The 62748-nt window shown below is 35.1% G+C and overlaps 4 protein-coding genes across 5 annotated transcripts; 2 read left to right on the top strand and 2 right to left on the bottom strand.

Annotated features, from left to right (window-relative positions):
- The first annotated feature begins 9652 nt into the window (after window positions 1-9652).
- Window positions 9653-28001, top strand: LOC126817928 (uncharacterized). The gene is made up of 23 exons (XM_050545100.2): window positions 9653-10304; window positions 12261-12507; window positions 13320-13470; window positions 13698-13840; window positions 14913-15063; window positions 15727-15863; window positions 16448-16592; window positions 17595-17728; window positions 18295-18412; window positions 18591-18727; window positions 19109-19241; window positions 19958-20085; window positions 20333-20486; window positions 21017-21224; window positions 21639-21784; window positions 22282-22500; window positions 22892-23115; window positions 23607-23838; window positions 24120-24393; window positions 24900-25159; window positions 25469-25709; window positions 26026-26138; window positions 26582-28001. The coding sequence occupies exons 1-23, from the start codon at window positions 10295-10297 to the stop codon at window positions 27440-27442; spliced, it is 4566 nt and encodes a 1521-aa protein (XP_050401057.2). The 5' UTR covers window positions 9653-10294; the 3' UTR covers window positions 27443-28001.
- A 2172-nt stretch (window positions 28002-30173) lies between these two features.
- On the top strand, window positions 30174-37767 carry LOC126817519 (NAD-dependent protein deacylase sirtuin-6). Its single transcript, XM_050544536.2, has 7 exons — window positions 30174-30907; window positions 31271-31497; window positions 32171-32278; window positions 33001-33128; window positions 33948-34033; window positions 36048-36128; window positions 36897-37767. Exons 2-7 carry the CDS (start codon window positions 31293-31295, stop codon window positions 37618-37620), a joined length of 1332 nt encoding a protein of 443 aa, XP_050400493.2. The 5' UTR covers window positions 30174-30907; window positions 31271-31292; the 3' UTR covers window positions 37621-37767.
- A 359-nt stretch (window positions 37768-38126) lies between these two features.
- On the bottom strand, window positions 38127-52218 carry LOC126817517 (long-chain fatty acid transport protein 2). 2 transcript variants are annotated; one of them, XM_050544533.2, is made up of 11 exons: window positions 51792-52218; window positions 51129-51521; window positions 50216-50326; window positions 48638-48853; window positions 47465-47620; window positions 46306-46430; window positions 41365-41556; window positions 40893-40992; window positions 40102-40303; window positions 39503-39600; window positions 38127-38600 (listed from the first exon to the last, which is right to left on the bottom strand). In XM_050544533.2, the coding sequence occupies exons 2-11, from the start codon at window positions 51487-51489 to the stop codon at window positions 38287-38289; spliced, it is 1875 nt and encodes a 624-aa protein (XP_050400490.2). In that variant the 5' UTR covers window positions 51490-51521; window positions 51792-52218; the 3' UTR covers window positions 38127-38286. The 2 variants fall into 2 exon arrangements, with proteins under 2 accessions (XP_050400490.2, XP_050400489.2); XM_050544532.2 differs by having other exon boundaries at window positions 51919-52218.
- Window positions 52219-55008: 2790 nt separating this feature from the next.
- On the bottom strand, window positions 55009-62467 carry LOC126817518 (long-chain fatty acid transport protein 6). Its single transcript, XM_050544535.2, has 7 exons — window positions 62321-62467; window positions 61173-61297; window positions 60377-60568; window positions 59659-59761; window positions 57666-57867; window positions 56816-56913; window positions 55009-56601 (listed from the first exon to the last, which is right to left on the bottom strand). The coding sequence occupies exons 1-7, from the start codon at window positions 62412-62414 to the stop codon at window positions 56291-56293; spliced, it is 1125 nt and encodes a 374-aa protein (XP_050400492.2). The 5' UTR covers window positions 62415-62467; the 3' UTR covers window positions 55009-56290.
- Window positions 62468-62748: the final 281 nt, after the last annotated feature.

The following is a 62748-nucleotide window of genomic DNA, read 5'->3' as shown; positions in this document are numbered from 1 at the left end:
GAACACATGTTGGAATGAATGTTTCAAATGCAAAATGTTACAAATACCCACTGAGCAATAAACCTTCGCTTCAAATACTTGCTTAAAATTTAGAAAAAGACATAAAAGCAAACAATTGTTGTAAATTATTAATGCACAAAGTCCTTTGAAGGTTTATCATAAGTAAAAGTATGGTATTCAATATTATCGCTGAATGGTTTCTGAATAAACTAAAAAAATTATCAATAAGCGGAATCCATTAGTTGCCATCGCCAATAAACGAATAACAATAAGAGAAAAAAAGGTGTTATTTAAACTGGGTTTCTATGGTGTTATAATTGGGTTTTAGCCCGTTAACTGATTACATGAATGACCAATGTTTCACACTATTGTATAACCAGCAATGGTGCGGGCTTTAAAACATGTACATAGACTTAGTCAATATTGCTCGTCAAAATGCCAGCCTTTGTATCCAGCCAGAATTACACAGATTTAGTAATTAAATAAAATAAAATGCATAATGGGTTTCCCTTCAAATTATTTATCACAATGAATTTATAGAGAATTGTGATTGCAAGATTAATAATTAAAAGCTTAGCCGTAATAAAAAGTAATTAAATCAAAAATGGTCCTTTTCAGAAATTGTCGCGGTATGGCATCCCCAACAAACTGTTTAAATTTCGCAAATCTGTTATTTGTTTTGTCGCTAATTAATTAACTCGTGTACATAACAACTGAGTCGTGTTGACTACAATTACGATAATAATTTCCGATCAATTTACATAATGACAGTTATGGTAGATGGAAATTAACGGTAGCCATATCGACTTCATGTTACAAGTCTGTGACGATCGTTCTAGCAAATTTATTGGCACTTGCTATGCTCCGCCACAGCACCTCCCTAAAAGAGCAAAATTTTATAACCGACTTCAATACATTGATACACCAAACGGGGGCCGGAAATACTCAACATCAAAGGCATGGTCATCCATTATATTAGCGTAAAGAATGGTATCTTTTGGATACGGTCACTGCGTCGTATTGATCCAAGCTTTAAAGCTTTAGCCAAAAAGGTACATTTTTGAAAAGATAAAACGAAGTTATTGATAAAAGTAAAGTTTACTGTATATTAGGGACTGAATCGGTTGACAGTTAAGGGGAAGAGTATGAAAAAAAAGCCTGTAGATTTCGAACAATATGAAAGGTTAATAAATACTGTCAAAAATTTACTAATCGTTAGCAAGGGTTACACAAGTTGTTTTACTTTCAGGCTTATTTAACTCAGCTAACAATGGACATATTGACATCCGGAACGAGACGTTTCATACGGAGCTAAATGCATGGATCAAGATCTATCCTTCGCCGATGACCATTACCGCATGTCTTTGCTATAAAAGCCACACAGTTGTTTTGTCTGCCTTTATCGGAGTAATATCCCTGTCATACCCAGTTTAATTTGTTTAGAAAAGGACAAACTTGATGTTAGCGATAGACCCTAAACCTTAATCTCGATACACGTATCTTCCATTTTGAGTGTACAACAAAATCATGCGCTGTACGGAGTTTTATTTAAAACCTGTGACACTATCAAGTGAGTTTGTTATAAGCGCATCATGAAATCGATGTCGCTTAACCAAAAAATCCAACTCGTTATTCATCAGTAATTTACTGTCAATTGATTTATGTCAATTACTTCTCACTTCCGATGGCAAACACCTTTTGAAGTGGGCACCAGTATCAATCACTGTTGATTTCATATAGAAAATAAGCATAGAGATTAATTACGTAGATGATCACAAAGACCCGGTATGAAATGACGCGAAAATCCACCGCATTATAATTTACCATATGTCAGCAGCGCTAAAGCTCGACTTGATAACAATGCTGAAGATGCGGATGCTTAGAGACAATCGTGACAGCTTTGACAAAGTTGATTAAAATAAAGATACGTGATTATCGACAAACGGAAGAAGAAGTTACATTTTTCACGCACATTTAATATGGTTCAGGACCTTAAACCCCCCAAATGGTATTGCTTCTCTTATTTTTCTATTAATAATAAAAATATGATTCATGTCTGCCCCGGCTACGGGTTAATCTCTTTTCGGTAATAAAACGTCATCGAGTAATTCTTATTAGACAGGGGATAAAACAAGGAAGAATTGATTAGCTTTGTGGTTTATTTAAAGTTAATTAGACAACGAAATTGATTTCAAGAGATTCGAAATTGAAATATCGCACTAACAAAACCCCGACGTTTTCATATTCTTGTAAAATGCGTCATAAACCGAATCTGTTTAATACGGTAAGATACCGAATTTATTTATTTTCTTTTTTCAATTGTTCCATTTATTAATTCTCAATGCCTCTAAAATTAGTTTCAATTTTATACACTTTGATATAAATAAAATTAAATAGGGTTTAACGTCCCACTGTTCTGTCCGATTACACCATTCGGCCACCCAACACCCCTTGTGTTTCTTGAAGCTTACAACTTGAACTTGCGATTGCCTGTATCTGTTGTTAAGGTGTTTTTCTTAAAAGCCTGGTATGCCGTGTTTTGTTAGTGGCAATCATTGACAATATTTGTTTATTTCGTTCTACTTTTTATTTACGTAATTTTGCTTTCCTAGTAATGAAATTGATCGGAGAATTACTTCACCTGGCACAACACTCTTCTAAACTCTGCAATTCGTCAGAGGTTGGGTTTCTTTTCTACCAAAATAATAAAACAGGAAAGCCTGGTGTCCAGAAGTGAAGCTGCGGAACGTATAAAAATATGAAATTGGTATATAATTGAAGAAGGAAAGATAACCAGTGTCGAAAAAATTGTACAGTTGTATCTCATCAATGTTCACAGTTTCCTTTTTAAATAACAAAACAAAAATTTACATTGACTATTAATAATAATTCTTTATTTTAAGGTCGAACTGTAGGAACCATGTGTGTAAAAATTATGCCAATAATTCAACAATCGTATTTAATTTCTTAAATACGATTTTATTCCAAGTGTAGTGCTTAAATATTGATTTAAAGATTTTACTAGAATGCACGAGTGTTTTTAAACGTATAATTATAACGGTAATTAGACCAGTTTGACTTGTCTTCAAGATGAAAAGGAAGGATATGAAAGATACGCTTGTTTGAGTTGGAAACAATGGTTTAATCGTTACATTAGACTAAAAATGACGACAAGAGTTAATTCTGGCACCGTATGGTCTCATCAATTCAACAAACACAGCTACATTGTAATTATCCATGCTTGTTCCGCTCATCATGTATAGTTGAAGTATTCAGTAAAATTGCTAGACTCTGTTAATAAATACGGAGAAACGTTCAGGACACCTGAGCCGACCATTAGCCGATTCTCCGTCATAATTTGAAGTCGATAGTTCCGGTGGCGTTGATTGCTTGATTTACACGGGATGTGTGATCCCCTGTTTCAATAAAGACAATCACCAGCCAAGATAGCTACCAATCGATCGTTTAAATACATGTACTTAAGAATTTTTACAGCTTTCGCCGTGGATTAAAAGCAGACAATTGGTGCTATAACTAGGAGGTAATTTTCAAGTCGACGTTTATTTGTGTCGGGCTTTTAACATCGAACGGAACCAAGTGTACAGTAATCGTAAAGTATAAGGCAGTAATTCAGGGAATAAGAAACGGGTAATTGTACTCCTAATCACCGGTTACACGCCATTTCTGATGAGTTGTGAGAAAAATGAAGATGGATTCGCGTCCCAACTTCAATTAAAGAAATCTTTTAGTTATTTCAATCAATGAAAGCCGGTATTTATTGGTCGGCTTCCCGAGGTTTTAATCAAAAAGCAGTCTCAGTGACCTTTTATCAATGTTCGACTTCTATATTTTATTACTAATAGAAAAACTCTGAACTCCGACTTCTGGTGAAGAACATGGTAGCCCGAACCACAATGCTACCTGAAACAAGGCTAAAATTGGTCCAATCTCTTGTTAGAACCTCTTCTTTTAGCTATTCCAGCTTTGCTGAGAGGCATAAACCTTTATATTTCTTAAAGGCTATACACTAAACGATATCAGTCTGGTTTGTAGTGGTCAACACTCAGTTGATCTCTATTATATGTACGACCAGCGGCAACACAGGGTCATGATTTATCGTACCAAACCATTAAGCATATTTGATATGCATACCGGGATCAAGATTTGTCTTCTCTAGTAAGCCACTTTTACGATCGCAACTAATGTATCCTAACAGCAGGAATGCCGCGATCCCCAGTGTCGATGAAAGATTCATGCCTTCGGTTATGTCGTCTAATTAATTAATTATTAACCTAACACCCCCTCATGAACATACATTTAAGAAATTTTTAGTTTAGAAATAATTGCATAAATTGCTTGTTTCTATTTAGCTTTTCTTTAGAACATTGATCTAGTAGCTCAAGAAGGTTTTGATGTGTACACGTTGAACACAGGGGTGTGACGGAAGGACTGGTGGGGTTGGAAGTCTTCTGCTTTGATTGTTATCCTTTGGGTAGATGGGGTAAATTTGGTAATTGTAATCCAAACATGAATAATGTTTCGATTGCGAATACTGAGCCGAGTAGTGTTTATACTATACAGTACGTAGTACTAAATTATGCATTGCAATGAGAACGATCTCTGCATTGGCCGAGAAAGTTCATCTGGATTTTCCGACGTGGTTTGCCCTTGTCAGTGGTGCAGAACGGAGGGCCTGACAAGGACAGCTGTCTAGTCCTTCGGATGAGACGAAAAACCGAGGTCCCAGTGTATACATTGGAGTGCACGTAAAAGATCCATTGGCAGTTGGAATTCGATATAAGAGTAGGCGATAGTGCCGCTGCCCGGGCAAAATTTCCCTCATAGCATACTGTATGGCGTATGCCCGTCTTCATTAGCCCAGTATAGGAGCAGAACAGAAGGACGTTAAACCCCATTTCATTTCATTTCATTTTGCAATGAGAACGACGAACGAACGTTACACATTTAACGTATATAGTCTGGTGGCTGAATGGGGGAGTGGTGGGGGGGGGGTCGCCGTCCAAGCTGTGAATCTATGAGACCAAGTTGAGGGGGCGTTTTCGAGATATGGGGAGCTCAATATTTACAATTGGGGCCAAATGTGATTATGTTGACATACAAGATGACTGTCCATCTCTACATCATCATTTCCCGCCAATTTTACCCCCTTCCCCACGCACACACTCTTCCACACATGCACACCTGCAACCCCGCCCACCTCCGCACAAATCAAAACAGTTGTCCAGGGTATCATATACATTTACTTAGAGATGGAGAGTCCTAGAAAATTATGTTTTATTAAATATACATTATGCAAGAGCGAAGTCTGCCTATTGCAGGTCTTTCTTTGGACCTGAAATGTTATATAAACTATTAATTAGACATTTTATTAACATGAAAAGACCTTAATTAACTCTCGATGTCATCTTATGTGTCGGATTTTTACTGGATTTGAATACGATTTGCTGTTCAACGCGCATTGATGATTTAATCCAAAAATGGATAATCGAGACTATGTTTTTTATCGTACCGACTTTAGTAATGATGTTGGGCCTAGGCCTAAAATTCAGACGCTAATATCTCGGTTAAGAGTGGAGCAATTTGACTGAAATTTTCAGCACATTTCTTTAACATTATCTAGTTTTTAACTATTATAGTGAGAACTGCCAGCTCTTTATCTAATCTTCCATAATTCCCCTTTAATATATAACATGATCATCATTTATGTCAACATAATCACATTTCCTCCCAATTGCAGACATTCGACAACCTCCCCCCCCCCTCCCAATATCTCGAAAACGCCTCCTCAAACACCACACAGAATCGGAATCTACGTAAAAAGCTGGTCTAGAAAAACTTGGTCTCATAAATTCACCGGACTAATCGTATATGTGACCACACTTCAAATGTCTTAACATTAGCTATTATCGAATGCTAGTTCGCAATCCTCGATAAATTCTGCAATGTTTGGAGTTATTCTCTGGCATTATATGTATATGGAATGAATAAACCATAATGTAGGAGCGATATACTGGTGGGCCAATCATTATACAATCTACGGAGGTGAATGTCATTTACTGTCTTTACTACGATTGATGAAATGGGTTAGATACCGGTACCGATTTAATATAGTGAAGGAAAAAGAAGGCTATATAAATTTATCTATAGATCAATTCCTTTTTATAGTACGTTCAACAAGTCGATGTACGTATGCAGATAGACGTTAGTTAAAGGATATGCTGAATAGTCGAATACACACTCATACTGCTGTATGTGACCGAATTCGTGGCTTGACTATTCAGGGGAGTTAACTCCAATAAGCGTCCACTTTGAAAATATCAAAATTGTGATTTGTAATATGGTCTGCAGACTTTGACTTATCATTAATATATATATTATTTGAGATAATGTTCACCTTTTAGTAAATATGTAAAAATAGAGTACTCTGATGATCTAGTAGTCGTTTTAGTTTCTTGTTGTTCTTAAGATTTGGCCGTGTTAGTCGAACAGTAAGGGAACTATTAACCTCTCGGCAAAAATGTCTTGGATTCGGATCTTGGGCCAATCTTGGTAGTTGAATAACTAAGAAGACTAGTGGGAAAGACCGATGTCCTTGTAAACAGCACCCTTTGCATTGTGGACGTTACCATATAAATGACAATTACTAAGCCCCAAGTTCACAAAGCATTCTCAGACTTAAGTTAAGAATTTACTCAACTTTCAATCTCTGTTTATGAGAAATATCTTTGATCCAGAAACACAAAACTTTGCACATAGTTTCTTATTGATGTATTTGATACATTAAAACAACAATAGGTTTATAAAGGACTATATTTTAGTTCAAATAAAGCGAACAGTTTTGAGTAAATTCTTAAATTAAGTCTGAGAATGTTTTGTGAACACGGGTGTTAGTCTCAAAAATACTAGACATTATCCCCCTTTCATTCATTCCTACGATATTGACTTTATTCATATGACTAACTGCACACGCATCCAGATTAGATACACGAAATACGTCAAGTGGTTGATTCATAGCTGATACATGACAATGAATAGGGTCGTGTCCTGCCATTTCACGCAGTGCTGAAGACTCCTCCGTGTCGAGTGGGCGCTACCCCACCCCACCCCCTTCTCTCAATCTCTCGTTGTATCCTAGATCCTATTTACATATTATTTGAAACCCACGCATGAAATTAGTTACTTGTGTATATAACACTATCAATAAGTACACGATAAGTCAATACAATATATCAAAATAAAGGCTTGTTAACCATTGTACAAATATACTTTAAAATATATCAATGATATCCTGCATATATTACTGAGTTTTTAAAGACCCTTGTGACAATATGACTACATATAGCTTTCTGCTCTAATAAACACATATCTAAGTTCACGAATCAAGGCATTTATTATAGTAAATGAAATGTATTATGTAAATTATAGGGTGTCTTGAATCTTTTTGAAGATTTGACTGGCCGCCTAATCCATAACCAGCTATTCAATGATATATAGGGACGTGTAACTACCATAAATCTGGCATAGGGTGACCCCCCCCCCCCCCCACACACACACACACACACACACACACCCACACACAAAATTAAAAAAATATAACAGAACCCATAAACTTTTTATTAAATCTTAAAAAGGTCCAGAGAATTCGCGCAAAATTGTTAATTACTCAAAGATATTCCTCTTTGGGGATTTCCCTAATTATCTCAAAGATAATGTGCACCAGAACAACCCTCAATCGGTTGGTGAATTGAAGGCAGCATTCACAGCAAAAATCAGGGAAATCCTCAAATGGGAATGTGTTTCAGTAATTGACAATTTGCGGAAATTATAACAACTCTTCCAGATCCTGGTGTAGTGAAGGAGAGTAAAACGAAACTGAAATAGGATCTGTGTTTTAATCAGATTGTCATTGACACTGGGAGGGAGTGGAACTTTTATCTAAATAGATATTTACAGAGATTACCGCATAAAAGGTTTGCACGTAAAGTTATAATACTAACCAGGAGGTAACGTGTTCGTTCTTTTCCAGCCCGACTTCCTCTTGTCAGTGAAGCAGAATGGGGGGGGGGGGGGGAGAGGGAAGAAATTGGTGGCTCGGATGGTAGGTCCAGAAAATGCTTTTGACAGTATATGTACTTAAGGATCCCCTTGCCATTGGAAATAACAGTCAATCATACCAAAACTGTCAGGGCAAAACAGCCTTTCATGGCACACCCATTTTCACAAATTGAAGCCTGTAAAGGACTAATGAACCTTCGGACTAAACCATTAGTTTTGTACTACCGATGTGTTATCAACTGAGTTTGAAAAAATACCCGTTGGTAAATTTGAAATAGAAGCTAATATTAGTTTTATTTATTGGCTGTCTATTCAAATTTCAGATTCTTTATTATTCTCTCAATATGGAGGAGCAAAAACAGCGAATACATTTTATCTTTCTGTCACAACCATAATAACGCTACTTTCAACAAATGAAATTGTTTTCAAACTAAAAACGAAATGTCCATAATCACGTTTGATTTAAAGATACACTTAGACGAAAATATATATAAGGTAGTTATTTTCAAAAAGTGAATGGCAAATTTGGTATATGGAAAATAGAAAAAAATTCCGGATTCACTGAAAAAAAAACATAAGGCGCGCACATGACAAAAAGCGGATCATTAATGGGCAGTCTGTTTCTTGCTATATGCGGCGGTTGGGTGGCCGAATAGTTAGCACGTGCACGCTGTATCATAAGGTCTGTCATCGAGTCAACTGGCGTGGTTTCGATTCCCCGGCTGGGATTTTCTCCGGGTCCTCCGGTCTCCTCCCACTGCGCAAGCGAATATATGAAATAAAATTGAACCTAGTTTGTATCGAGTGGACGTTAAACCTCATCTCTCTCTCTCTCTCTCTCTCTCTCTTGATGTCTGCTTGACTGACGTAGGAAGCATTGGTTCTGTTGATCGAATAGTAAGAGGCTGTGAGAGCAGCGAGAGACTTAAACGCACGGCCGACTTTCCGATTATATGGCGGAAAAAGTTGGCATTGGATAATCCAAGAGTTTACTTGGGTTTTGATATTTATGGTAACTGGAAAGCCAGTAACAACAAATTATACTAGCTGAAATGGGCCCTTCTCTCAATCAAACAAGAATGCTTAAAATAGCATTACAGCTTAGGGTAGTTTTCTTTCAATTTAAATGTTTTGAGGAGGATCTGAAGCAAACTTTTGATAGATAAATTAGTTTTAACATGTTATTAGTCCAAATAAATCATTAAATCATGCAGTTTGTACGAGGGGAGGCATCTTTAATTGCTTTTAAGCTATGTCAATATTTGTTTTTTATATACATGAATGACGTAGTTCCCTTCAGGCCAGTTAGAATACAAGCTATCTCTAAATAATATTGACCAAAACATTTTAACCTATATCGACCATCATATTATCGTAAACCAATCAATATCGTTAACGACAACCATTGATAAAATAACGACACACGGCCACTTGACATATATTTATGACTGTCACATGAACACACCCTGTACTTTGTAGAGGTCATGTGAATCCTGTTGACATCCGTACCTTCATTAGCGTATTCGTGTATTAACAAACATTAGGATGAATATATGTAATTTGCTTTTCGCTGATTCTGCGTAATGCATCTGCTGGGAAGCTAGTGTGTACACCCAGCGTATGAATTCTGCTGATTACGACAGCATATGGATTCTGCTGATTATGACGACATTAAAACGATAATTAAGAGAATAACAAGGCAATATACTTCTGGAAATAGAGGAATCTGACACGAATACAGAAGCCTGTTTTTCTTACCCGTGCACTACTAGATGTATATTTTGGATGTGCTGAGCGCGTGTTCTATATCTAGAGCGATGTATATAAATAGAACAGAATTCTTGTTTTGTTATTTACAAGTCAGTGATTGTGTTCGTAACCAGGCAGCATAGAAATATCACTGATTGTACTTTTATAATACTTTTAACATTCTAACGTTCTTGCTATTCATTTCACGCTATTTATTATTACATAGTATAGCATGGTTGAATAAACTGTAAAGCAAAATGTGTCCTTAAAGTATTTTGAATGCGCAGTTGAGTCAATTGATCGGATACGTGTTGTTGAAAGAATTCGAGTCATTATTTTATTGAATTGGATGAAATGAACCAGGATATTATGCACGAATATCGCTCTCATTTTCCCCATTGTGAATAATGTTATGAGTGTACAAATTGAAAACATAATTGGATGAGATTTACATATTATTGTATCCAAGATGGCCGCTGGTGAGTATCGTTACGTTTAAAACATAATATTTGTTCTAATATAATTTCTAAGTTCTTTATTTGGCTCCCCTCCTCTCCTTTAACTGCTGTAAGTGCCATACAGCTAAACTGACTAGTTGCTCGGATGGGACAAATATACTATATGGTAAATCGTGCGAAGTGGAGGCCTGGGGGTGCAGGTTTGGCTAGATTATGAACTCATTCATTTAGTTATTTACCTATACATTTATGTAGGTCGCGTTGGTAGCGCACTTCGGGATTTATCAACAGCGTGCTTAGTTGGTCGGATAGGCCGAAAAATCGAGACCCACCTGTACACATTGCCGTCCGTTGGAACAGGGGAAACCCCTCTGTCCACCGCTCACAGGTTTCCTTCTAGTATTGCTCACGTAACCATGGCAATTCTGCTGTTTTTAGCCTGAAAGTTTCAAATCCTAATATTCAACCACCCCCATGACCCGACCCTCCCTCTCGCCGCCATCCTCCCTATCGATCGTCATGATACGCCACTGGCTATGAGAAGTAAAATCATGTATGTGTGTAAAATTAGGTCAGACTCGTAATAACTTAACGTATACTGAGCACAGGCCTAAATAAAACTGCCTTGGGGTATATAGTTAATGAATTTTCCTGAATAGATTTAGGCAAGATTAAGGCAATAAGTTATACTACGATGTAAATATGTACACGATGTACATCAAAAAGTTGGGAGACACGGTGGGTAAGACGCTGGCTCGCTAGCCTGGATGTCGCTTGTTCGATCCTTGCATTGGCCGAGAAAGTTCATCTGGATTTTCCGGCGTGGTTTTCCCAGGACGGAGGGTCTGGCAAGGACAGCTGTCTAGTCGTTCGCATGGTACGAAAAAACGAGTTCCCGTGTATACCTTGGCGTTCACGTAAAAGACCCCTTGGCAGTTGGAATTCGATATAAGAGTAGGCTATAGTGCCACTGCCCGGGCAAAATTTCCCTCATAGCACACTGTATGGCACAGGCCCGTCTTTATTAGCCCAGTCTGAGCAGAACAGTAGGGCGTTAAACCCCATTCATTCCGTTTCATTACATCAACAAGTTACATTATGTAAATACTCTTCCTCTGTTGTTGTTTTTTACATACATGTTACTGTTTGTGTTGCCGGATTATAAGCATTGCTATTTAATGTATTTTAATTTCATTCTAATTTCCTTCCTTGTCCTATACTCGAGTTACTTTAACGATAGGACTAACACTTTAGTGGAATTTGGCGAACGTGACAATACTAGTTCAATTATCATAACAAGCACTTCTTTATTATACATAAATACGACGTTTCACTAAGTATCCTCTTGTCGTTAAAAGGCCAAATTTAAATAATTAATACGGAATAAAACTTTGTTAAAGAGCCTTTCGAACTTTAAACTAGACTAAAACGGACCTAAAATCAAAAGTTAATATATTATGAGTATATAATGTGATTTACATTTAATTTTTACATTCAATTAATTAATTTAATCAGCCATTTTTAACTACCTATGCATTGTCTTCTGGGATTTGTTTTTCTATGTTCATTACAAATGGCGCCCGAAACCATTATTTTCATTTTGATTGAAATGGGCCAATATTGAATTCTAATTCGTGATTTTAATTTCGAATATTATGGATAACATTGAGTTAGAAGTTTAGCTCATTTAATTCAAATCGTAGTGATCGAACTAGTACTAGATTCACATCTCTTGGTTTCAAATCCCGAGAGCTAAACCGCCCAGTACTTGATAATATCTTTTTTGTAAAAACCAACTACATAATATGTTTATTATTATTTTGGTATGATTTTTCTTTTTAAGGGTTAGGGTTAGATTTTTTAAATCTTATCTATTATAACCCTTGTACTCCTTATGGGGTAGAGTTCGTTCTCTTTAGCACAATAACTGATATGGGAGAGGCATATTTAAATTCATCTTCTTATTTCTATTTCCAGCTGATATCCTAAAGATATTAGGTAAATATGATTTATCCAATATTACCGAAGACGCCAGAAGTCAATATTATGATGAAGAAAGACAATGGAGCAGAAACTGCACAGATTTACCCGGACCCGTAACTCTGTGGTATGATGCCACAAAAATACTGATGTCCAAAATATGCATACCAAACATGCCACGAGACGACCACGATGCTGTCTTTTTAGCTAAACATATGATAGAATTGGTATTTGATCAGAGTAGGTAAGTCGATGTGTTACGCTCACTGCTCCGAATCACAGTAGTCGAACTCGTATCACTGTCACGCCGATCGATTCTCCATCATTTCATGGTCGGCGCAGTCATAATTCAAATGATGTTTTATTTTTCAATTTTACTGTTATTGATAACGACACATTCATGATGATGACAAAACTGAGATTTATAATTGATTTCCAAGATGATGATAATTAGACTACTGACAATATCAGTATGGTGAATACAGGTAACATACTCATGATGATAAGGAAATGGTGATATTCACAAGAACAGTTCAAAGAGAATCAATTAATGATACGTTATGGGAGATTAGATAAGGAATTAGCAATTCTGACTATAATAGTTAAAAACTGGATAATGTAAAGGGAATTTGCTAAAAATTTCAGTTAAAATGATCCACTCTGAACCGGGAATTTGGCGATTGAATTTTCGGCCTAGCCTCGATCATCATTACTATAGTCGGTACAATAAAGAACATAGTCTCGATTATTCATTTAATGATTAATGATTTAATCATGAAAGAAAGATGAGAAGCAAATCGAATCCTAATCCAGTAAATATCGCAGGCTAGCGATGACATCGAGGGTTGATTATGGTCTGGATAAGTTAATTAATGTCTAATTAATAATTTAGATAACATTTCAGACATAAAGAAAGACCTGCAATAGGCAGATTTAGCTCTTGCATAATGTATGTTTAAATTCGTTTCTTACTGCTTGACTTTTTATGTTTAATACTTGTAGATACACAAGTCTTTGTTGTTTTATACATGTACATAAAATGTTATAATATTACAGAGACGGTAATTATCAAGCTATAGAATATGAAAATCTGTATGGTTTATTCTATGATATGTTGATAAGAATGGTAGAACTAGGACCAGGTATTGGCCATGCTGCTATTTGGAGCGCCATATTTCATAATGGAGATTTCAAAGAATATTATATGGTACGTATTCTGAAAAGACAGATCATGCCCATGACATATGTATACTTATCGTAGTGCCTTGATTCACTGGCTAGTAGTAATTACAATATAAATTTTAATACTGGCTCATGAATGCGCGGAAGTTCAAATTACCCTTGTAGTTGGTGTTTATTGAAAATATTAACTGGTTTTAATACAAACACCAGTTTCGAAACTGTAAATTAATGTATATGTGCTTTTCTCTTCAGAAATTACCCAAGGAGAAAATATGTAAGATGTTAAATAGTTTAAAGAAGGAGTATTATTATAACGGAGATAGTGATGATCCTGAGAGTAACTATACAACTAGAGTACAGTCTGCTTTAGAATATGTAGTTGATCGTGCTGTAAGGTACGTCCATTTTGTATTAAGATAATACATAAATTATTTCAAAACTTGTTAGCATAAATACGAAGCGGTATCAGCTGTTATCGAAATTGTAATCATAGAAATTATAGCACTTTGAGCTGTGGCACATAGGGGGGTTGGATGGCCGAATGGTTAGCACTTGCGTGCTGTATCATAAGGCCTGTCATTGAGTCAACTGGCGTGGTTTCGAATCCCCAGTTGTACGCGACAAGGAGTAGTGTCGCCTGTCCAACCTCGTGTGGTTTCTCCGGTTCCTCTGGTTTCCTCCCACTGCTAAAGACCCCTACGCGCATGCGAATTATTGAAATAAAATTGAACCATGTCTTAGTCCCGAAATGACCTAGTTTGTGTTGTGTAGACGTTAAACCCTCTCTCTCTCTCCCTCTCTCTCTCCCTCTCTCTCTCTCTCTCTCTCTGGCACATAGGCTGGTGTAAACCACATCACTGAATAACCACATTGTGACCATATGGTCGAAAATGCCTTGCGTTAAGAAACACCTTCTACTGTTAATGTTAAACAACAGGCATTGTCAAAAGAAAAAAACAACAACCATTTTATCAGAAATGAAATGTATTGGGGTTTAACGTCCTACTGTTCTGCTCCGACTGGGCTAATGAAGACGGGCATACGCTATACAGTGTGTACACGGGACCTCGGTTGTTTGTCCCATCCGAACGACTAGGCCCCCGCCCTGCACCACTGACAAGGGAAAACCACGCCGGAAAATCACGATGAACTTTCTCGGTCAACACCGGGAGCGAACCCGCGACCTCAGGGCTGGCAAGCCAGTGTCTTACTCACTTAGCCATCATAGCTCGCCAATTTTATCAGGTCAAAGTGGTCTCCCGTTCCCGAACACATATCGGGAGAGGAAAGCGGAGCAGGAGGTCTGAATATAGCTTTGTAATTGAATTAAATACTTTCTTGAATAAAAATCGATCGATAGATTCGGTAAGAAAGACGGCAAGTATACTTATCCATGAAAAAAGTACACAACAGAAAGTGGTACCAGATGTTCAGTGGTGTTTGTATTTTTTAATAATATATTTGTAGTGAGGAAATGATGAAATCAAACCATGAGGATTTCCTTGACTTATTTATGTTTTATTTAACGAATTTCCTGAAGTCGGATGAACCAATATACAATATGACTCATTCACTAGCCATGAAAATCTGGTATAAATTTGGAAGAACGCCTTTTAAGGTACTGAATTATTTATTTATTTATTTTTTTTTCCAGTATTAAGCTGGATCCTACTGTTAAAAATGCCAATAATATAGATAAAAGGTATATCATACAGTTAGAAATGCCAATATTATAAGATAACCGCTAGATCAATCTGTTGAAAATGACAATATTATAGATAAACGCTAGACCTTAGTGTTGAAAATGTCAATAGTGTAGCTAAACGCTAGTTCATACTGTTGAAAATGCCAATAGTATATAGATAAACGCTAGAACATACCACGGAAAAGCCTCGTACAGACCCGTGTCCGTTGTTGCTCTCAAAGTCAAAAGAGATTCGATAATCATAAGTACAGCATGCAGACCAAAGTTCATGATAATGACGAGTGAAGTCTCTGAACCACTGAAGTTTCATGGACTGACCTTGGTAAGGTGGGCTGGGGGGGGGGGGGGTATAAGGGGAAAAGTGTTGAACAGACCGATAATTTAAGAAACACAAATCCAGACCTTTGGATTGATTGTTATCCATATCAAATACTGTACATTATTACTTGTATAAGGGGAAAAGTGTTGCACAGACCGACAATTTAAGAAAAACAAATCCAGACCATTGGATTTATTGTTATCGATATTAAATACTGTACATTATAATTTAATTGTCTTTTTAAATTGATTTTTCAGAGGATCACAAATCCTGAAATATATCGTAAATATTTGAAACTTATATCTGACTGTTTACACGATAAAGATGTGCCTAATGATGAGAAGAGGGTCAAAGAATTGGTTTCTAATCTCAAATATATACTCAATGGTATAGAGTAAGTTATTACATATTTATAAATATAAATTAATGCAATTTTAAGTATTTCGTCTATTCTGGGTGCTTAAATTTGAAACTCTGATTTTCTTATCCTTTTCCCCATGGGTAAATTACCGTATAGTTTGTCCACCCTGTACTAGCGGTTATCCAATTACAGCTGATACATGGAAATAAAAATTCGACAGTCCGCCTATTACCCTAACATCTGCTTTTAAATCATCTTTTCAGCCCTTTCGATTTCCCGGTTGTACGTGACAAGGTGTTGGGTGGCCTATCCAACCTCGTGGGTTTTCTCCGGGTCTTCCGATTTCCTCCCACTGCTAAAGACCCCTACGCGCAAGCGAATTATTGAAATAAAATTGAACCATGTGTTAGTCCCGAAATGACCTAGTCTGTGTCGAGTGGACCCGGAGAAAACCCACAAGGTTGGACAGACGACCCTAGTCCTTGTCACGTACAACCGTGGATTCGAAACCACGCCAGTTGACTCAATGACAGACCTTATGGTAACCGTTTGCCCCCACCCCCACCCCTGTTTCGATATAACTTGCTATATATTTATAATGCTATGATCTGTTTCAGAGAAGAAAAACTATTTCCTGATTTATATATAGATTTAGTTGACTTTGTTTTAACTATGTGTAATAAAACCACTGGTTTACCACCACATGAGTTTATAGAGAGTATTGGTTATCTATGGTTCCATACCAAGGAAGATATCGTCAAGGTTTGTGTGATATTAATACTGATGGTGATATTGGTCCGAGTCCAAGTCCAAACTATCGATCCTAGATAGGTTTTCATTTAGCACATTTGTCGAAACTTGTAGCCGATTCTTTAGTATTCTGATGCAATACAATTTATTTTAAAAAACAAAACATTTTAACTACATGTACAAGGCCGTAACTAGCTCAGAGCAACGAGAGGGACGCGAATTATCTCAGGGGTGCTGTAAAATTGACGGACAATGTATATCTATTTTGTTAATGGTCAACAGTTTGTTTCACAGTGGGGGGAGGGGGGCAAACGTTTTGCAGGGGGGGGGGGGAGGGGTCTTCGTTCTCCTTTCGCCCCCCCCCCCCCTTAGTTATGGGCCTGTACATGTAAGTAATGGCGTGTGTTATTCAGTGTACATATACTGATTCTGTCTTGAATAACTGACGATTTGCAATGTTCATGCTGCAACTTGTTTCTACACTGGGTCTGTCACTTTAGGTAAGGCTATGTGCCGTGTTCGTTTGCTATTCACATCTCATGGGCAACCATCGCAGTTTTGTATCTGCATGTAAAAATGGAACGATTACCACCCCGTCATCATACCCACTTCCATACCACACTTTCTATTACAAATGTTCTCCCCAGTAATCCCTGTTCATTAGGGGTTAGGTTTAAACATCTATATGAGATTCAATGCACAAAATATACTAATGTCCAAAAGAAAGTATACACTGTGCATTTTGTCCTGCTTCAAACAAAGTCGTCTTTCCATTGTATGCGGTATTTGGGTACAATATCCATTTGTTTTGCCTTTTATTTGCTTAGAAATATTGAGTTTGGACGCACGAGACATGTTCAGTGTAGTTTTATCACATTTTTTTTTAATTTAAACAAAACTTAGTCATATTTTTAGTGTGTATACTTTCTTTTGGACATTAGTATAATTATCTGGCCCTGGTACCGTTTAGTCCATCAATTGTTAGAATGTCTTATTCTGTAAAATATATTTCAGAACAAAACTGTAATCTTTGATGGAATGGCACCTAAAATTGCAAAGTTATTAGAGAATCTGAGCGACTACAGTATCTGTGAACTCCGTCTTATAAAACCTGCCCTTTACAATATTCTTGGTCCTGCAATGAATAAGTAAGTTCTTAATGTACATCCTGGAATTACTGAATATATACGCTATCCAACCTATCCTTAATTACTATAAAGGGTAAAGGTGTCACGGTGGCTAAGTGAGTTAGACGCTAGCTCGCTAGCAGGTGTTGGCCGAGAAGTTTCATCCGGTTTTTCCAGCGTGGTTTCCCCTTGTCAGTGGTGCAGGACGAAGTGCCTGACAAGGACAGCTGTCTAGTCGTTCGGATGTGCACGTAAAAACTCCCTTGGCAGTTAGAATTCGATATAAGAGTAGACCATAGCGCGGCTGTCCTGACAAAATTTTCCTTATAGCACACTGTATGGTAGATGCCCATCCTCATTAGCCTAGTCGGAGCAGAACAGTAGGATGTTAAACTCCATTTCATTTCATAAAGAAGAAACACCGTTAAATGGTTGTAATTATATTGGATAAGGCGAAAAAGATTTGATGCTAGGAACACTTCTTGCTGGAAGGAATAAGAGTTGAATCTCGTTGGTCGTTAACATTATATTCGTTTTTTATTGCACTAATGTACACTACCATGTTTTGCGCTTAATTATAATTGTAGCTCTAAAGAACATGCTGCGTTATGGATAAGAATAGTTACTAGTGGTATACACATACAGGGATGTGCTGAAGCTATGTATTATGCTGTTAGAGAACAAGAAAAATTCTTAAAATGGAAGGTAAAATCAGAAATTTTAAGATAACGATTATCAGTTTCAAAATAGCTGTACCATTCTCGATCACACCTACTTTTTTGTGATTGGCGGAGTTTGCCGAATGAATAAAATTGGCTGTCCGTGATTTCTTTTTTCATCTATTAAAAGAACATTTAAATATATACTCTCTTGTGTTTTGCAGAATTACCCTTCAGAAGCTAAAAACCTGTTTCAGTGTTTTTCTAAAGTAAATAAGATAACTTATGAAGCGGAAAAAAAGAGAGAATCAACAATTGGATATTATGAAAACTTCCTCAAATATTTCTTAGAACAAGTCAAGTGAGTAAATATACTACGGTATTATTAAATTCTTATAAAGGATCAACTTCTGCTTCCGTCGGTTTTTTAAAAAAGTGTTTTAGACAGATTCTTTGCCGTCGAGTTATCTCCACTTTGTCCCGCTCGGCGACTCTACACTGTGGAACTAAGCCATCGATATTGTGTGACGAGTGTCTTCAAACAACGAAAGTCAATAACTCCTCCATTTCAGTTTTCAAGATTTTGCTTAATCCCGACTAGATCTCTTGGTTGTGGAAACATTTTGCCAAGTGTAAAATTTATATTATAGCAAACTGGAAGAACTTGTAAAGAATACAAGATTTGATGTATTTTCTGTTTTCAAAAATATATATATATATACAGTTTCAACAATAATTTTAGAAAAGCTAAACTGATACCGGATCTGCTTGAAGAATTACTTCACTATTCCCTGAAAATACTGGAAGATAAAAATGAAGAATTTTACAGACTAGCAGAAGTGGCAGCAGATTACTTCGATGGCTTAGTGTTTAAAGTTAGTATGGTTTATTAATTAAAAACACTTATATGGATATACTACTTCTGAATTTATTAACATGCTACGTTTCGATACACACACAGATATCGTTATCAAGCAAATTATAACGATACACATACAGATATCGTTATCAAGCAAATTTGCTTGATAACGATAACTGTATGTGTATCGAAACGTAGCATGTTAATAAATTCAGAAGTAGTATACCCATATAAGTGTCTTTAATTAATATGTTAAAGTCAGATTTATAATTAAGTTTAATTAAACAACAAATTATACTTAATCTACTCCAGTGTATTGATTTAATTTATATATCATTATTTGCTTGATAACGATATCTGTATGTGTATCGAAACGTAGCATGTTAATAAATTCAGAAGTAGTATATCCATATAAGTGTTTTTAATTTGTGAAATCTACCTCTATATGTCTTATAAGGATTAGTATGGTTTGTTCATTTGAAAACATTATAGAGACCTTAAACTTACATCCTTTAAAAAAAATTGAAGCAAATACAATGCTAACGGTCATTTTAACTCTATGGATAAGCTTCATGAATTTTGAGCTAAAATAACTTTTTTATTAACCTTATTGAATTATAACCCAAAACTATGGGTCAATAACTGACCTGGGTTAGGGTAAATATCATCAACTCAAATTGAGATGTGGTCAGTGGTGGTTTCCTTGAATATCTAACCTGATACTGTTTTTAGAAACATCGAGAGATAGCGATGGAAGCTATCCGTGGCGTCACTAAGCTATTAAGAGATGAATCAGAATGGAATATCAGAAGATGCTGTGCTCTTCAAGAATTAGCATGCAATGCCCTGGAGTCCATAACGTAAGTAAATTTCCGAAGCAAATATAGGTTAAGATTGTATGCATGTCACAACATCCTGACTTTATTCGTGTCCAAAACAAATGTACTTCAACATGGATATCCAGGAGAAGCAGCTGGTGGTAATAACTGAGTTGGTTCGAATGTGAGATATCTGAGGAGAACTTACGCTGGGAAGATGTTAATATGATCGCTGCCATCGCTGTTTAGTATGGCCGGGTTCATATAATTTTGATTGACATTGTTTCAGTGATTGTAAAAGTCTGACATCCGAAGATTTTGATGTTTTGGTTGATCTATGTGATGCTAGTTTATCTGGTGATTTTATAATACCCGATGGGAACATTCCAGGAACCGAATATTACAGAATATATGTAGTTGCTGTATTTAAAACATTTAAACTGGTAAGAACGGGTGCCTTATTCACGAGAACTTAAACAAAAGTATTTTAAGAACGCAACCTTTTAATTGACTAATTATTATTAGTATTTTATCCCGCAGCCAATGAAAGGGCCGTCACTTTCAAATATCATGGGTTTAGATTAGGGTCTATTTCTACCTGCGGTTAGATTTGTTTATCTTAGAATTACATCGAGTGGTCATTTAGTTAAATCCTAAATGTGTTGCTTATTAAAATGAGGGGATCATTTAGGGTACAATTCTATTCCGCATTTCTATTTCAAATTTACCATTACTAATAAAGATCTTTGAGTAAACAATATACCATAATTTCATTACCGACAAGCAACTTTTTAAATGTATCTACCAACAAAGATTTTCTTTACACATAAATGTATCCCTGAAATGGCTCAACTGGGCACACTTTCGCTTTTCTTGTAGGAATTGTCTTTTATACCACCGGAAGATAAACTATACTTATACCCCATTTTAACAAATCACTAACCCTACTTTCTCCTTTTTATTTTATCCTCAGCTGTCAGATTCCGGTGATGTGAGTAAAGCTAAGAATATTCTAGCTAAAGTTCTAGAACTGATTGGACATGATGAAGATAGTGTTGCGGATATGGCTTCTACTCAGATCTTTATTGTTGGACAGGGTAAAGGTGGAGCTGACTGTCTAGCAGCACATCTACCTCAAATTATAGATCTTTACCTGGATAAAGAGACTTATAATCTGTTAAGTAAGTCGATTTCTACTAGTTTATCTAATATGCGATATCATATTACCAGCCATAGGAACCAGGTAGACAGAAAAACAGGGAAATCAGACAAAAGTATAGCCGTCAAAAGTAATCTTGATCGACTTAGTTCACTGCATCCAAATCGGACATTTAAGTTATAATTGATTTTGTTGTTATAAAGATAAATAGATGGGTATTTGTTTTTTTCTGGGGGCCTAACAATTAAATGAGTCGTTCGGATCGGATGAACAACCGAGGACCACCAGTGACAATTGGAATCCAACGAAGAGCGGGTATGGACGCGACTGTTTGGACAAAATTTTCCTCATAGCGTATTAGTAGGTGTAGATAACTACGATTTTAAAACCTCATTTCAAATCATTTTAGTAAAATTATTCATGATTTTGATTCCAGGTGTAATACAACAGGTTTATCCACAAAACGATACAGCCGTAGCAGATCGTTTCCAGGAACTTTTCGCATCCATAGAATCTGGTGACTCCGCCATCAGATCTTATTGTTTACAACTCTTAACTAAAGTAGCTGGCCATCAACCAAAGGTAAGTCATATTTGCTTTTTTTAGATTTAGGGATGGGGTGGCAGAAGGATCTAACGTGGGCGCTGTAGACTATAAACTATGTTGTTTTTGCAAACCATGAATTGGGTCCGGGGTTGTAAATAACAAGCAGTAGATTGACCTGCCTCGTGGGTTTTCACCCAGTACTCCGGTTGACTCCCAATTGTGAAAAACGTAACTTATTATAATGGAAATATCATGTTAGTCTAGAAATGACGTGGTTAGTGTCACCAGGACGATGTCTTTGTACCTACAGATATTCCGTTTTAATTCTATCTCTCCGATACCACTGTGGGGACGGTGGTTGGTTTTCTTTTGCATTACAACAATAATATCAACATGTTCCATTTTTCTAATTAAATCATAAGTATTGGTGGATGTCGTGCACAATTTACTCCGTCACATGACACCAAGTTGCAGATATTAGTTAATATGGCCAACAATTTATGTTTCACCGTTGTAATTTGATCAATTTGCAGCTTTTTACCAAAGAAAACGTGGATACATTGATGGAAGTTATGTTTGAGGGTGATCCTAATGAACAGCTCTCCTATATAATGGTCATTGATTTACTGGTCGAGAAAAATACAAAAATTATTTACCACATATTAGATGACTTAATGAATAAAGAATACAGCGAATATACGTTTTACCATTTACACTCCATATTACGTAAGATAGCTGTTAAAAGCGATGAGGTTAGAACTTTTATTTTATATCAGTTTCCTTAAATGATTGCTCCAACGTTGATGGCATGGGCCGCGATCTATCAATTGGGCTTGTTGATGCCACAAACAATGTCGTTTATACGGTTAGAACAGCTAAGACAGCTCAGACGGGTGATTTTAAATGATAACGTTAAGGAAAAGAATAAGTTGTAACCAGTAATGTTAAACATTCTGTATTATCCTGATACTTCATCCTTAAACAAAGATGCAGGCAAACCGAGGCTAAATTTTTAGAAATAAATCCTAATTGAGCAATCACTTTTTGATATTATTGGGGGGTTTTTTGTGGGGAGAAATATAATTAGGATCCATTTATTTTGTGATATTTCTAGGTGAACTAAATCAATTATTTATTATTCAGAAAACTGCTGAGCGTATTGTGAACCGGTTTATAAAAGTTTTATCAGGTCCAGAACATGAGACTAACACTATGTTATTAATCAGTGAATTGCGAGGATTGGTAGCAACACATAAGCCTCTTGTAAATAAGCATAAACAGTTAATAGTAGACCTAAAAGAGAGGACATCCAATCAAAATATACGTGATACAGCTTCTGGTCTGATAGATTTATTAGAAGGCAGAAGGTGGGTTAACTGTTTTAAAAAGATCTAATAAGATATGAATGATGGAGGACACTTTGTCCGAAAGCGGTGTTTTCGCTTAAAATTACATGCACACCAAAGGGGCATACAGGGGGGCAACCTGGGTATTTCCTCCTGTCATGCACCTGCGCCGCTGAGAAGGGGGCACAAGAAAGGAAAATCCTGAACCCTCATGTTTGGTGAGTCAAACATACTAACCGTTGCCCCCCCCCCCCCCTCCCCATTGAAATAAGATACAACGGTCCATATAAATGAATGGCCGTAAGATATTATGAAACTAACGTATTATAAGGTGTCAGTTACCATAGAGAAAACTAGAGAAGTATCAGTCTTAGCTTAATACAATACTATCTCCCACAAACACCCTTTCTATTTGCTGTGTTAGTGCGGTAAAAGTATGAAATGTTGTAGTATTGGAACTGCACAATGAACATCATAACCGCTTATAAACATTAACTTTCATTCCATTCTAGTCTCGAGACATTAGCTGTGGGTATTGATCAACAACAGGATGATATAGAGAATCTTGATACACGTGTTACAACTAACGAGATTACTATCAACACTGTAACAGAGGAGGTGGGAAAACAGAAGGAAGATATTATTGGTATTAAATATGAGGTCAATGAACAGGGACAAAGAATAAACGTGCTGGGCGAGGTTGTTGAGGAAACGGTTCTAAAAGTGGAAGAAATCGATCAAAAGGTATTTACATGACCATGTTGGCATCAAACTGCATTATCATACTCAGAGATATACCAAAAACATTCAATCATTATTATCTTCAGAGGTAGCGACAGTGCCTTCAGGATTCTTCAACAGTATTCAACATCTCCAGTATTAGTACCAAAATTTTCAGGCAGTGATATATCTAAATTTTATTACACAATTTCGGTTTTGGGGGAGGAACAAATATTGTATTGTTTAATATATGCCATGTACTTTTCTATAATTTAGTATGTAAATTTGGGTTTAATACTTTTCAGACGTTAAGTCACGCTCCATACTGGTCTCGGGATGTATCCAAACTGATGAATCCTCAGGCGGATTGTGATTGGCGACTATTGTCTAGTAGACTAGGGTATAGCAATGACGATATCCGCGCTTGGGCCCAGCAGTCTGATCCGTGCATGGCCATGTTGAATGAATGGTATGCTACCCATAAAACAAGTGAAGCATCATATGGTGTGTTGATAGCTTTACAGGAAATGGACAGAATGGATGCAGCTATTATAGTGGAGAATGCTATGAAGGCAGCCGGTAAGACGATTTTGAAATTGTAAGCCAGGATCCATAATAACTATTGATTTCATAATCCTGGCGCTCGTTCCGTTCGTTAGTGGGGTTTAATGTCCGGTCCCAGCATGCTCTATCTAGCAGAAAAGTCTAGTTCTAGCTGAAAAGGTGCATTTTTATGATTCTTTTGAGGTTTTTATCTTTTACGCTAATCAGTAGCTTCGTTAGTGGGGTTTAATGTCCGGTCCCAGCATGCTCTATCTAGCAGAAAAGTCTAGTTCTAGCTGAAAAGGTGCATTTTTATGATTCTTTTGAGGTTTTTATCTTTTACGCTAATCAGTAAAAAAATCAGTTTGCACATAGTTGTTTCCATACATAATAGTGGATACCCAATGATTAGTCTTCAGAATATATCTTAAACGCCCTGCCTGCTCTTCAGAAAACTATTTATTTGTATCGATTATGCCAGACATTTCCTGAAAACAAATATTCGAGATGAAATAATGAATATGCCACATTGTATTGTACAGAGCAAGTGGTGGAAGAGGAAGAGTTTGAATATGCCACGCCTCCACCGATTTTCCTAAGTTACCAATGGAGTCACCAAGAAGAGGTCAAGTTGTTACGGAAACATCTAGAAATGGCTGGCTATGAATGCTGGATGGATATAGGACAGATGGGAGGAGGTGATAAACTCTTTGAAAAGATAGATACGGGTATCAGAGCAGCCAAGGTCATTATCAGCTGTACGACAGAAAAATACGCCAAGTCACCAAATTGTAACAGAGAGGTATGTACATTTTTCGACATCAAAACTAGAAGTAATTAGTACCTGAATCGGATTAGCTGCAGGGTTAGGTACCATCTGAGTGTGAAAGTTTTCCCTTAGCTTAAGTACTGCATAACATATTCAGAAATTCCACAAATTCAATTCCGAGAATTGACAATTAAGTGACTTTTTAATCAAAGCCGGATTATGACCTTCAGAGGCCTTATGCAGTAGCACTGAAAAAATTATGGTGTCCACAGATACAAATATAATTTGATTTTTAAAAAATCCAATTAATCACTAATGTGTCTTCTTTTTCTTTCATTTTAGGTGAATTTAGCAGTGAATTTGAGGAAACCCATTATACCACTGTTGTTAGAGAACTGTGCGTGGCCCCCACCTGGCTCTATGGGGCCTATATTCAGTGAATATCTTTATATACAGTTTTTTCAAAGAGACACAAAAGAAGCTACACCCGACGACAGATACTGGCCAATACCAAAGTTCCAAGAACTGTTGATGCAGCTGAGTATGAATGGAATAGTTCCAGATGAATCTAAAGTCGAGAACAGTAAGATGTTTAATAAAAGTAGTTTCTGTGATTGAATCTAGGGAACATTTTTAAAGCCACAAATAGTTCAATTACCTGAACATAAAATAAAACGAAGACGCATTTAAAGCATTTGCAGCTGTTTTATATTTGTGCTTGTGCGCTGGGTGTTTTACGGATTCGTGGGTTGGCCAATAATATTTTACGGTTTTTTAATTCTAGTAGAATAAGCATCAGACATCTGTATACTAATCGTAAACGAACAGAAAGTATGGGTATTTCTCGGTACGCTTTATAGTTCTGTATTTAGTCTACATTTTTAACTATTTCTTTGTAGTGTATAAAAATTGGTGGATGCCTTTAGTCGAAGAGATAAAGATTGATAAATCCAACACAGCGGGTGGTGGTAAAAATAAAACACAACCACAAACAACTACAGGTGATAAAAAGGTGAGAATAAATTTTATAGTCATATCATTAGATATGTTGCCCAAAAGCTTCACAATGTTGGTAATACTGTCAACCATAAAGTTTTTCGTTTGATAGATAAAGACTAAAGGACCAACAATGGGTCAATTGCAATCTTGATTTCAAAATGGTACTGTTGATCATACTTTAAATCAAATTTATAAATACTTTCTGACGCTAAACTGTTGGAAATGATCTATGGAACATCAGTAGATACCTGCAACGAATATAGCGATACCAGTAATATCTAGTTAGCATATGCCTTTGTGGGTACCAACCGAGTTTGTCGATCACAAGCTTTCCATGTCGTATCCAGGAGGTCTGTTTTTATTACATATAATCTAAAAAGGTTTAAATTATATGGTAAATATTTCCGCTATAACATTTCAGAGGAATTACCACTGCTTTGTTTTTATCTTTGTCAGGACGAGAAGTCACCAGAAGTGTTTATATCGTATCAGTGGGATAAACAAAAAAACATTATGTTATTGTATAGACGTTTAACAGAACTAGGTTATCATTGTTGGATGGATATTCATCAGATGGGTGGTGGGGATTCTCTTTATGATAAAATCGATCGTGGTATAAGAGGGTGTAGAGTTGTGTTATCCTGCATTACAGAAAAATACGCCCTTTCAGCAAACTGTCGCAGAGAGGTCAGCTTATGTGATGCGTTGAAGCGACCAATTATACCTCTTCTGCTTGAAAACACGACGTGGCCACCAAGAGGACCAATGAGCATGGCTTTCACAGAACTTCTATACATTGATTTTCATTCGGAACCTGTAGTACAAGAGAAATGGAGTGGTCCTAAATTTGAGGAGATGAGAGCAAAAATAAGACAAATTTTACCAGATCCCGACCAGGTCGCTGTGGATTATGTTCCAGAATCAAAACCAAAAAGTAAATCGGAACCTAAAAGTGAAATTAAACAGAATGAAACAAAAGTTATGCCAGAGAAAAAACAACCTGAACCCGAAGGCAAACCGACAAAACCAGCCGACGACACGCCTGCGAAGAAAACTAGTTATGTTAAAAGTGCTACGCCCGGTACGAAAACTGTCCGCCCAATCGATAATCTACAGCCGGTTGCTCATCAAGCAGCAGCACCAGCTGACCAATCAACACAATATCCCAAAGTATCAAAAGAATCAAGTCCAGACAAGAGTGGGTCAGAATCGCCGTCCGTTTCACCAGCATATACGGGGTCACCACGCAAACCTAAACCAGTACGACCACTTAGTGGTTCTACCAAAAAGACATCTAAACCTTGCAGTATTTTATAACTCTGATTTCTTCTCATATTTTTGAAGACAATGGTGATGAGTTTTACCGCTTCATTCACTTGACTAACACAAAACTCACAGGAAGTTGGCTTATTCTAATTACTATTTCTCTTGATATCACAAAAATCAACGACACCATTTAGAAAAACATATTTTTATATTTTAATTATAATTTCTTCAACAGATGTCAATATTTTTCTAACGTACAATTATGTACATGTATATAAGATTAACATTAAATATGTGTATATTTCGGAATTCCGAATAGTAACTTTTCCCAAAAATATGTCTATACTTCCAGATAAATTTTAAATGCCGGTTTAGTTTTAAACGTATTATCAGAAAAAAAAGGTCAAAAGAGTCGCTTTCCTTATTGATTTTACACTAAATGTAATTGTCGGGATCAGGAAAATGAACACCAGGGATGTGATGTCATTAGCTGTGTCTATATAAATAGCTGCCTTCATAAACTGTATTTCAATTAGAATTATATTTACCTTTCAAATCAATATTCTCTTATTTATATTTGTTGATTTAATAAAAATAAATTATTTGTGTTTTTTTTCGTTTTGGCATTTGGGGTATATTTATTACATTTCAGTAATACTACTATTTTATTGGCCTATCTATACATAGGCAATTATATTTATATCGTTAGTGTACCATTCTGTTTGAACTGTCTATGCAATTAAACACGCTATTATTGCCTTCAACTCAATTAAACACGCTATTATTGTCTGTGACGAAATTAAACACGTTATTATTGTCTTTGACGCAATTAAACATGTTATTATTGACTTTGACGCAATTAAACACGTTATTATTGACTTTGACGCAATTAAACACGTTATTATTCTCTTTGACAAAATTAAACATGTTATTACTGTCTTTGACGCAATTAAACACGTTATTATAGACCGTTAATAAAAATAAACTTATATTTTTTCTATATTTTATTCTGTCCTACAAGGAGCCAAGTCTTTAACTCAATATCATCCACAGTCTTCGACATTGCAAACACGATTTATTGGTCAATTTAAATCAATATTGACGTTGTTATCTTACCGTGAAACGTTGGACTTCTGATATCCAATATTACAGAAAAAATAAAAAAAATTAAAATTGACACATGAAACGTGTGCCAGAATGAACGAGGCTAAACATATCCCATGTAGGAGAATACTACCGGTGTAGACTGGAAAAACCAGATACCAAAGACTGCCATTCAATTCGGACTCTTCGTGTATTTCGCCGAACATAACTGATTAGAAATTATGGAAAAATGAGAAGAGGTTGAATGTAAATTAGTGTATATACATTCATATATTACATTATTATTACATTATTTTATGCGTCGTTACCCAATTTTGTCCATTTCTAGGTGCCAGAGAATAGCGATTTAGCTCCTTCAACATACTCGGGAAAAGCGGACAGTGTCCAGTGCGACACTTATATCACTCAGTGTGCAAGTCTTTCCATGACTGTATTTTTTCAAGGGGTTGGAGTTGGGGGGGGGGGGGCCGTCCGAATGGTTAGCAGTGCTGTATCATAAGGTCTGTATTTAAGTCAACTAGCGTTGTTTCGATTCCCCGGTTGTACGTGACAAGGAATAGGGTCGCCTGTCCAACCTCGTGGGTTTTCTCCAGTTTCCTCCAACTGCTAAAGACCCCTACGCGCAAGCGATTTGTGGAAATAAAATTGAACCATGTGTTAGTCTCGAAATGACCTACTTTGTGTCGAGTGGACGTTAAACCCCATTTCCCTCTATCTCTCTCTTTATTTTTCCTATCCCTTTAATATACTTACAAAATGAAATGAAATGGGGTTTAACGTCCTACTGTTTTGCTCCTAAACTGGGCTAATGAAGACGGGCATGCGCCATACAGTGTGCTATGAGGGCAATTTTGCCCGGGCAGCGGCGCTACGGCCTACTCTTATATCGAATTCCAACTGTTAGGGGATCTTTTATGTGCACGCCAATTTGTACACGGGACCTCGGTTTTTCGTCCCATCCGAACGACTAGACAGCTGTCCTTGTCAGGCCCTCCGTCCTGCATCACTGACAAGGGGAAACCACGCCGGAAAATCTGGATGAACTTTCTCGGCAAATGCAGGGATCGAACACCCGACCTCCAGGCTAGCGAGATATACTTACACATGTAGGTACACTAACAATACGACATGCGCATTACATGGGAATCTGGAAGGACTTCATCTCCCGAACTGTGTATTGTAGACAGCAATATTGGCCAAAAATAGATTTCAGGGCGATTCTGCCAAATTTGCCGTACTGTAGCAAAACAAGTAGCAGGGTGGTCATGATATCTATAGCCTTTTCTATTATAATTGCCCAGTAGTGCGGTTTGATTTTGATTTGCTTTGTCCCCCCCCCCCCCCACCACCACCACCACCGCCTTTCCCGTTCAGACCTGTACACGTAGCATTATACGGAAAAGGACAAATTAAACAACATTTATCAAATGGGAGTAAATTGAAAAAATAGCCTTATAATTGAAAAGCAATACATTGGGATACACAGGGTGTATTTGTGAATGGTAGGCCCTATCATCGTGAACCCCAAATAAAGCTATTTTAATACTTGGTGGGCTATATGAGAATGGTAGAAACAAACAATAACTGAGGAAATGGTCTCGTGTACGCAGTTGTGTAGAGCTAGAAAGGATGAACTTTTTCGGCCAATGCAGGGATCGAACACCCGACCTCCAGGCTAGCGAGCCAGCGCCTTAACCACCTAGCCACCGTGGCTCCCCGACCGTTGGTGCAAAACAGTAGCACGTTAAACCATATTTGATTTCATTTATGACACCGTTAAATAGGACTGTTGGTGACAGAAAGATGTAGAATTTCAATAATTCCTATGCGCGCAGGGGACTTTGTTCTAAAGTAGGTCTAGTGAGGGGAAACCGAAGGATCCAGGCCACAATGTTTGACAACACAAAAATTATTAAATTCGTGAAATTTATTCAATAATTTATGAGGTATTCCCCAGAAACAAAAACCTGGAAGGAAGGATGAACGAATCGACGGGCGGAGAAAAGTTCCAGTTGTCGAGTTTACTCCATAATTCTGTTCGATTATTTCCTCGGTGTAGTGCTTTAGGGGAAAGAACTCTGTTTAACGTTTCAGTTATCTCCCCATGACAATAAATCTGTTTTGTTGCTTCTAATTTGGTTTATCAGTATTTGAAAACATTAAAATCACATAGGAAATAATATATATATGCATTATTTCTAATTTGCTATGTAGTTTTAATGATGTTTTTATTCTTAAAAGTAAAGAGGTGGCTGTAAATGAACATTTTTATGAACTCTTTTGTAATGAAGTTTAAAAGAATGGGATTAAATGAAAGTAGATCTTCCGGTTAATAACAATAATTTGTTTTGGTTCTTTGTTCATATTTTGAGATATGTTGATCATAGTAATTTGATAGTATTTAATTGCATGGTAAGTAAACTATCTTGTTGATTTCATGATGAATGAAATTTAAACCCAAAACCATGAATTAAGCTTAAAGGGTTTATTTTTAAAAGAAATATACTCTACAAGAGAACACAAAATTATGAAAATATAACGAATAGGCTAGGGACCATTCAAAAACCAAAATAATCAAGCAAGAACCAAATTCACAAGGCATGGTGTCATGAAGGCATCATAGGAATAATAATGCTTACAATTTCGTGTATATGATATATGGTCAAAAGTGTAGATAAATTGGAAGGTTTAACTTTTAACTTTAACATTGAATTTATTCTGAAGAAATGTTTAATTTTAAATATTTTTCAATTTTACCTTTTTTTTTTCCACAAGTGAGATAGATTGGTCAGCTAGAATGTCTGTAAATTATGCAACTGGGTTATCAGAGTATGCTAGTAAAGGTAAATGTGGTTTACCAGAACTATTTGATGATGATGAAACAGTAGAAAATAAAATACAGCAACTAGTGGACATGGTGAAGGCTTGTCAACATCTTGTGGTACACACAGGAGCTGGTATTAGCACATCTGCTGGTATACCAGACTTTAGGGGACCAAAAGGTAACAAATTAGGCCTATGTCATTTTTGACATGATTTCTTAAACCATATAGATATGTATAGTTACTTTTGTAATGGTGTCTGATTGGACGCGTTACTTTAGTAACAGTGTCTGATCAGAGGATGAGTCCGATCAGACACTGTTACTAAAGTAACTAAAAGTTATGAAACAGATATACTTAAATGTATGCATCAAAGTCGTGCCCAAGTTACTGATGGAGCTATTGATGTAGCAAGCCTGAAAATAAGGCACCTGTCGCAGACATTTTCAGGCACAAATTGAGCCTTTGTCAGGCATAATCTCTCTGGTGCCTTGTCCTTTTGTCAGACCCAGATTTGTTTTTTTCTTGTTTTATTTTTTAAATGATATTTATTAAAGGTCCAACGCAATGTTAAAATGTCATATATACTGATTATTAGTCTCGGACAATTTGTCAGGTAGGCCTCTAAATTCATTATCCCAGGCCTCCTGTGGAATAATTGGATGAATTAGATAATAATCTGTAGCATGTATAAGTTCTTCAAATGTTCTTGGCCAAATTTAGACATGGTATAATCCACATGAAAAATAATAAAAACTAATTTGTAAGATTATTTATGCGAACTTTATGTAATTGATCATCAATAACCCAGGCCTTGGTTACAGTTCCACAATTCTTTTATTTTTCTTTGTAGGAGTATGGACGCTTGAAGAAAAGGGAGAAACTCCAAAAATTGATATAACATTTGAATCTGCAAGACCAACTAAAACTCATATGGCATTAGTTGCACTGGAAAATGCTGGTTAGTATTACAATAATTATGTTGAAATCTGTCAGGTTTATGACATCATTTTCATTACAGCATTGTCTGTGGTGATCTTGAGGTGTTTTTTTTACCCAGAAATTCAATATTACTCATTGAACTTAGGATGCCCAAGGGAGGTAAATTCCATAGAATATCAATTATGTGGAGGATTTTCTGGTTCGCAGACAGGGGTTATTTATAGGTGTAGTATGTTTTAGAGAGAGAGAGAGAAATGGGGTTTAACGTCCACTCGACACAAACTAGGTCATTTCGGGACTAACATATGGTTTAATTTTATTTACATAATTTGCTTGCGCGTAGGGGTCTTTAGCAGTGGGAGGAAACCGGAGTAAACCCACGAGGATGGACAGACGACCCTACTCCTTGCCACGTTCAACCGGGGATTGTATGTTTTAGAGGTGGCACATGAATAAACTGGTCACAGTTATGTAAATAGCTTTAAGGGCAATGATGTAAAAAAATTTCACATATATTTCGATGTTACTAAAATAAATGAGTGAGAAAGAAAACAACACATGTCATGATTCAAGATATTCATTCTTTTATAAGTGAAACATCTTTCACCAACACACGTGGTTCATGGTGTGTTGACAGCATGCATTTGTGCATGACTATCCCAATATGCTATTTTACAACAATTTTACATGATTATAGTTGTCAATTGTTGCTGATTATTTAATGTAATTTATTTGTAAAAGGAATTGTGAAGTATGTTATCAGTCAAAATGTTGATGGTTTACATGTACGATCAGGTTTACCAGTAAATCGTCTATCTGAACCTCATGGTAATATGTTTGTTCAAACCTGTGATAAATGTCATACCAAGGTAAGTATCATATAGTTTTCATAAGAACCAAACAGTCCAAGTTATATTATGATATCATGCTGTTGATTTCGGGAACTGAGTGCAAAGCCTATCATCAATTTTACACTATGTGCCTATTACAAAATATGCTGCTAAGAGACTCATTGGCTGTTGCAAAAAGCCAGGGACAACTCCCAAAAAGGCGATGCCAGAGTTACTGCACCTGTCACTAAAAATTTGAAAACACTCTGTTAGTCAGAATTTTTGAGATATGTTTTTCAAACTTGGTGAAGAAGAGGAACCCCATTGAAATCCAGAAAATCAGACTCGCAAATCAGTTTTGTGCTAGTAACAGCCACTGTCCCTGAACACTTTCTCTCTGTAATCAATCAAGAAATCTGGCAAAATGAGCAATGTCCATTAATTTTGGATATGTGCACATGTCATAAATTCTGGTTGTGAATATTACAATTAAATACATTTTGACCAGTAAAATTGGTCCATTTAAAATTTGTTCATTATTCTTGTTGGTACGAGGGCTGGTTGAAAAGTTCTAAGCCTGAAAATGATAGATCAATTGGGTTGAAACAAACTTTTGCCACCAGCGGGTACAATCATTGAATGAATCATAGACACAAGAACAACAAATGTAGTGTTATTATTGTCTTCGTACAAGACCATCTTGTGAACTTATCCACTGAAATCACTGGAAATGGACACCTTGAAGGGGACTATGTAGAAAAATATATAGAAACCATCGACTTTGTATAGGGTTTTCACAGATAGACTTAGAACTTTTCATCCAGGCCTTGTACAATAATAGATTGTATTTGTTTTCAGTATATTAATAATAAATGTAGTCCTACAATGGGTTTAAAGCCAACAGGTGAACAATGTAGACAACAGAAAGCCAGAGGTGTATGTAGGTACGTACACTTATTTAATATTTAGCAAACTATCACTTAAAGTGGGATATTACAGCTTTATTATTACCATCTTCCATAGAAGACTTGATCTCGCTTTAACTATGTACATCTTATCAAGGCCTTCACGTAATACCCTGCATATTTCAGCACTAATTTCGATTGGGTACAAGTCCAGCTTGTGAGCCTATCAGATTCCTCGATCGTCGTGATTACCAAGTCTCGCACTTTGAAGCTAAAATGTTGACCTGTGATAATCGAGTTGCAAAGTTCAAGGTTCGTTCAATGTCAAAGTTTCCTTGGGGATCACTATGTCACAACCTCTGATTGAACGCTGCTGTTCACGTGTCTGTAGATAACGTAGCTATAAGTTTGAGAATTGTGAAGTAATCTAGCAACGTCCAGATGTTGTAAAACTTGCAGTCATTGCTTCAGGAACAGGGCTTAGCTATTTTAAGGTTTTATTGACGAAGCACGGTTTCCGGAGATGGAAGTTTTTTGATTGGGTTTCCCCCCTTTGGGTTCCAACAAAATTTCCAAAATGTGACTCACGATTTTCAACACAGAACATGGTAGCTCAATTTAGCTTCTTCATCACCGTTATTAGCTCTAATGTGTTGGAATAAACCTTCTGAAATCGTGACCAATTAGTTGTGACCAAAACAAAGGCTCACCAGAAGTACCACGCTTACACTTCTATAACAAAACAAGCGGTTGGCATACACGATACGCCGAGATTCTGTAAGATATGGATAGGGAACAGGGAAAATCGATAGGTCTCAACCTCTCATTGTCCCAATGCCTAGGTTTTTGGCAAAGTTTGGTAACTCGATGGGGTTTGTCGCCTCATGACCCCAAATACTTCACATCAAATGTGAAAAAATAAAACACGGTTAAAACGCAAGCCCCTGTCGCTGCCACAAGGTTTTCGAGGGGGCTTAACTCCGGAACAGAAGGTCGCGGAATGCTGATTATCGACATGATTCTTGCTCCCGTGTTCTCAATTCATCACAATATAAAGCTCACAAATTTTGTTACACTCTGTGTATGTAAGGAAATAATCCAAGCAGATGCACCAAAATCGAATTCAACCAAGATATTTTGATCCTCAACATCTAAAACGGTCAAAAATTGAGGCCTAAATTAAAATTTGCATACTATTGACATTTGTATTTATAGCTGCGTATCGGTATCATTAGCATTCCAAAGAAACGCCCAAAAGCAGACGAACCTTTACTGTAACATGCAGCTGACTACTTGCGTCAACAACAGCTTTATTTTTCGACATTTACATACAATCCACGAAATTGAATCGAAACAAAACGCATTGATTGATGATCACAATGATTGTTAATGACACACTTGCTAAATTTCCTCATGAAATTTTTCAGATTCACATACCATGAATTCATCTTTTCAAAGCATGAATTTTAGATTCTCCAAGCACGGATTTTTCATTTCGAGGCACGTCCGTGTCTGTAGGCACGTTAAAATAGGCCCTGTTCAGGAACATGGATTATTACATGCTGCTCTCTAATTAAAACCATACAGGGCCTGCTTTTGTGACTAATTTGTTCTTATGGGAGATAACTAGTCTGTTAATATTATTAAAAGATGCATTATGTAAGAGCTAAATCTGCCTATAGCAGATATTTTGCTTGGCCTCAAACATTATATAAATCATCAGTTAGACATTTATCCACATGCCAAGCCCATAATCAACTTTCTTGATTGGTTGTGATTTTCAACGGATTTAAACATGATCATCAGTTAAGAATCTTAATTAAAAAATGGATAATCAAGACTTTGTTTATTATCATAAAGGTATCATTGACAATCAAGACTACACTATTCTTCAAATGACCATAGTTTCACTCAGAATGATTTAATTTGGTTGAAATATTCTGTATATTCCCCTTTCATCATCTATTTTTAACTATTATAGCAAGAACTGTCAGCTCTTTATCAAAATCTTACATAATGCATCTTTAATATATGGTTTACATGTATGTTTCAGGGGTCATCTACATGATGCTATATTAGATTGGGAAGATGCTCTACCTGATCATGATTTAACTTTAGCAGATAAACATTCAGCGTAAGTACTGCCAAATAATTTATACAAAACTTGGGCAGAAAGACAATCGGATTAAAATACAGATCTATATTTTGTTTCGCTTTTTTATACTTTCGATGAAGATCTGACCAGATGTAGTGGAAGGTCGCTTCAAGTGTCATACGAGTGGCTTTTGACCCTATAACGTCACATAATTGATTAACCACTCAGTGTTGACGTTTCTAGTGGTTTATCCACAGTTCCATGCTTCATAGGCTAATCCCTCACATCATCCAGAAAGTGGATTATATAACAACTCTTCCAGATCCTAGTGGAACGAAATTTTGAACTATAAAAAACAAAATGAAATAGGATCTGTGTTTAAATCATATGGGTGGAAAGATAACTGAAAGGGGAAGGTAAAGGCCACACAAAATGTGGGAAGTGGGAAGAGAGATAACTAGGTCATATCAGGACTAAAATGTTTTTTTATTTCAACAATTCACATGCACACATGGGTCTTTTAAAAATGAAAGAAAACTGAAATACCCAGAGAAAACCCACAAACTGGGGCAAGCATCCATACTCCTTGTCACAACCTTTTGGTCACTCTCCCTGTTATGTGAAAGGGACGAAAGGTCGCAATAATCTTGAAGTCACCCAAAAGGCATGCGTAATATTTCTTACTCAACATATACCGCCATCTGAGCCAGGGACATGTAACTGTCCAGTTTCCACCAAACAAATTTTGTCCATTAAATATTGAATACTTGACTTACCGTATTTAAATAGATGAAGTATTATTTACAGGAAAGCAGATCTGAGTCTGTGTCTGGGAACATCTCTACAAATCATACCATGCGGTAACCTGCCACTCAGTGCCAGGAAAAATGGTGGCAAGTTGGTCATTGTTAACTTACAGACTACTAAACATGATAAGAAATGTGATCTAAAAATCAACACATACATTGATAGAGTAATTTGTGGTCTGTGTGAAAAACTTAGTATCATCATTCCTGAATTTGAAAAACCGGTCGTAAATCTAAAATCGATTCACACAGTTAAATCCGAGAAAAAATGTCCAAAAATAATTGTGGATGAAGCATTGATGGCAGATCAGAAGAGAGACATTAAAAAAGATGTTAAAATAAAATTAGAAAAAGAAGCTACGGCACCAGCAAATAAATCTCAGGAGAAATCACAAGAACCAATAGCAGCAAAAATAGAATCACATAGTGATCAAATTCTTGATAAAAAAGGCATCAAAATTGAAGATGATGACTGTGCAAAATTTGACTCAAATTCATCACAAAATAATACCAGTGATAGTTCATTAATTACCAGTAATATGTCAAATCCACAACCAGATACTCCATTAATTAATTGTACTTCAAAGAAAATAGATGTCAATAATAGTTTAACTTCAAATACCATATGTACAATGTCAACCCAGAACAACTGTGTATTACTTGAAAATTGTGATAAAACATTAGATGAACCTACGGCTAAAATACAGAAATTGGTTGAAGGATAGCCAATGGCGACTGAACATTGTTTTAAACAGCACAGAAACAACATGATTGCCTCTTAATTTATTAAGACAATATGGATCCATTTTTTTCTGAATTTTAAATGTATAATAGTTGTTCTTACATACATATAGTGTATTAATATTTTTTTAAATAAAAAAATATGCAATTATTGCTCGGTGTTATCTTTAACCCATCATTGGCGAACAAAGCTACTTTATTTAATTAAAGTTCCTCTCCCACCTTGACAGTAAATTCTGTTTGTAATATCCAAGGACAAATAACTTATATTCTGTAAATATGTAACAGGTTTTCTTATTTACAACATTCTTACATTGTTGATGGACCAAATGATAATGATTTCGACATTACCGGTAATACAATATACACCAACTTTCGCCAAATAAGGGACTATTACCCAATGGAGGATTAAATATTTAATCATAATAAAATCCTTTTACCACACATCTTTAACAACAATTTATAAAGATTTTATTTTGCAAAACTTCCACACATAAAGATTTATTTTGTAAAACAAAATATAAAATTTAATTTGTCATGATGCCTCAAATAATATCACATTTTATAACAATTTATATAAATTAACAATAAATTCACTAAAAATATTTGTCATAGGTAAACCTAATCATATCACTAATAATTTGTCCATTTTACAATTTAGATTTGGCTAACCCTGATGTAAACAGTTGAAAAGTGAGTGGAACAAATGTCTGTTTAGAATCGTCCCTAAAATAAAGTGGATCTTTAATAACGGTTGGATTATATTCCTCCTTTATTAAATCCACTTTACGCTGTTTAAATGTTGAGGTTAAGTCGGCTTCTTCTAGAACACGTAAAAATATAGGTCTGGCATATCGTGGTAGTTCTTCTTCACAATGGTTATATATAGTTTTTAAATTGTCTTCACTGAGTTCCTGAATATCTGTCAGGGTTAATGCTGCCATTCCTGCACGACCATCATGACCTGTAATCGAAATGATACATGATATATTTTAGGTAACAGGGACACCTACGTTATCTAGAGATGATTTTTTGAAATAATTAATATGATATATCATAGTAATAAAAACTCAAAGTTGTCAATGAAAAAGTAAAAGGTATAAAACAGTCCCAATAGAGTTTAGGTCTTAGGTGCTAGAGTAGTATATAGACTGTAAAAAAAATGTGAAAAACCTGTTTTTTAAATGTAATTTATTGTGTATGTAAAATTACAAGAGAGTGAGAGAAATGGGGTTTAATGTCCACTCAACACAAACTAGGTCATTTTTGGACTAACACACGGTTCAATTTTATTTCACTAATTCGCTTGCACGTAGGGGTATTTAGCAGTGGGAGGGAACCAGAGGACCCGGAGAAAACCCATGAAGTTGGACAGGCAACCCTACTCCTTGTCATGTACACCAGGGAATCGAAACCACGACAGTTGACTCAATGACAGACTTTATGATACAGTGCGCACACGCTAACCATTCATCCATCCAACCCCCCTCTTGCTAGAAAAGTTCAAGAATAGATAATGCAAAATGAATATTGAAAATTTCATTCAAATTACTTTATTCAATGAAGTTATCACCATTTCAAGTTTTGACAAGATGTGGCATAGATTGTTTATTATCGTAACAACAGTACTTGTTGTTCTAGACTAATTCATTAAATGGCAACCATGGGTTAATCCGTTTAAATATATCCCCCCCCCATGTAAAATTACACTGTGTACGTTATGAGTGCTAATTTGGATTTCAACCCACAAATTAAAACCAGATAAATTTGACTTCACTTTTTTATTTCTTGGATTCAATAACCAGAAATTTTTGAAACCTTTTCTGTAATCTGTCAACAATCAAAATTAAATAAAATCAAACAAACCTGGAACACTAACACCATAGACATTAGCATCTTGTATAAAATCTATATTGGTTAAAATATTAGCTACTTCAGTTGTAGATACATTCTCTCCTTTCCACCTGTAGGCAATATATATAATCATAAATAAATACTTTCCATCTGTAGACAATATATAGTTACATGCATAAATATATACTTTCTACCTGTAGGCAATATATAATCATAAATAAATACTTTCCACCTGTAGGCAATATATAACCATAAAAAAAATACTTCCCATCTGTAGACAATAAATTATTATAAATAAATACTTTTATATTTCTGGGGGGTTTTGTTAACAAAATAAGTTGGTTTCTATTGTTTAAAAGGTGCTCTATTGTAAGTCAACATGTAACTTTAAAACATTGGATAGAAAACTTTATATTTCTGACACGGTTTTGTTAACAGAATATTTTTGTTTCTATTTTTAGGAGGTACTCATGTTACTTTAAAACATTGGATGTAAAAGTTAAAAATTATTTTTAGCTTAAAGATTTGGTTGGATAAAAAGCTGATATCTAAAAGCATTCTACCATACTGTGTTTTAAATTTCTTCTAGTTAATATATTTCAAATAATTACCTGAAAGTATCCCCTAATCTATCTTGAAAATAAAGAAAATAATCTTTATCCAAATAAAATAAATCACCATAATTAAAATAGGCATCACCCTCTTCAAAAGCATTTAATACTATTTTCTTTTTATTATCTTCTTCTGATGCTCTATAAAATGGCAAACTTCTAACTGTTTCTGGTATAATACTTAATATTAACCCACTTTCATCTGAAAAAAAAATATATGCAAGGCTATGTTTATATACTGGGTGAAGTGTTCTAAAATAGACAACATTGAACACAGTCTACATTCACTAAAGGTAATGGAATTGAACAAGAGAAAGAGAGAGAGAGAAATGGGGTTAAACTCCACTCGACACAAACTAGGTCATTTTGGGACAAACATATGGTTCTATTTTATTTGATTAATTCGCTTGTGCATAGGGGTTTTTAGGAAAAATGGAGGACCCAGAGAAAACCCACCAGGTTGGACCAATGACCCTACTCCTTGTCACGTACAACTGGGAAATTGAAACCACGCCAGTTGACTGAATGACAGACCTTATGAAACTGACGCACATGCTAACCATTCGACCCTGCCCCCTCCCCCCCCCAAGAGTAACAGAATTAAATAATAAAATAAAGCAATATTGTTTTGCGATGTCTTTTAAAAATAGCATTTGTAAGGATACTCTGACTCTTGCATGAGGCACTTCATAGTTAGATGGAGCAGATAGAAGATAATATTGGGCCAATGCTAGCTGAAGAATTTGTGAGCATTCTTTAATTGTTCTGATATTTTACAGTTTAAATTCTACCTGGTTTTATCTCAATACATCGGCCATTTTTATCTCTAATTGGTTCTGCAGTAGCAAAGTCATATTTAACAATTCTTTTAGGTGAAGGATCTAATTTTTTCTGAAAAAGAAGTACAGATCTCTTACAAAAAGTGTAAGAAAGAGTTATGCCCCTTGACACATCAGGAAATCAGATATTATTTTGAATATGTCAGATTTTTGTCAAATTTTATGTACCAGTAGTTAAAACATACTACATGTAAATAGCTAGATTTAACACAAGAAGCAGAAATTCCATATCATAGCCACTGATCGGCTCGTGGACATAGTGAGTACATGAACAATGAAAAACTGCAAAAAATGTTGAATATTTCATTCAAAAAGGACTACGAGATGATGACAATGGTTACCTTCGCAACTTTAACCTTTGTCCCAGGAAGTAAAGCACCCTATTAACCATCTTATATCAATAGTTAAATACAACAATAATTACAATTAATGGTGAATATCTCCCTATGGCACCAGGTTTATTTGATAATTGAAATGTAAAACTTGTTCCTTCTGTAGCTCCAAAAAACTCAACAATTTTAGGAATATTAAATCTCGTCTGAAATTTGGTCCATATATCTTTTCGTAATCCATTACCAAACATAACCTTTATTTTATGTTGATTTTCTAATGCATCCTGAAAATATTAATTTGAAATACAGAAATAATATATTTTTGGAATTAAATAAATATTGTTAAATGTTTGTAAACAGTTTAACCAGCGGCTGCCAGGCAGGATACGCCCACATTTTCCAGAGATGGATAGAGAACAAGCTAAAAAGAAAGTGATTTTTCGTACAATCAGGGGCCATAATTCAGGAAGTTACGGTCCGATATGCGCGAATATCGAAAGGTACCGAGATCTTTGGGTTATAAACTTACATGTCAAGTTTCAACAAAATCGGATAAAAATTGGGACCTCTATAGGGTCCACAACCTTGATATACCATATTTTTACGCTATTTGAGAACGAAGGGCGACCATTTTGTCTGTCAGTTTTGGGCCGATTTTCACGAAATTTGAACTTAGCCGTCCTTAGGGTCTAACGATGATATAACAATACTTTTTTTTTAAATCGGATAAAAATTATGACCTCTATCGGCTCCACAAGCTAAATTGCGATTTTTCGTCTAATCAGGGGTCATAATTCAGGAAGTTACGTTCCGATATGCGCGAATATCGAAAGGAACTGAGATCGTTGGGTTATAAACTTACATTTCAAGTTTCATCAAGATAGGATTAAAATTGTGACCTCTATAGGGTCCACAACCTTGATATACCATATTTTTACGCTATTTGAGAACGAACGGCGGCCATTTTGTCTGTCAGTTTTGGGCTGATTTTCACGAAATTCGAACTCAGCCGTCTTTAGGGTGTAACGGTGATATAATAATAAAGGTTTTTTTAAATCGGATAAAAATTATGACCTCTAAAGGGTCCACAAGCTAAAAACGAGATTTTTCGTACAATCAGGGGCCATAATTCAGGAAGTTAAGTTCCGATATGCGCGAATATCGAAAGGAAAACGAGAATTTTGGGTAATAATCATATATTTCAAGATTAAACTAAATTGGATAAACATTGTGACCTCTACAGTGTTCACAAGCTAAAAACATGATTTTTATACGCCCACATTTTCATGTGGACGTATATTGTCGTCGCCCCTGTTCGTCCGTCCGTCCACAATTTGTTTGTGGACTCTCTACAGGTCACAATTCTTGTCCAATTTTGACGAAACTTGAAATATAGGTTTATCTCCAAAAGATCTAGGCTGCTTTTGATATTGGCATGTATCGGATCGAAACTTCATGGATTATGGCCCCTGTTTGTACGAAAAATCACGTTTTTAGCTTGTGGACCCTATAGAGGTCACAATTTTTATCCGATTTTGTTGAAACTTGACATGTAAGTTTATAACCAAAAGATCTCAGTTCCTTTCGATATTCGTGCATATCGTACCGTAACTTCCTGAATTATGGCCCCTGAATGTACGAAAAATCGCATTTTTAGCTTGTGGACCCTATAGAGGAGATAATTTTTATCTGATTTAAAAAACCGTATTATTATATCACCGTACTAAAGAAGGTTGAGTTCGAATTTCATGAAAATCGGTCCAAAATTGCCGGACAAAATGGCCACCGTTTGTACGCGAATAGTGTAAAAATATGGTAAATCAAGATTGTGGACCCTGTATGGGTCACAATTTTAATTTGATTTTGAAGAAACTTGAAATGCATGTTTATAACCTAAAGATCTTGGTTCCTTTCGATATTGTCGCATATCGGATCGTAACTTCCTGAATTATGGCCCCTGATTATACGAAAAATCGCGTTTTTAGCTTGTGAACCTTATATAGATCATAATTTTTATCCGATTTAAAAAACCGTATAATTATATCACCGTTACACCCTAAGGAAGGTTGAGTTCGAATTTGGGGAAAATCGGACCAAAATTGCCACACAAAATGGCCGCCGTTTGTACACGAATAGTGTAAAAAATAGGGTAAATCAAGATTGTGGACCCTGTACGGGTCACAATTTTAATTCGATTTTGATGAAACTTGAAATGCATGTTTGTAACCTAAAGATCTTGGTTCCTTTTGATATTGTCGCATATCTGATCGTAACTTCCTTAATTATGGCTCCTGATTATACGAAAAATCGTGTTTTTAGCTTGTGGACCCTATATAGGTCATAATTTTCATCCGATTTAAACAAACGTATTAATATATCCCCGTTACACCCTAAGGAAGGTTGAGTTCGAATTTGGGGAAAATCGGACCAAAATTGCCGGACAATATGGCCGCCGTTTGTACGCGAATAGTGTAAAAATAGGGTAAATCAAGATTGTGGACCCTGTATGAGTCACAATTTTAATCTAATTTGTTTATAACCTAAAGATCTTGGTTCCTTTCGATATTGTCGCATATCGGATCGTAACTTCCCGAATTATGGCCCCTGATTGTACGCAAAATCGCCTTTTTTAGCTTGTGGTCCCTCTGGAGGTCACAATTATTATCCGATTTAAAAAAACGTTTGATTATATCACTGTTACACCGTAATGAAGGTTGAGTTCGAATTTCATGAAAAGAGGACCAAAATTGCCGGACAAAATGGCCGCCGCTTGTATGCGAATAGTGTAAAAATATGGTATATGTCAAGGTTGTGGACCCTGTAGAGGTCACAATTTTAATTCGATTTTGATGAAACTTGAAATGCATTTTTATAACCTAAAGATCTTGGTTCCTTTTGATATTGTCGCATATCGGATCGTAACTTCATGAATTATGGCTCCTGATTATACGAAAAATCGCCTCTTTTAGCTTGTGGTCCCTCTGAAGGTCACACTTATTATCTGATTTTAAAAATCGTTTGAATATATCACGTAACACCATAATAAAGGTTGAGTTCAAATTTCCTGATAATCAAACCAAAACTGCCGGACAAAGTGGCCACCGCTTGTATGCGAAAGGTGTAAAAATGTGGTATATCAAGGTTGTGGACCCTGTAGAGGTTACAATTTTAATCCGATTTTGATGAAACTTGAAATGCATGTTTATTACCCAAAGATCTTGGTTCCTTTCGATATTTGCGCATATCGAATTGTAACTTCATGAATTATGGCCCTTGATTGTAGGAAAAATCACTTTCTTTTTAGCTTGTTCTCTATCCATCTCTCAAAAATGTGGGCGTATCCTGCCTGGCAGCCGCTGGTTTGTACAATCAGGGGCCATAATCCATGAAGTTACAGTCCGATACATGCCAATATCGAAGGAACCGAGATCTTAGGGTGATAAACCTATATTTCAGGTTTCATTGAAATCGGATAAAAATTGTGACCTGTAGACTGTTCACAAACAATTGTGGACGGACGGACAGGGGCGACGACAATATACGTCCACATGAAATACAGTCATTCTTTGTTGGGTAATGTATCATAAGAAAGGATCTATAACTATGAAAAATGATATGGATTATCTTTTGTCCATCAATAAATATTCCTGAATATTTCATCATTCATGTTCAGACAAAGAAATTATAAAATACTTATAGATTTATCAAAAGAAAAAAATTTGGTTCTGAAAAATTGCTGAAAATTGATCAAGAAATTAATTCTGTATGGTGATTATGTGAACACAGATGAATGGATGGAAGGAGAGTAAGAGGAAATCATACAACCATATTAATATTATTCCTTGTAAAAATGATATAATTATCTGTGTTAATATCAAACTTTAGAACAGATTTAGTGATATTTTCAATATTTTAATTTTTATGTTGTGACTTCTGATTATCGTAGATGGGTCTGGTAATGCATGTTTATAACCCAAAGATCTTGGTTCCTTTCGATATTTGCGCATATCGAATTGTAACTTTATGAATTATGGCCCTTGATTGTAGGAAAAATCACTTTCTTTTTAGCTTGTTCTCTATCCATCTCTTAAAAATGTGGGCGTATCCTGCCTGGAAGCCGCTGGTTTGTACAATCAGGGGCCATAATCCATGAAGTTACAGTCCGATACATGCCAATATCGAAGGAACCGAGATCTTAGGGTGATAAACCTATATTTCAGGTTTCATTGAAATCGGATAAAAATTGTGACCTGTAGACTGTTCACAAACAATTGTGGACGGACGGACAGGGGCGACGACAATATACGTCCACATGAAATACAGTCATTCTTTGTTGGGTAATGTATCATAAGAAAGGATATCTATAACTATGAAAAATGATATGGATTATCTTTTGTCCATCAATAAATATTCCTGAATATTTCATCATTCATGTTCAGACAAAGACAAAGCTCCACTTGTGTGCATGTAAAAGAACCCAAGGCAGTTGGTTGTAATTTGAAGAAGAGTTGGCAGAGATATTGCTGTATGGGCAAAATTCTCCTCCTCGGATTGCACATAAAACCATAGAAATGAATATTACCGTATGTTAGTCTCAAAATGACAAAGTATTGTGTTAATGAGATAGAGTGGCTCAGTATTGTGTTGATGAGATAGAGTAGTTCATTATCGATGTTGATGAGATAGAGTTACTCAGTATTGTGTTGATGTGATCAGTATTGTGTTGATGAGATAGTGTGGCTCAGTATCGATGTTGAAAAGATAGAGTGGCTCAGTATTGTGTTGATGAGATAGGGTGGCTCAGTATTGTGTTGATGAGATAGAGTGGCCCAGTATTGTGTTGATGAGATAGAGTGGCTCAGTATTGAGTTGATGAGATGGATTGACTCAGTATTGTGTTGATGAGATAAAGAGGCTCAATATTCTCACATTGTTAATGTGTAGTGGTACTCATTTTAGTAGAGATGCAGTTATTGGATCCTAGTGTTATAGAAAAATCTCAATGTAAAAACAATATTTATCAATATATATACCTTTGGTCCACTCAACAGATAACGACATAATTCACCAATATACTGTATAGCTGTTATATTATACTGATGCACATCCTTCCAAAAATAACTGACAGAAAATTTCTTCCTTATTACCACAGTGGCTCCTATAATCCAAATATATAGAAGAAAAACATTGGCTTTCAAGGGATTCTACATGATCCGCATTCAGTAATCATGTTTACATTAGGCCCCCTTATCGCTGTCAGCATATCCAACCAAACTTTTTAAAAGTTTCATAGAGAACTTTTTCAGGTAACAGGTTTACAAGCTTGAACAATCAACATACGGGGAGGCTGAGGGGGACTTATGCCCGGGGGCAGCAAATTATCTAAGTGCATACCAGAAATCTCCTTTGAATATTTATGGACTAGCCTGAGATAGCAAATATTTATGGACTAGGCTGAGATAGCAAATCACTGGCCTCGCTTCCCCTAAACCTGTGTAAACTAGGTCATATTTCAGCAAACAGAGAGAGTAGAATTATGTTTTTTCCACAATCAAATGGAGAGTTGAAAGGGAAATAAACATAAAAAGTTTACATATAAGTTGATTTAATAAATAGTTATTTAGATAAAGTCTTAAAAGTATAAAAAAATTGTATTTTAAAGTCAACTGAGCACAGGTTATGAACAAAGCAGTTAAGTATGCGGGGGTGGGCATCACAGAAACTTTTGCCCAGGGGCGCCACATAGACTTGTGAGTTTCCTAACAATCAAATATAAATCCAGACAAAAATTCTCCAAGGAACAAATGCGCATTTGTGGTGTATTTATTCAATAAAACGATTATTAATATTATCTAAGCCTTCCACTTGACTACGAAACTAGAAAGCATTAACATGATTTCACAATTCTAAAAGTAAATGGAGGAATAACTCCACAAATTGCAATAGAACAGGTTGGTATAACATGTGCTTTAGATCAAAAGATTTGTCACTGAGTCAAGTAGCATACATGACACGGAGTAAGGTCATCTGCCTAAGCCTTGTAAGTTGTTTCCTGATCCTCAAGTTACCTCCCACTACTAAAGACCTATGTAAGCAAGCAAATTATTAAAACAAATATTACTATATATGTTAGTCCCAAAATGACCTATTTTGTGTTGAGTCTCTATATTATGCAGTCTGAACTACACTTACCAAGATCAATGGCACCAAATAGACTCATACAACCAGAGGTATGATATAATGGTAGGAATATGTAGAAAATATCATTTTCTTTCACACCAAATAATCCAACTAACTTTGATAAAGATATACTCTTTATATGGAAGATGAAAACTGGTTTCGGCAGTCCTGAAATAAATAAAATTCACATATTAAACCTTTAGCACTTGGACCATCTGTAACTAAGAAACCTGTTACATCAGGTAAATTAGAGACCATATTAAGAAATGTGTTAGATCTAAGATCAGGCAAATGGGAGACCACATTCAAGACATATGTTAGGTCAGGTGAATGGGAGACCACATTCAAGACATATTAGATCAGGTGAATGGGAGACCACATTCAAGACATACATAAGATCAGGTGAATGGGAGACCACATTCAGAACATACATTAGATCAGGTGAATGGAAGACCACATTCAAGACATACATTAGATCAGGTGAATGAGAGACCACATTCAAGACATACATTAGATCAGGTGAATGGGAGACCACATTCAAGACATACATTAGATCAGGTGAATGGGAGACCACATTCAAGACATACATTAGATCAGGTGAATGGGAGACCACATTCAAGACATACATTAGATCAGATGAATGGGAGACCACATTCAAGACATACATTAGATCAGGTGAATGGGAGACCACATTCAAGACATATTTTACATCATGTAAATGAGAAACCATATAATGAAATATTATGTTGGATCATGTAAATAAGAAACGATATGAAAAATGTTAGATCATGTAAATGAGAAACCATATGAAAAATGTTAGATCATGTCTGAATTATGTTGGATCATGTAAATCAGATACAATAATAAAATATGTAAGATCATGTAAATGAGACACCATATTAATTAAGAACACCAAATCAAGAAATATGTTAGATCATGTAGATGAGAGGCCATGTTTAGAAATATGTTAGATTTTAGTTCAGGAAAATGAGAGATAACATTAAAGAAATGGGTTAGATTATGTAAATGAGACAACATATTAATTAAGAACACCATATGAAGAAATATATTAGATCATGTAAATGAGAAGCCATATAAAGAAATATGTTAGATCATGTAGATGAGAAGCCATATGACGAAATAAGTTAGATCATGTAAATGAATCATAAATAGAACTGTACAAACCTGTTGTTCCTGATGTATAGATAAAACAAAATGTTGACATCACATTCATTTTAGAACGGACATTTTTATGTATCGGTGTAGACATGGTTTTTCTCATTAAATCATCAAAACTTGTATAATTAGGTGGAATTTGATCTTTACTGGAACCTTGTATATAAACATCATAATTATCTAGCTCCACGTCCAATTCTATAACCGTATTCAATAACTCCATACCTGAAACAGATCGTTCACATTTGTAAAAAGAAGGTGAACAAAAAAAAACCAAGTGTTGATTTAATGAGTTCATAGTCTGTAAATATCCATGTTTCAAAAGCTAAAATCTAATTTTTTGTCAAAAACAAAATCAATTGCCTATAAACACAGCCAGTCAGGTCATTTGTAAATCACAGATACGTTTGTATTCATATTAAAGGACAATATTGGTGTCAGTCATTATCACACATGTGATAGAACTGGTTAAACACCTTCCAAATATAACTTTAACACAAAGATCATTGGTACAATAGTTGCGTAATAAAGGTTTCAACAATCAGAAGTGACGAACGCAAAAGGAAAACACAAGTTATCCCTCTATATAACTGATTGAAGTGACGAGTGATAACAGATACACGGGCAATAATGACTGACACCAATATTGTCCTTTAAACAAGTATTTCCTCAACTCCAAATCGTAATAACAAACATGTAATCATTGATCTGGTTGCTTTCAAAATCAGCATATCTTTACGAGGTGTCATTATTTCAATGAGTCTGCAGTTAATGAAAATAAAATGAAGTTGGGTTTAACGTCCTCCTGTTCTGCTCCAACTGGGCTAATGAAAACAGACTTACGCCATTCAATGTGCAATGAGGAAAATTTTGCCCAGACAGCGGTGCTACAGCCTACTCTTATATCAAATTCCAAATGGCAAGGGATCTTTTATGTGTACGCCAGTGTGTACACAGAACCTTGATATTTTCATACCATCCAAATGACTAGACAGCTGTCCTTGTCAGGCCCTCCGTCCTGCACCACTGACATGGGGAAACCATGCCGGAACATCCTGATGCACTTTCTCAGCCAACACCGGGATCGAACCCACGACCTCCAGGCTAGCAGCAGTGAGAGAGAGTGAGAGAGAGAGGGTTTAACATCAACTCTACACAACCTAGGTGATTTTGAGACTAACATATGGTTCAACATATGGCTGGACAGGCGACCCTACTCCTTGTCACGTACAAGCTGTGAATCGAAACCACACCACTTGACTCAATAACAGACCTACTGATGCAATGCGCACACGTTAAACATTCGGCCACCAAACCCCGCTAGCAGCAGTGAATGAGCATGGCAGTATGAAAACGGTTACAATTCATCATGCTGAAATGACACACACTGACATACAAATGAAGAAAATGCAGTTGACAGTGTTATAATTAGATGTATTAAATTGATAATCCATTTCCCTGGTCATTTAGATAAAAATAAGTTTCGGGGATGATAAGATGACCTAATAAATCTCAAATGAACATATCAGAACAACATCTTAGAATTTATATTACATTTTTTTAAAAAGTATTATGCATATATCTTACCTTCACCAACAATCAGTATTTTAGCTCCACTTGCTTTAACACAGTGTACCAGAGCTTTTCCTTGTAAGTTAGAATTTATTAAAGCTACGGAAACACCCAACTTGGCTAATCCTGAAATGGATGCAATATGGTAACTATGTAACGTTTTTAATGAAAATGAACTCTTAAAGAGACATCTTCATAAAATATTTTGTTAATTCTTTTGTTACTTATTCTACAAATATGCAGGTTGAGCCAGACCATTTGTTGTGGATGGACTAAATGAAGCCAGTTTACCATTGTCACCCACAAACTAATATCTGAATAAATCTGAATGAAAATTGGTAATTCTGTTGCAACCGATCTGTGGTGAATGTTAAGCATTTTACCAAATGAATCTAGTCCTGGGTAAATCTTTAAATTTCTCCAAATGATTTCATGAAAATGATCAGAAAAGTACATATAAGCAGCAACACTGTATTTTGATAGGGTTTCAACTTCGGAACCATCTGTATTTTACAAGAATTGTGGCAGTTAAGACAGAATCATAAAGAAAAGGGGTTAAACTGTCTACTTTTGAAGATGGGCATATGCAATGCAGTATGAAATTTTGCCCAGACAGCATCACTACAGCCTACCATTTTTTTCCTAAATAGGGCTGCTATGGTGTACACAGTTTCCCGTAACATCCGAATGACTAGACACTTTATCTTTGCCAGACTCTCTATCCGGCACCAGTTACAAGAGAAACTCGGGTTGGAAAATCCCAAGGGTCTTGCTTGACCAAAACCAGCATCGATTCCAGAACTTCCTCGTGAGCCACAACCGTACATACAGAGCCACTGTGGCTCCATGGAACGAAGGGCAGGGATAACATCATATACTCAGATATGAAATGTGGGCATATAAACAGATAGGTTAATAAAAGTCTCACCAAAAAATGTCCATATAAATGATGGTGAATTGAATGCGTACAGAGCTACAATATCTCCGACAGTAACACCCCATCTTTTGGCAATGTTGGCTACTTTATTCGCTTGCTGGTCTACGAATTGGAAACTATAAATATTATCATCATATATTATAAAGGGTTTGTCTGGATGTAGTTTCACTTTATCTTCAAATTTATCTATAAGGAAATATCCTCGTTCTATTTCTTCATTCATCACTTTCCGAACTTTTAATCCAGCTTGTAGAATCTTTAGATCATCTCCTATCCACGGAAACATTGTCTTCCATGCTGTAAAAGATATTCCGGCAGCTCCGGCTAAACCAATTAAAACTTTATCAATCATCTTCTATTGTGGTCCAGAATTTTCAAATGTGTCTGGAGAATAAACAAAATAAATGCAAAGGAATAAAGATTAAGCGCCAGGCATCTTTTAGCCCAAGAGCTTGTTACAGCTCTTGATAACCGGGCTGGGGCATTTTAGATAAAAATCATGATGCCCTTTACAAGATAAATATGACAGAATCTATCACTGTAACTGTAACCTGGGTTTCATTTAATCTTGTGTATTTAGCACTAATTTCTTTCACATTCATTTTATATCAAATCTGTGTTCAAAAATCGTTATGCAGTGACTTAAATGGTCACCTGTTTTTTAGACACATCTCTGAAAATCCAGCTTGCAATTGTGGTCACCTTTTCGAGGATAGCGAATACTATCTTTTACACTGTCCAAACTTCAATACTTTTCGACGAAAAACCATTTCTACATTACCTGATGAGTATAAGAACAGCAAAACTCTACTCTATGGCTTGCATGACTCCACAAACGAAATCAATAACCTTATTTTTACAACAGTTCAATCATACATCAATATACAACAGAGTAATGGTTTTATGATTAAAGTCCAGCAAATCACCCTACTTCATAAGTTCCCACATGTATAGCCTACAAACAATGATATGTCAAGGTGTTACTACACATATGTAATTGTAAGTACTGATAATATTTATCATAGGCTAGAAATCCAGGTCATAGTCCAGGTGCTAAATATAGAATAAATCTAGATTATCTTGTAGGCATCATCAACAAGTCTTACAAATAACATTCATTTCAATACAAAAATAATAGATGCTAAATTCATCAAAGAGGGTATTGACCTGCCTTTCATTTTAAAAATAGATTACAGAGATGAATATGATAAAACATAATGTAATAATTTTTTTGGAGAAATGTTATCAGGATTAATCAAATTAATTAACTGTAGGCCTATATGCTGTGAGCGCTATATAAATGAACATGTTATTATTATGATCCATCCTTGTTATCCCCCAGGTTGTAATTTATCATGAATTATAAATTCTCTACAAGATAGAGATTGAGTTCACTTCCTAGCTCTTCCTCGTACCGAATCTAGGTTCTGTGTCATCTAAATGCATAGCAAATTTTTAATACCACCATAAAAAAAAATTAGAAAAGTTGCTCTATATGACATTTAATAATTACATATTTCATGGTGGAAATACAACATATTTCATTTTTGTACAATGTCGATGATTTTAGAAATTTTAGATTTGAATTTTACGATGACATAAATTCCTATTTAAAAAGTGCATAAATATATGCAAAACTGTTCTCATTTGTGGTTTATTAATCTAATAAAAATAAGGTTAAAATACCACTAATTCAAAATAATAATCTTGTACATTTTGAATTTTATCTCAACACCTCAATCCAGAGACTTAAAGACGTTTAGAACTGAAATGAAGTTTCTGTATCAACTGGGCTAATGAATCCAAATGACTAGATGCTGGTCATCGCCAGGCCCACCCATCCTGAACCACTGACAAAGGGATACCAGGCTTAAAAATCCCGGCCAGCATCAGGATTGACCAAACCCTGGACCTACTGGTTAGTGGTGAGTCAGCATCTCTCTCAAAGTGCCACAGTGGCAATATTAAGGTTTAGACACTTTTATCAAAATTGATTCACAGAAAAAACTATTTTCATCTCAAAATTTAATGAAATCAATATCTTTATCTATGACCCAATTCAAAGAGTTCTTTTAAATGTTATTTTGAGCTAACATCTGTACAAGTAACAGCAATAAAGATAACATAGTCCTTTAAGATCTTTAGAATCTTTAGAATCTCTACCTTACTAAATCAAAATATTTCAAATAATGAATACAAATCTTAACATAACCATAGTTTGAGCAATAATAATCTTTATTTGTTTTTAATAACTACAGTTGTCAAAAATTCTGGGGCATTATTCACAAATACTTACACTAATATAGTTTAAGAATTGAGCATTTCAATGGATGTGACATAAAGTCGTGGTACAAATTTTAGCTCTATGACACATAATAAACCAGATTAATTTGATGAAGATTTCATTATCAATTTCTCAAACTTTTGTTAAAAAATCTTTATGTGGAGAGAACATATTATTTAATAGTCTAATGTTATTTCAGTTCAATCCATATGTACAATTTCTATACATTTTGTTAGAAACCTTAATGTGGGTTTGGATAGAAACCCTATAAAACAACTGCAGTGAAATATATTTCTGTGACCAATTACAAAATCAAAAATCCCTCAAAATTTTGTTGAAATATTTCAGGCAGTCGTCACAGTTCTTGAAGATTTTCCTCTTTCAAGGTGGTCATTCATGACAGAGAAGCTTTAGGTGCATAGCTACAACATTTTGAGGAAATCTGATATACTGTATGTATAAAGCACCAGCCTTGACATATGCTTACAAGATTTGGTTAAATCTAAAGTTAATAGATGGTCTATCAACAATTTTCTTGATATCTATCCTCAGTCAAAAGATATCTTTTAAAAAAGCATCACTAAGTATCTTAAAATGATAAAAATCAAAATTAAAATTACAACAAAATATTTACTGTATATAAATAATTCATTAAAAAATCAAAATAAATTATGGTATCCGCTAAGAGTGTAAAAAACATCTAAACTTAAAAGATTTTCGCTACTTCAATCAATTAAAACAAAAACAACAATAAACAGAGGAGTTACCATTTGTTTAACAAATTAATTATTAAAAGTAATTAGTGGTAAATATATTAATATAAACACACTGCCTCACCTAGATCTTACCTGGATGATCAATTTTGCCATTAATCAAAATTATTTGTTGAATATCCAATTTAATTATTCAATGAAGGTCTGTGTACATACCTTTGTTTAAAAGGTAGAATTTCCTTATTTTTTTACAACAATATTTTGAGTAATTGTCAAATGACACTATGTTTTACAACAATTGTCAAATGACATCATATTAAACACAACCCCCCAAACTCACAACATAAAAGACACAAACAGATTCAATTAAGACTCAGAATATAATTTCTACATCTATATTTGTGCGTTATTATTCAATATTATTACTTCTGTAATATATCAATTAAAACAATGTTATTATCATAATAGTAACCGGTATAAGAAACTTAAATAATGCTATTATTTATTGTTATATCAAATGTAAACATGGCTATTATCAGTATTATATACGAGCATTCACCAGTTTAAAAAATCTAAACAAGGCTATTATCAACATTATTTACCAGTTACATAAAATTTAAACAAGGTTATTATCAATATTATTTACCGGTATGTAAAATTTAAACAAGGTTATTATCAATATTATTTACCGGTATATAAGATCTAAACAAGTTTATTATCAATATTATTTACCGGTATATAAAATTTAAACAATGTTATTACCAACATAACTACCTGTATATAAAACTAAAACAATGCTAATATCAATATTATTTACCGGTGTATTCGATCTAAACAAGGTTATCATCAATATTTTTACCAGTATATAAACTTTAACCAAAGAATAAAACGTAAAATGCTATATAAAATAAAAAATAATGTTTTTTGCAATATCATTTACCGGTATATGAAACAAGGTTTATATCAATATTATTTACCAGTATATAAAATATAAACAATGTTTTAATTAATATTATTAAGTGTATAAAAGGAATCTCAATCTATTATTTGTACTCATGCTGCCTTCAAATCATTTCCTTTTAAAAGCATTCACAACTTTATACTTAAAAAGTATATCAAAATCATTCGACACAAGTTGGTGTATTTTACAATTAGTTCAAAATCATCACATGGAAGTTTGTTGTTGTTCAAATGTTTTCAGAACAGGCCATCTTAACATCAGCAGCAAAAATCTGAATTCACATTTTCCAAAACTTGTGATTACAGCACATATTACAGGATTCAAAAGTATCATTAGATATCAATAATTTCACACATTAAGATAAAAGAAGAAATTGTCATTCCAATTTCATTTAGGACTTTAGCAAAAGAAAATACTACATTTTTTACTCTCAGAAATATTATTCAAAAATAATAATCCAAGCAAAAATGACTTTCGTTGGGTGATTTCTTCATCATTTTTGATGCATTATGTAAGATTTAAATTTCCCTATAGCAGATCTTTATTTTGGCTTCAAATGAATTATAAACTATTATTTAGACATTCATTCACATGACTAGCCTATAAACAACTCTCTAGATCATCAAAGAATGGCTAGATCTTTATCTAAATCTTACATAATGCATCTTTAATTAAGTAACTAAATAATACTAGAACCATCTTAGTATAAACACAGGACACAATTCTATGGAATACAATTACTGTCTATGTCAGAGGTGGGAACAAATCGCAGGACTTCGAGTCCGAGTCGAGTCCCAAGTCGCCTCACCTCGAGTCTGAATCGAGTCCCAAGTCGCTAACTTTAGTACTGAGTCGAGTCCCAAGTAAAGTTGCCTGTTCATCAAATGAGTCAGCAATTCATGCCCCTGTGCCGCAACTTGAGTCCTACGCACTTTCAAGTCACTTGTCATCAGGACTGCAGAGTCCAACTCGAGTCTCGAGGTGCAATAAATATTTCAAGTCAGGTCGAAAGTCGGATCATTGATGTGACTTAAGTTGGACTCGAGTTCCCATCTCTGGTCTATGTCACAGCCATCATTTGCTTGTTGAAACCTTGCTCAGTAATAAACACTAATTGCATTCCATAGAATTGTATGCTTTATATGTAGTTCAATTAGAAAATGCCATTGAAACAGTTTAACTATCACAGTGTAATCTATAATTTTGCTTTAAGAACTTTTGGATAAACATCTGCTGTTAAAGGTATATAAGTTCTGGTTTGTTCATCTCTAAAAAACAGTTGATCATTTATCTCCATTGGATTAAAGCCCTCTTTCACAATATTGTTCTTCTTTTGTTTAAAGGTAACAGTTAAAATGTCTTCTTCTAAATTACGGAGAAATATTGGTCTAGCGTAACGTGGTAATTCCTTTTCACAATAATCGTAAATTTTCTGTAATTTTTCAGGAGTTAAATTTGTATCTTTGGTTAATGTTAAAGCTGCCATACCTGCTCGGCCATCTTGTCCTATAAGATGGAAATTATGAATTTATTACAAATTTGATCAATCTAAAAATTTTCAGTTTTAAATAATTTCGATTAAGCTACTGATAAGAAAGATATCTCCTTTTATTGGAGTAACTGGACAGAAATGTATTTAGAATACCGGTACTTAAATACGAAAGAATCTAGAATAAAATTTTTAAAAATGTTGTCACTAATGTAAACAAATCGAACAAACCTGGAACAGCAACACCATAGACATTAGCATCTTGTATAAAATCTACATTGGTTAAAATATTAGCTACTTCAGTTGTAGATACATTCTCTCCTTTCCACCTGTAGGCAATATATATAATCATAAATAAATACTTTCCATCTGTAGACAATATATAGTTACATGCATAAATATATCCTTCTACCTGTAGGCAATATATAATCATAAATAAATACTTTCCATAGATAATATATAATTATAAATAAAAACTGTATTTTCTATCTGTAGACAATATATAATTATAAATATATACTTTCCATAGATAATATATAATTATATATTAATACTTTCCATCTGTAGACAATATATAGATATAAATTTATTTTCCAACTGTAAACAATATATAATTATAAATAATTACAAATAATAAATACCGGTAAATATTTTGGTCTTAAGAACCAGATAACAATGAAGCCTTCCAACACCTGCCCCCCTTCCTCCTCAAGCACGCATTTGCCCTTATAAGTACCTCTGCTTTGCATCTGGGGTAAGGAAACCCTAAAGAAAACTATGTATACAAACCCATTTTTATGAATAAACCTTAATTTCTATAGTGGGATTTATGTTGATTAACAATCAAAGAAAAATATCCTTCGGTAGTATTTTAGAAGAATATTTTTACTGTATTAAGTCCCACTTATGTATAAATATTCTTAATCTGTCACCCCATTGCCATACAAAGACATCTGCCAGAAATCGTATCAATGGTTCTCTCGAAAAAGTCAAAATTGTATATTATTTATGCTGGACAGATGTACAGTCAGAAGTGATTGCATAAGTCCTTTGGTCTGTTTTGGCTAAAAACCATTATTACCTGAAAGTATCTCCTATTCTGTCATTAAAATATAGAAAGTAATCCTTATCTCGATAAAGCAGATCTCCATAATTATAATATTCATCACCATCAACAAAAGCATTGCGGATTATTTTTTTTGCGGTTGCTTCAGCAGCTGCTCGATAAATTGGTTTATTCCTAGCTTCAGGGGGTATAAAACTTATAAACAAACCAGCCTCCCCTGTAATATAAGTTAAAGGAAATGAACATCTTTCATCAATTGTTTAACATATTAATGGTGTAACTTACGCCCTTTTTATGTTGTTAAAGAGAAATGATACAGCTTATAATGTGTTATTGTTTGGTAGAGTCTTTTAATAACCATGTGTGGCACATTAATATGTTCTGAGTTGGCCTATTTCAAATATATATAATATGTTGTTTCAATTTGTGTTCTGGCCAGCTGTATATTAGCTTAAATTTTGTTTTGAAAGATTGAACAAAAGTCAAACTTGATTACTAATTTTATTCTTTTATGGGAGGGCTCCTGTGTTGACAGTGGAGCACAAAATCATTCATAACTCAACATAAAATCAAAATAAAACAAGATGTTTTGGGGGGGACACAAAATATGCTTTCATGAAATAATTTTAAACAGGGGCGGATCCAGAGGGGGGGTTTGGGGGATCGACCCCCCTCCCCCCCCCCCCCCACAGCTCAGCTGCATAACTTTTTTTGTAAATCAACACTTTTTATGAGAATAGTTTCTCGGCCGTATGCTTTATCCTTTATCTCAGATGTGGGACAGGATGGACACTCAAAGCACGAGATAATGATATAGACATTATGTGATATCACAATTAATGCTTTGCATCCATGAAATTGAATCACAATGTCATTGTATCAATTCATAATAAAAATTGACGTCAAACGAGGTGCTGAGTTTCTCTGTTTAAAAAACTCAATGTGTATGTATATACGCCAAAATGACGATAGAGACCATGCATCCTGGATCCGCCCCTGTTAAATACTTTAATATCTACTATGTATATCATCTCATCTTTGTTAGCCAGGTTAGTGCAGAATAGTAGGATTTTTAAGACCATTTCATTTCCAAAATGTCACCCCAATAAGCTATAAGTGCTGTGTATGATGCAGAGTATGTTTACTTGCCTAAAACACATGTATATCACTTCTATTTTGGGTTATAGCTAACAAATATTCTTGTACCGGTACTTTCAATAACATGATAATGTAACTTGAATAGTAATTTGGCTTTTTCTCAATAATCAGTTAATATATTATACCAAATAAACTGGAAAAGTGCCTTGTCATTCGAATGGGACGTGCATATAAAACTACCAGTGACAGCTGGAATTGGAATTAGCCTAGTTGGTGCAGAAAAGTAGGATGTCAATCCCTCATTTCCATATTAACTGACACCACTACAAAACTTTTTTTTTGATTGAAAATGAGAAGATCAGGTGTTTTGGAAAGAGCAAGCATACCACCTTCCACTGCTTATTGCAAATTAGAGAGACAGTTTAGAGTTTGGACCCGACACTATAACTTAAGTTGATTATAATATCTTCCAGGAACTCATTGTCTATAAAAGTGGTGACCTACAGTCCATTTCGATGAGAGCTTTATTTGCAAACAATTGAACTTAATTCTTAAAGTCAGTAAGAAATGTAGTATTTTAATGTGCAAACTGTTGTTACTATATTAAGTTAATCTGAGTTTAAAAGGACCTTGAAGAATGGTCTGGCTTGTATGAAAAAGATAGCAAAATTATTATTACAATATTCATATCAGAACAATAAAGATGTTGATGTGAAATCAGTAGAAGCCAATGTAAAGAGAACTGATGGATGTGAATAATTTTGGGGCCAAAATGTTTTTTGAGTAAAAGGAGGGTCTACTTTTGTTTGTATGGTGTTAAGCCCTGTACCGGTACTTAAAGTTTGTGCTGCAATGTTCTTATTTTGATCTTTATTTTGTTATAGATTATCTTTATTCTAGTCATTTTTACCTGGTTTATCAACTTCAATACATCTACCATTTTCATCTCTAACAGGTTCTGCTGTATTATAGTCATATTTAACTAATCTTCTGGGATTGGGTTCAAGTCTTCTCTGTAAATTTTAAATGCATGTATTTCACATTTTCATAGAACAAAATAACTGTAGGCCTACATTTATCATAGCTATGGAAATTACTAGACCGTATCTGTGATAATGTTTTTTTCCTGTAGTATTCTAGTGATGTTAACATGCATATATGTGTGAACTAATTGTGTCTCAGTGAATAAGGCGTTGGCTCATACACCACGAGGTCCTTGATTCGAACCCGATGTTGGCTGGTACTACAGCAGGTTTTTCAGCATGGTTTCCCCTTATTAGTGGTACAGACTGGAACTCTTGGTAAAGAACAGCGCCTGGTTGTTCGGATGGCACAAGAAACCAAGGTCCCGTGAATATATAGGCATACATGTAAAAGAACTCTTGAAAGTTGGAATTCGATGAAAAGTAAGCGGAAACACTGCTGACCAAGCAAAATTTCTCTCATACCACATGGCATGACATATGCCCATCTTCATTAACTCGGAGAGCGTAGAAAAGTAGAACTTTCATTTCTTTTACCAACTGTAGACAGGGAATAGAGTCAAATGATTTCTACTGGTTTTTCAAGAATGTGGTATTATCCTACCGGAATCAATATGAGAGTAAATTTTAAGGAATATATTTTACCATAAAAGGAGAAAGTCTTCCTATAGCACCAGGTTTATTACTTGCATTAAAGAGTAACGTGTTTCCATCAGTAGCTGCAAAAAATTCACATATAAATGGAATGCCATATCTTGTCTGAAACTCTGTCCATATATCTTTTCGTAAACCATTGCCAATAATAGCTCTCACTTTATGTTGCTTGTCTAATTCTGACTGTAAAAAAAATATCAGAAATAATAGACACTTACAAGGAGTTGAACAGAGAGACAACAATTAACATGTGTGAAACTTTCAATTGCTGAAAACTTGACAAAGTCAAAATGTTGCAATTGATATCTTAAAACATCTTTGGAGAGAGAGAGAGAGAGAGAGAGAGAGAGAGAGAGATGGGGTTTAACATCCACTCGACACAAACCAGGTCATTGTGGGACTAATATATGGTTCAATTTGATTTCAATAATTCATTTGTGCAGAGGACCCAGAGAAAACCCACAGGGTTGGAGTCAATAAAAGAAGGGATGAAGAACTTACTATATGTAGGTGCACATAAGTCAAGCAACAAAGTCAAGCATTTATTGGCTTCTCTGATATTAATAGATTAAAACATAATATTTTCTTGGTTTTTCTAAAATTAAAGATTGAAACATGATGAATTTCACAAGAATTTTTTTCCTGAACAATGAAGAAATAAGACATGATTCTCTGATATTACAATTGTCCCATTACTATAGATTCAAACTGTTGGTAAACATACATGCACAATCTACACAAAAAACTTTTCAAAAAGTAAATAAATGGTTAGTTATAATTTACTTACTGGTTTTTGTGCTAGAAGATATCGACACAACTCTCCAATATATTGAAATATTGTAACATTATATTTTCTTACATCCTGCCAAAAATGAGAAGCTGAAAACTTCTTCCGTAAAACTACTGTGGCGCCTGAAGTAAAATCACAGTAAAAGAGACTCATTAGATTGGTTTACAACATGCAAATACCCATTCTATTCTTTGTATGGCATTTAGTGTTATATGCTTGATAACCTCGCAGTGAAATAAACCATAGTAATGTTATCCATAAATAGTGTGTTATTTGAGTATGCAAATATCCATAGAATATACTCAGAGGCAAATGCAATAATTAAGGGAACTCTTTTTATGTTTTAAAATAAAAAGAGCTTAATGTGACTGAAGACTTATGATTAGAATATCCTTTGTAGTCAAAGTGTTGATCAAAACTTATGCTGCCAGTTTAAGTGATTTCTTGCATGATTACAATTTGTATTAGCTAAATTGTACGATTAACATAAAAACCTACAACTCTGGCTTAAAATAGAAATTAATTTGATCGTGCAATGTGGCTGACCTAAAGGGTTAAAAGAAGAAAGTTGGTGTACAAACGATCTGATTAAAACACAGATCCGATTTCATTTCTTTTTTAATTTTTACTTGTCTTTACTACACCAGGATCTAGAAGAATTGTTATATTACTCGCATTCTGGATGATGTGTGGGATTAACCATTGAAACGGTCTGTTACGGCGAGTTTTTGGTGAGAAGTGCACGGAACTTTGGGTAAACCACTAGAAACATCAACGCTGATTGGACATACGGCTAAAAGTCGCTCGTATGATGCCTGACACGAAGTTCAACTACAACTGGTCAGATCTTCATGTAGTGTAGGCAAACCAAATATAGATCTGTATTTTAATCAGATTGGTGTACAAATATTTAAAGAACGAATGCTTATGAAAAGAAAAAAGCAGAAAAAACAATTAATTATCATTATGATCCCTGGGAGCCTGAGTACAAGAAGACTTAGAATAAGAGAACAGTAAAAAGGATCTAAACTTTATATCTATTAAAAAATTCTACCAGTAAGTTTTCTACAAGAAGACTTGAAGTACATGAAGATAAAATTAGGTGAATATATTGATTATACGTTAGTATAGGTTAATAATTTTACCTGTGCGCATAGCACCATACAAACTAATACATGCTGCCGAATGGTAGAGAGGTAGTGTTAGATATATAGTATCACTCTCATTTACTTCTAACATCTCTAGATGAAATGATATTCTAGACGCTTTCGCATTACTTAAAATAACAGGTTTAGGTAAGCCTTAAACATTGAAATAAAGAAAAGCAAAACAAATTGTGCAAAATACATTTGATATTCATCTGGCACCAGGACTAGACTCAAGTCTAATACAATATACTAGAATCATCATTTTAAAAAGTTCTATAGATTTACGTTATTCTCTAACACAGATGAGCATATCTGAGTAATTATCCTTAAGGGATATTAACTATTGCTAATTTCTACGACGTTTGAATCAGTGATGGGATTTCAAAAATTTTCTTGTCGGACATTTTTACTGAAAATAAAGGGAC

Source organism: Patella vulgata, chromosome 4, assembly GCF_932274485.2.
Source record: "Patella vulgata chromosome 4, xgPatVulg1.2, whole genome shotgun sequence".
Classification (NCBI taxonomy): domain Eukaryota; kingdom Metazoa; phylum Mollusca; class Gastropoda; family Patellidae; genus Patella; species Patella vulgata.
Note: the sequence above shows the minus strand (reverse complement) of the source record. Positions and strands in the feature narration are given on the sequence as shown.

Bases quoted from the DNA above. Each gene is read 5' to 3' on its own strand.
- LOC126817928 (XM_050545100.2), top strand. The intron at 18,413-18,590 runs GTAAAATCAGAA...TGTGTTTTGCAG, and splicing joins AAAAATTCTTAAAATGGAAG to AATTACCCTTCAGAAGCTAA. The intron at 21,785-22,281 runs GTAAGTCATATT...ATCAATTTGCAG, and splicing joins TAGCTGGCCATCAACCAAAG to CTTTTTACCAAAGAAAACGT.
- LOC126817518 (XM_050544535.2), bottom strand. From the start codon at position 62,414: ATGTTAGAAGTAAATGAGAGTGATACTATATATCTAACACTACCTCTC. The intron at 61,298-62,320 runs GTAAAATTATTA...ATTTTACTTCAG, and splicing joins GTATGGTGCTATGCGCACAG to GCGCCACAGTAGTTTTACGG. The intron at 59,762-60,376 runs GTAAAATATATT...TAAAATTTACAG, and splicing joins GAAGACTTTCTCCTTTTATG to AGAAGACTTGAACCCAATCC.
- LOC126817519 (XM_050544536.2), top strand. From the start codon at position 31,293: ATGTCTGTAAATTATGCAACTGGGTTATCAGAGTATGCTAGTAAAGGT. The intron at 33,129-33,947 runs GTAAGTATCATA...ATTTGTTTTCAG, and splicing joins GTGATAAATGTCATACCAAG to TATATTAATAATAAATGTAG. The intron at 34,034-36,047 runs GTACGTACACTT...TGTATGTTTCAG, and splicing joins AAAGCCAGAGGTGTATGTAG to GGGTCATCTACATGATGCTA.
- LOC126817517 (XM_050544533.2), bottom strand. From the start codon at position 51,489: ATGATTGATAAAGTTTTAATTGGTTTAGCCGGAGCTGCCGGAATATCT. The intron at 46,431-47,464 runs GTAAGTGTAGTT...TTTGGATTATAG, and splicing joins ATTTGGTGCCATTGATCTTG to GAGCCACTGTGGTAATAAGG. The intron at 39,601-40,101 runs GTAATTATTTGA...TATTGCCTACAG, and splicing joins AGATTAGGGGATACTTTCAG to GTGGAAAGGAGAGAATGTAT.